This window comes from Eschscholzia californica, unplaced genomic scaffold (genome assembly GCF_041429995.1).
Source record: "Eschscholzia californica isolate CP2 unplaced genomic scaffold, dmEscCali1.0.p SCAF_2, whole genome shotgun sequence".
Classification (NCBI taxonomy): domain Eukaryota; kingdom Viridiplantae; phylum Streptophyta; class Magnoliopsida; order Ranunculales; family Papaveraceae; genus Eschscholzia; species Eschscholzia californica.
The window spans coordinates 36,021,932-36,094,020 of NW_028238309.1; the positions used below are offsets into that span (position 1 = coordinate 36,021,932).

Below are 72,089 nucleotides of genomic sequence, written 5' to 3' on the forward strand. Positions count from 1 at the left end.
AACTGCCCTAAGTTCTTGGAGGACAAAAAGAATGGAACAGTGGCTTCCAATTCAGGTATAAACAGTTAACTTATCAAATACTGTAAAATTCCCAAACTTTGGTATGTGATACCTAAAATTGCCCTATCATTGTGAATGGACAGGTGCAACTGGGAACTGAGTATTTGGCTAAGGAAGACAAGATCCAAGAGGGAGCAGAAGCCTCGACTGCTAAGGATGCTGAAAGGGATCGAAGTCTACTTTAAGCACTATTCTAGATTAATCGCTTTTCTAGTTTTTTAACATCATCTCTGTACTAAGTATTATGGAGAATCAATAAAGAACTTTATTTCTAGATTGAGATGTTAATAAGTGCTAAATTTAACAAACTATACCAAAAGATTCTAAACTTGGTTAAAAACCTATAAGATAGGTTCATCCCAATCGGAAAGGGACGAGGACAACAAGTCCACTATAACCAAAACATGAATCAAACTGACAAGAAAGAAAGCCTTGAGTCGGAAACAGAGATTGATCTTCAAACGTACTTCTAACCTATCCATATTTGGAGTGTCCAAAAGGATTAAGATGAAGAACACGAATCAAACTCTATCCTCCAAAATCCATTAGTCTAGACATCGCTTCTCACAAAACTACGAAAATTCCGTCTAAAGCTAAATTTGTACAAAACTAGGTAATATCTGACGCAATTTCTTTTTTGAAAGAAATTTGGGCTTCTTCCATAACCAATCAAGAGAACAAAGTGTTTGTTGCTCATGATAGTATTCTTCTAATAATTAGCACACCTAGTAGTCTGGGAGAAAACACTAATTATTACAAGAATGAGTGGGAGAAAAGTACAAGTCGATTTAATTCGATCATGAGAAAAATCATGGAGGGTCATGAAGAACAATCATGAAACTTGTACAAGACGATTAAATTCGACCAAGAGCAACAAACTGCGACTCCTTGGAAAAGGAAAGGTTAAAGATATGATCTTGTAAACCCACCGCACAAATGCGAATGTCATTCGCAGGAGAACTCTCAAAGCGAGTGAAAGTGTCTCTAAAGGTATATCTCAAAGTAGTTGAGATAAACTCCAAGTTGTTGTTCAAAAGCCCTGAAAGGTCAAAATAAAATCTCAAAGACACAGAAAATAAAGGTTACTTCTGAAGAGATAAAAGACCTGCGCAGAAACGGAAACTGACTCTAGATTTTGGCTAGAAGCCAAAATCATCGTGGAATCCATATCTCGTCAAGACATGAAGCTTGATAATTTAATTCAACAGAAGACCTAAATTGGTTTTCCAAAATAGAAAACTGAGAAGGATGGAAACATTCATGTTTCCCGAAACGAGACAAGAAGAATAAAGATTCTTCCAATCAAGTTATGTCCACAAGCATGCTTCAGAAATCTATCGACGGATTAAAAGCACGCAAGAGTTAGAATCTTCAATTCAAAAGGCAATCAAAGAAGTTTGATTCCTGAGGAATGAAGAAAATCTTGAATCACGAAATTTCAAGAAGGTAAGTGGGAGTAAACAAACCTTCCGGGTCCGTATGCAGAGTACATACAAAAGATTGAGTACGACATAAGGTGTTGTATAACAGTAACGAACTGACTCAATAAAGGACCACACACAAAAGGATAAAATGCCATTTTGGGCATCTGAAGATCTATAAGCATAGATCAAAAGGATGATAGGATTAGAGAGACTCAGTACGCTGAGATGCTTGAGATCCGAAACAGAAAATCTAAGACTCGGAAAGTCTAAAAGATTTCGACCCAAAAACTCATGACAGAGGGCGTTGCAAAACTCGGAGTCTGAAAAGACACCGATGAGCTAGCACGCATGAGAGAGACATTTATGTTCGAAAACATAAAATCAATCATGTTGGACATGATTAGCATTTAAACATCCGAATTCGGATTGGAAAACCGAAACACTACTTAGTACATCCTAGAAGGCTAAAGGATGAAGTAGTACAAAAATTGAACATGTCATCGTAGCAAACTTTCAGACATGGAAGGAAAGTAGGCTAAAAGTGTTTAAACCGGAAACTGTTGCAAATACTACACAAAGAATTAAAAGCCTTAACTCTAGTAAAAGTTACTAGATATTATCAAGGTTGAAGTTAGCAATCTTCAAATTAATTGATAATAAGCAAAGTTTAAAACCGACTACCACGGTAGTCAAACTAAACTGTCACCTAAGACATAGTATGAGATTCATACACAGTCTAAGGCATGAGGTATAATTTTAAACCTCGACAAGTAAAATTGAGTGGGTAAAAGGAGTTTTATGGAAGAGGCTCAGATTTACAACTCTCGTTATCAGAAATAATAAGAGTTATTTCACCAGTCGTCTAAATTTGGTTTAGTATTTAAACGACAGTCCATCGATAATAAAACGTTCCGAATAGGTTTGTCAGATACGTGATCTGATGAATGAAACCTTATTAAGTGAACTTGGAATATTTATTATCAAAAACCCTGGTCCAGGTCATTGCATGGACAACAATGACTCACGAAGACTAGCACGGGAGTCGATGGGATAGCGCAGTTTCATGGGCTATAGGAATAGTATATTTTATTCAACTACGTGGGTGTGTAAAAGGTTTATACACTGGATAACCCTCAAATGAGAAGTACATCACTCGTGATGAACGTCAATACTTCTCATAAAGACAATTGGAGAGATTCCTCAAAACATGAGTGCTCCACTCATCTTATGAAAGGAATGTCCGACTTTGGTTCCGTCAAACGCCGCGCCGTAAAAGGAGGTTATAAAGACGGATACTGGGAAGGACAGGATAGACATGAAGTTAAGTGGGAGCGCAAGAATGGATTGTGTCACCCTAATCACATTAGGTACAAAGTGTCTCAAGGCCACTTGATGAGTAGCAACTGAAAATGCGTGGCCGCGCTCAAACGGATTAAAAGTTAATCGTTTGTCTTTTACAGTTGTACTCGGATATCAAGAAAGTCTGAATGACGTGACGTATCAGATGGGATACTAAATTGACACGGGAATCGAGGCATTGCAATTGTTCTAAGTCCAAGTGGGAGTCTGAAGGAGTTGAAGGAGATGTCCTTCGACCAAGGTGACAATGCGAACAATTTGTCGGATAGGATAATTGATGTGGAAGATCATCAAGTCTGATTGATTTAGGGATCGTAGAGTTGTAGCTAGAGACCAACTACGATCGTCGAATTACGAAGTAATTCGCGGCTAACTTCGATCGGATCCTACAACGGGTTACACATAAGAGTGACAAATTGATCTAGGATATGACTAGTGGGAGTGAGATATAATCATGGGAGTGTCCCATAAACATATCTCATAGGCCTAAAAAGGAATTAGGCAAAGATAGTACAAAAAGGCCAAAAACAGGGTTCTTGGGCCTAGGCCGATTCGGGCACTTTTAGGCCTCGGATTGAGCTGATTTTTGGAGGGACGTTTCCTTATGTTATGAACATTAAATATGCCAATTTTGGCTGGGTTTGGACGTCATATCCTTAGGGAATTGAGAAAATACCAATAGTTGCTATTTTCGACTATTTCCCTAAATCTTATTCTAAAGGGTGTTTTGGGAAACCTAAAAGGAGGTGGATTCTTATTAGGGTTCTATATAAACACTCTTAGGGAAGAGAATAAGGTGTGGAATTTCTCTCTAAGCTTTCTTACTCTACCACATCAAGTAGAGAGGAGAAAGTGAGCTAATTCCCATTACTATCAATCTAGTCAAAGAAGAAGGTGTTCTTCTTTCCAACCACCATTGGTGTGCTAGCTATACAACAAGGTGGGAGATCAAATTGATTGCTCGTGTCCCAAGTAGAGGAGCTACACTTGAAGCTCTTGGTCTTCTTCAATCAATTTAACTAGTTCGAGGGAAAAGTGATTAAGGTAATCTACTATCTCCATTAGATTAATTACTAGTTTTGCATGTGATCTTGGGGATACTAGTGTAGACATTAGATGTCTTATTTCCGCTATAAACACTAGTATAAGAGTATAAATCCCTACAGATACATGTTAACCTTGATAGATGATTTTTCCAGGAAAGTATGGGTCTACATACTGAAATGCAAAGATGAGGCATTCGTCAAGTTCAAACATTGGAAGACCTTGATCGAGAAGCAGACTGGAAAATCGATCCAACGTTTGAGGACTGACAATGGCATGGAATTTTGCAGAAACGAGTTTAATAGGTTCTGTGTAGACGAAGGGATAATGAGACACCATACGGTCAGAAAGACCCCACAACATAATGGGGAGGCGGAACGTATGAACAAAACTCTATTGGAACGAGCTCGTTGTATGCTTTCGATTGCAGGGCTGGTGGAGGTGTTCTGGGCTGAAGCAGTGAACACGACAGCGTATCTGGTAAATATTTCACCCTGTACATCTCTCTTAATGAGGTGTGGTATAGTTAACTTGCTAATTATGAGAACTTGAGGATCTTTGGTTGTCCAGCTTATGCACATGTTAAGGAAGGTAAACTTGATCCAAGGGCTAAGAAATGTGTACTTCTTGGGTATGAGCCTGGAGTTAAGGGTTATCGATTGTGGAATCCGGATGAAAAATCGAAGAAGTTTCTCATAAGCAGAGATGTTACTTTTGATGAGTTAGCCATGGTAACTCAGAAGGTAACGCTTGGAGATGCTCGGGAGGGTGTTGGTAAACAGGCAGAGCAGGAAGATCATAAGGAGCAGGTCAAGTTTGAGATAAACACTCTGGAAGAAGTTCGGCTTCAGGTAAATGAGCAAGCTGAGGAAGATGAACCAGAGCTGGTTCATTACAGTATTGCGAGGAACAAGAGAAGGAGAGACATCCGGGCACCGGAAAGGTATGGGATAGCTGATATGGTTGGATTTGCACTTAGTGTGGGGGAAAGCATAGATGGAGTTGAACCATCCACCTTCGAAGAAGCTATGAGGAGTGATGAATCTAGGCATTGGTCTTTTGCCATGAATGAGGAGATTGAGTCTCTTCGGAAGAACCGGGCCTGGGAATTAGCCGAACAGCTTAAGGGTCAGAAGATTGTTGGTAGCAAATGGGTTTTTAATAAGAAGGAAGGAATCCCAGGGGTGGAAGATGCACGATACAAAGCACGGTTAGTAGCTAAGGGGTTTACACAGCGAGAAGGGGTAGAATTCAATGGGGTATTTTCTCCTGTTGTTAAACATAGCTCTATTAGAGTGATACTCTCTGTGGTTGCTTTGTATGCTATGGAATTGGAGCAGCTTGATGTTAAGAATGCGTTCTTACATGGAGAGCTGAAGGAACAAATCTATATGCGTCAGCCAGAGGGGTTTGAGATTCTTGGGAAAGAAGACCAGGTTTGTCTGCTGAAGAAGTCTTTGTATGGAGTGAAACAGTCTCCAAGCAGTGGTATAAGCGTTTTGACACGTTTAAGGTGAAAACGGCTATGACAGAAGCAGGTATGACAGTTGTGTGTACCACAGGAAACTACCGGGTGGTTCTTATGTGTATCTACTTCTGTATGTGGATGACATGCTGATAGCTTGCAAGGATATGTCGGAAATGCACATGTTAAAGGATCAGTTAAAGGGTGAGTTTGAGATGAAAGACTTGGGTGCCTCAAGGAAGATATTGGGTATGGAGATACGGAGAGACAGATATGTTGGGAAACTGATGCGGGAGCATCGGATCTAGATCAACCCGAGCTGACCCAAACTGCTCTGGATCACGAAACAAGTCTGGAACAAGCAGCACTGGGATACGATGAAATTTCTAACCGGGGTCTGAGCGTTACTTTGCTGGAGTTGGACCAATCAAATGGATAATTATGGTCTTTAAAGAAGATTTTCGAAGACTTGAAGAGTCATTTTCATTTTATTAATCAACATTAAGTTTAGTCTAGTCTTTTTATATTCATGCATTTAAACTAAGCTGTTTTCAATCTATCTAGTTTCTATGCATTTAGACTAGCTTTTATTTCCCCATTTAATGTATTCTCCTCTATATAATGCGGCTTATTATGAATGGAAAGGGCAAAGAATATTGAATTGGAAATTATAGAGTATTTATGACTTTGGATCTGTTTAGATCAACTCCTATATCCTCTGGTTTTGGAAGAGCCATTGATGGTGGATTTCGACCGTTTTTATCATCTGGTGGTGGCAAATTTAGCCAGGTGTGGTGTTAGCTCAACCGGTTTCTTTATCACTTTGTGGTGGCAACTTTATCAAAGTGTGGTGATCCGGATCTTCCTAGTTACTCTATTACGATACTCCCCTTTCACTCCGTACTCACGCTTCCTGGAAAACGCATCAGATACTGTTCTTGTCTCAGAAAACGTACATCGAGAAGGTGTTGGAACGTTTTGGTATGACTGAGGCAAAACTTCAAGCTTTCGGGTGAACTGTCACCAACAACTGATGACGAGACGGAATACATGTCTCGGGTGCCTTATGCAAATGCAGTAAGTAGCATTATGTATGTTATGGTGTGCACAATGCCTGATATTTCACATGTTGTTAGTGTAGTAAGCAGAGACATGGGTAGACCTGGGATAGGTCATTGGCAGGATGTAAAATGGATACTGCGGTATCTGGGAGGAACTGCGGAGCTTGGTTTGGTTTACGATAGAAGGGCTGACACTTCTGGTTCGGTAGTTGAATTTGTAGATTCGGATTTTTGGGGGGATCTTGATAGGAAGAGGTCGCTGACGGGCTATACGTTCACACTCTGCGGGAGTGCCATTAGTTGGAGAGCAGTGCTGCAGTCGGTGGTAGCGATGTCTGAAGGAGTTGAAGGAGATGTCCTTCGACCAAGGTGACAATGCGAACAATTTTTCGGATAGGACAATTGATGTGGAAGATCATCAAGTCCGATTGATTTAGGGATCGTAGAGTTGTAGCTAGAGACCAACTACGATCGTCGAATTACGGAGTAATTCGCGGCTAACTTCGATCGGATCCTACAACGGGTTACACATAAGAGTGACAAATTGATCTAGGATATGACTAGTGGGAGTGAGATATAATCATGGGAGTGTTCCATAAACATATCTCATAGGCCTAAAAAGGAATTAGGCAAAGATAGTACAAAAGGGTCAAAAACAGGGTTTTTGGGCCTAGACCGGTTCGGGTACTTCCAGGACTCGGATTGGGCTGAATTTTGGAGGGTTAGTTGCTGATATAATAAACATTATATCTGCCAATTTTCGTGGTGTTTGGGCACCTCCTCCTTAGGGAATTGAGAAAATACCAATAGTTGCTATTTTCGACTATTTCCCTAAATCTTATTCTAAAGGGTGTTTTAGGAAACCTAAAAGGAGGTGGATTCTTATTAGGGTTCTATATAAACACTCTTAGGGCAGAGAATAAGGTGTGGAATTTCTCTCTAAGCTTTCTTACTCTACCACATCAAGTAGAGAGGAGAAAGTGAGCTAATTCCCATTAACTATCTATCTAGTCAAGAAGAAAGGAGTTCTTCTTTTCCAACCACCATTGGTGTGCTAGCTATACAACAAGGTGGGAGATCAAATTTGTTTGCTCGTGTCCCAAGTAGAGGAGCTACACTTGAAGCTCTTGGTCTTCTCATAAGCAATTGGAAAGGTTCGAGGGAAAACTAGCGAACAAGGTATTTATCTTTCTAGTTTTAATTAATGATTATCATAGGTTTATGCATGTGATCCTGGGAATACTAGTGTAGATATTAGATGTCTTAATTCCGCTATAAACACTAGTAGAAGGGTGTAAAACCCAACAATGTCTACAACGGAAGCAGAGTACATGGCAGCAACAGAGGTGGTGAAGGAGGCAATATGGCTGAGTGGTTTAGTTCAGGATTTGGGCTTGAAGTAGTAGGTGACAAAGGTCTACTACGACAACCAGAGTGCAATTCATTTGACCAAAAACCAAATGTATCGCGGGAGAACTAAACACATTGACGTCAGGTATCACTTTATCAAGGACGTGATTGAACAACGGAAGATCACGATGAAGAAGGTTTCTACGGCAGAGAATCCAGCGGATATGCTGACCAAGGCAGTTACAACTTTCAAGTTTAAGCCTTGCATAGACTTGATTGGGATTTCCAGATGTTAGCCCTAGAAGGGATGGAGCGACGATTGCTCGGAGGCGATGAGTTATGATGGTGACAGATTTAACTCAAGAGGAGCATATTCAAGTCAAGGTGGAGAATTGTTAGAAGTGACTCGAATATGGATTGGTATCGAACCCGGTTTAACCTACCGAAGCTTGGACCCATTAGCGGAGCTGATTGCTGAGACAGAGCTGGTATGCGAAGCAGGGCTGTGAGGCAAAGTTGGACTCCGAGACAGGGCTGGAATGCGGAAGCTAGGCTTATGTCGGTGATTAGTCCGTGTATAATGTCGGTTGTAGAGAGAGTCGGTGAGGCGGTGGGATTAGGGTTTAGTGGCTTTATAAACTAAACCTTAAGGAGATATCAGTAGCACAATCTCACGAATCTCTTGTGTAAACTTGTTTGCTTATCATAGTGGAAATCATCGCGTCGTTGTCACCGTGTAGTAGGTCTCACCAACCAAAAGACGTAAATCTCTTTGTTCTGTTCTTGATTGTTCTTTACTATTCCTATTGCTTGTCTTTGATTACTCGTATTGATCATATTAACCCCGATTGGGATAACATCCTTAACAACATATTTCCCCCCCAAAAAAAGATACCACCTTTACAGCGCTTTGGGAAAGCTAAATAGTTTCCGGAGTGTGAAATTTTAAAACGAATATGTAGAATTTTAGAAATTTTCCAGGGAAATAAATTTTAAGGGGAAATGAAAAAAAACACTCCACCTCACCTCACTCTCTCTCCACCTCACCTCACTCTCTCTCCACCTCACCTCACTCTCTCTCCACCTCACCTCTTTGTCTTCTCCGATTAGGTCGCCGGCCGGAAAATTTTCCGGCCGGCTACCATGAAAAATAAAAAAAAATTTCACTCTTTCTCTCTCTCTAGAAACTCCGGCGAAGGGGTTTCCCTTCGCCGGAGTTCCGGTCTATTGAAGAACAGACCGGAACTGGTCTGTTGAAGAACAAACGGGAACTGGTCTGTTCTTTAACATACCAGATCGGTTCTTCGCCGGAGTTTCTAGAGAGAGAGAGAGTGAAATTTTTTTTTTTCATGGTCGCCGGCCGGAAAATTTTCCGGCCGGCGTCCTAATCGGAGAAGATAAAGAGGTGAGGTGGAGAGAGTGAGGTGAGGTGGAGAGAGTGAGAGCTGAGGTGGAGAAGTATTTTGCTTTCCCCCTAAATAAAATTGTCAAACAAAATTGACCAATTTTTGACCAAGTCTTCACACCCCGAAAACTATTTAGCTTTCCCCAAAGCGCTGGCCTATATTTTTGTTGTTGTTGTTGAAATCCTTCTTTTTCTATAAGCAAACAATAATTTACCTACAATTATTTCAGACAATTTTCATAGTCATCTAAACCTAAATCATAAATAGTAGGTGCATTGAGATCAATTACATGAGATATTCCTTTCAATATTAAGTATTAAAGTACACTCCAACTGCAATGTGGGCCTAGAGAATCACGGTAATAATCTTATAGGTTTTGCCAACCACCATTTGGATCGGATAAAAGTGTAATGATACAACTTAAGAATAACTAGGTCTCCACCGCGCCCTACGGGCGCGGTAGATCCCTCTTGGCTAACGCCATTGTAGTTGATTACATCTCCATTTTACGAGAAAAGTGTTTTCGGGCATTCTTCGAATGTACGTGTACTGTGGGATCTACGATCACACCATTTGACATCACGCTGGGTCGAGCTTACACGAAGAAGTGCATGCAAAGTGTGTCAATTTTCACATCTTTTGGGGGCATGTGGTTACCTATCTCAAATTTTCACATGTCGCCAAAAGATGTAAAAATTGACACACTGTGTATGCACTTCTTTATGTAAGCTCGGTCTGACGTGATGTCAAACGGTGTGATCGTAGATCCCATGGTACAAGTACACTCGGAGAATGCTCGAAAGCACTTTACTCGTAAAATTGAGATGTAATCAACCACAACAATGTAAGCCAAAAGGGATCTATAGCCCCTTACGGGCGCGGTGGAAACCGAGTTTTCATGTATTTCGTGGTGGAAACCTAGTTTTCATGTATTTCGTGATAGAAATCCAAGGACTGAAACTTCGAAAAATTTCGGTCGACATGACCGAAATTTTTCGATTTTTCAACCAACCGAAGTAAAAACACACGTACATGATTTTCGTGTCAGATTTCGCTCGAAATTAATCGAAATCTTCGAAATAGTCGAAACCCTAGTAGGAATCTGACTAGTCCCTTTAAAAAAAAGTAAAATTATTGAAAGGGAACAGTTAATTAAGTGATAAAATCTTGAAATTATTTTTTCTAGGGTTTAGTAATTTAGTTGAATCTATAAAAACCTAACAGATTAGAACTTCGAAAATCAACTCATACCTTATTTCTTCTTCTTCTTCTTCTCTGTTTTTGATTTGTTCTTGAGTTATTCATTGATTTCTTGAAGAAATACTTCATCTGATATGTTAGTTTGAAGGAAAATCTAGAGAGAGAGGAAGGAGGTTCAATTGAAGAAAAATCTAGAGAGACAGAGGAAGGAGCTTCGGTTCATAGAGAAAGAAATAGAGGAAGACGATTGAATTTGGGTTTAGGGTTAAAGGGATCTAATTTTTGTTGTTAACCAGGTATATCAAGATGGATGTTCGGTTAACTTTTTAACCCCTTGATTTTACTTTAGTTTGGTTTTAATCCCTGAATAACTGACATGTTTGCAGAATAGTCCTTACATTAACAGCATATTGCAGATTAATCCTATCATTGCAAATTGCCCCTCTAACTAATCAAATATATTGCAACTTAGCCACCTAACTAACATAATTTATGGCAAATTAGCCCTACAATTGATAATTTATTGCAGATTAGTCCCTAACTAACGGAACTTATTGTAGATTATCCTTTTAATTGGCATTTTTTTTTGTTGTCCAAATGAAGATTAACTCTTTTTATGCTCAATTATGGTTAAAGAGACTTGTTATGCACAGTTGCATCATATTGCTAACATTTCGGCAGAATTGTAAAACTTCCACACACACCGAAACGTTTCCACGAAACGTTTCCACGTTTGGCCCCACAAAAAATTCCACCGAAACTGAAGTTTCATTCCTTGTGGAAATCTAGTTTTCAGGTATTTCATCGTAAGAAAAATTATAATAAAATTGAAAGGAAAAACTAAAGTTTTATCTACTGACCACAACATAATAGATAATCTTTCATTGATTCGAGGTGAAATTTAAATAAGAAAACCTTAAATAGTATCTCAATGTTGAATCATCACAATAATACTTCTCAAGAGACGACGTTTGTCGTAATACATACAATTTCATCGTCTGGCAACAATATATTCAATCAAGTAGCAGTTGCGCACCTCGATAAAGCAAAATACAATTGTGCATAGCTAAATACTGGAGTGCGAAGATCAACCCCCACAAATTTTACTGATTGACCTTCAAAGTTGTTTATTGTCATTGCATACACTAACTTGACAGAAAGTTGACGTCTTCTGAATTGGATGCTCGAATTGGAAGACGTAGGTGATAGAAAAATCCTTGTAACAAATACCAAGTTTCTGCTTTATCTCTATTCAAAATTATATATTCAAGTACTCAAGACGCACATCTAACAACCATTAATCTTGTGTCATTACACATCTCATCTTGCGGAGAAATTTCGCAATAACATAATAGGACAACCATTTTTCAATTCTAATTTGAACAGTGGAAATCCAGGTGGATTAAGAGAATCTAAAAATTTAGATGGATATCGAGCAGTGAGGGTATAATCGTTTGCTTCAGCTTCGTCCATTTTGTCGGCAACAAAATAAGTAACTGTTTCTCTAGGAAATATATATAATGCCGAAATATTGATGACACTAACATCTTCATTACGTGTAGAGAAAATGGTTCTTTCTGTCAAGTATTTTGAAGAACTTGTTCCCACTCCATATAACCCTGGATAGGTTAAAGAAATCAAAGAATGCAAATTATTGCATCTGTTGATAGAAGACGACAAGTTAACACTTTCGTCTCTACAATTGATCCAACCTTCGAAAAATATAAAACATAATGAGTAATTGATATAAAGTTGAGAAAGCATGGGGAAATTAAATATAATGATTTATGTTACCTAAAGAAAATACTCCCTCTGTCCCAAAATGAATGACCTATTTTGAAAACCAAACTTTTTAAGGGAACATCATTAATTGGAATTTAACTTTCAAAAAAAGCATGATTTTTCCAATTGTATCCTCATTAACTTTTGAGTTAATTCCTATATGGCCCCTACTTTGTGACCAGCTTCCTTTATGGCCCCCTTTTTTTCGTAAATTCAAATATGACCCCCTATTTTCAGGTAAATGTCATTACTACCCTTCTTAATAATAAATTTAAAACATTAAAAAAAATTTATTTCCACCTCACCCCTCTCTCTCTCTCTCCACCTCACCCCTCTCTCTCCACCTCACCCCTCTCTCTTTCTCCAATTCACCTCTCCCTACACCTCACCCCTTTCTCTTTCTCCAATTCACCTCTCTCTCTCTCTAACTCACCTCTCTCTCTCCAACTCACCCCTTTCTTCTCCGGCAAGGTGGCCGGCCGAAAAATTTTCCGGCCGGCCACCTTCAAACCAAAAAAAAAAAATTTTCTCTCTCCTCTCTCTAATTTTTTTTTTTTTTAAATCTCTCAACTCTCTCTCTCTAAAACTCCGGCGAAGGGAAACCCCCTTCGCCGAATTTTTTTTTTTTTAAATCTCTCAACTCTCTCTCTCTAAAACTCCGGCGAAGGGAAACCCCCTTCGCCGGAGTTTTAGAGAGAGAGAGAGTTTAGAGATTTAAAAAAAAAAAAAAAAATAGAGAGAGAGAGAGAGGAGAGAGAATTTTTTTTTTTTGGTTTGAAGGTGGCCGGCCGGAAAATTTTCCGGGCGGCCACCTTAGCGGAGAAGAAAGGGGTGAGTTGGAGAGAGAGAGGTGAGTTGGAGAGAGAGAGGTGAGTTGGAGAGAGAGAGAGAGAGGTGAATTGGAGAAAGAGAGAGGGGTGAGGTGTAGGGAGAGATGAGGTGGAGAGAGAGAGAAGGGTGAGGTGGAAATAATTTTTTTTAATGTTTTAAATTTATTTAAGAAGGGTAGTAATGACATTTACCTGAAAATAGGGGGCCATATTTGAATTTACGAAAAAAAGGGAGCCATAAAGGAAGCTGGTCACAAAATAGGGGGCCATATAGGAATTAACTCTTAACTTTTTTATATTACAACGAAAAAGTTGAACTTACTTTTAAATGAAGTTGTCATTAAATTTATAGTAATGGGTATTATTGGAAAGAGCGAAAAGTTCTTTTCTTTATTTTTAGAAGTATGACACTAAAATTGGACAACCCAAAATAGAAAATAGGTCATTCAATTTGGGACGGAGGGAGTAAAATTTACCTCGAGTAAGAAATTCGAAAAATGAAGGTTTGCGGGTTCTTTGGGACGTAACCGTATGTTTTGATTAAGAGTGGGGACATTAATTAAGTCCCAAATAAGTGACCGTCTAAGCGTGCGCCTACGATCTGCTCCCTGACTCATTTTGGTATCACAGATAAAATTTGTCGAAAATCTCCCCCACAGATGACTATTATACCACCAAACTGTTTGGTGTCATCACAAACATCTTGTAGTGTACGGTTAACTGCCACAAAGCAATATCTATGTTGCATAGGAACTTCATTCCAAATAATCAGACATATTTGCCTAAATAGATCATAGATATATATCTTGATAACTCAATTTTTTCTTGGGTGGAGTCTGCTTACAAATGTTGTATATTAAATCTTCATGCACATCCAAAGGGATACGAAAAGTGAAATAGGCAGTCTTACCTCCAACTAATAGTAAAGAAACAATACCAGAAGAAGTTACTGTGATAACAATAAAACCCCTTACACGACAGCTACCAGCAATCGTGTTGTACAAAAATGTTTTACCTGTTCCCACTCCACCATTCAAAAACAAATACCACACCCCTTTCTTCATTAACGAAATCGGTTACAGGGTGAAAAGTTGTTTTTTATGCGTAATTTAGACGTTCCTCATTGGGATGTACATCTGAAATCTCAGTAGCAATTTGCAGTTGGTTGTGTTCCCAAATAAACCTATTACCAACAACTTTAGTCCATATTCCAATCTATTTTGGCATGGAGGGAAAGTCGTTTTGAAGGTTTTTCTGAATTCTAAAAGTAGTTCATTGGGAAGAAACAATCCTAAATCAAGTAATTGTTCCTCACATTTTAGGAATGTCACGCGGAGTACGAAAGTTATGTGCAAGATAATCACATATATTAAGTGCAAATCGTTCCCATAACATATGTGGGTTTAATGGACAACATTTAATGCGAATGATGTAAAAAAACCTCCTCAAATAGTAATCGGAATTCATAAACTTTGCCTCTTCTAAACATTATACCACTCATCGTTATCTTCTCGAAAACCCCATGCAACACATGTCAGTTTAAAGGTATCATGTAATTTATCGTCTAGTGTGCGTAAACATTTAAATGATACCGAACCTGGTACAACTGTGAGTAGCAATCTGGAGTAAAATCTTTCGCCCGCATTTGGACTAACAAAATACATTCTGCCAATAACAAAACCCCTTTGCCTAGGTTTCCAAATTTTATGATTTTTGTCCCAAACAAAGTGTTGTGGGAACTCTTGATAAGTATAGACTTTTAGACTCGGAAATTATTTACAACACAAAAATTATCTCATCAACGTTGATCTTTGTAGTTCAGCTCCTTGTTGAACTACTTAAGGTAGATGTGTGGGATCGAACAATATATTATGCATACCAGGTAGATGTAATGTCAAACTCACAACAAAAGAGTATTCTTCATGCAACAAATGACCAAAGAGTCCCCAAGCAGCTTCAGGTGGAGCAATGTACCTTGAATCAAGATATTGTTTAATCTCATCTGTCCCCCAATAACCATAGTCACCTCCCTTATAGATATATTCGTCAATATATTTCACACATCTGACGCTTGCACACACTTCAATGTTGACGTGACAATCAAATATTCTAGAGATGTATGGATTATACGGAACCACATTTAGGTTGTTAACCTTACGACCACGGACGAAAAATTCACGTCCATCATTACGACGATGATAGAGTGGATAACCGTCTTCATCAAGAACTGTACAATCTACAAATTTTCTAGGATATCCTTTCGTACACTTACCCTTCTTGTTCATACACGGTGCATTTGGTCTTTCTTCTCCGCAAGGATCATGGATCATACAATTCTTAATAGTAGTACATAATAAGGGATCTTCGTCTTGATCTGGAAATTCTGCACAAACAACTTTCATTAGGTGTTTTCATTTTATCTCTGACACATGTTCCACCAAGTCTGGACGTTCTAGTGTCGTTTGATGTGGTAGTAAAGCTGGTTCTTTTTGGCAATTTTGGATTTTCAATCATGGTGAGAAAAATATGTGGGTGATGGTTGAATCGAGTAATAGCCATAGAACTTTGATAAATTTCGAACATACTTCTTGCTCCACCTGTAAATGAAGATAGTATAATGAGTTTTTACCAATTTGATACGAAGGCAACCCATCTCACGTTATATCAATAAGACCACGGTAAAGCTCGAAACGAATCACATCCTGCCTACGTCTGATGAACATCTATCGACTTTGTTCTGTTGAAACCCAAGCATCTACTAAGAACTCTTTAAATAATTTTTCTCCTCTTAAAATAATAGAATATCCTGAAGGCCTCTAAAAGAGTCCATAACTGAAACTAGAGGTGGGAATCGGTTCGGATCGATCGGTGCCGGTCTCTAACTTCATCAGATCGGTCGATTCGGACATAAAATGTTGGTGACCACTTATTTAATCGGGCGGTCTCGGGCAGTCACTTTCAAGAATTATTTTTCCATTGACCGTCCCAGACCGTTTATTTTGTCGGGCCAGTCGGAAATCAGGCGGTCTCGGTCCGGACTTTCCAATTAAATGCAGAAATTTATAAATCATTTTCGTTACCGAATAAAAATATATTAATAAATAAGTAAACTGTTTGTGATGGATTGTTTTTTAAACTAAGTACATCTATATAGGTGACTATATGTTATAGTCGACTTTACATGGAATATTATTTGTCCCACTAGTTACATAAGCAAGCCAATGATAATAATCCTAAAGACTCGTCAACTTTTATTTTTATTTGTTGTCTACTATACATAATTTTGTATAGACTTATATCATAAGTTTTCTTGCAATAATTAGGTCGGTCATTCGGTCATTTTAAACGGTCGGTCAGCGGACGGTCAGCCGACATAAAATTTTGATCTTGACCGGCCCACGTAGTTCTTCGGCCGGTCGGGTAGTGACCGTTTTGACCGTCGGGTGCCCACTGACCTATTTTTTCTCGAACGAACGGATCGGGTAGCGGTCTTCCGGATCTTTTTCCCACCCCTAACTGAAACACTCCATCTGAGTTATCTGTGCCTTACCTTGTCGATCATTTTGAACATTCCGCTGCTTAATATCAAGTTCCCATCCAAACTCACCATATGGGAAAACTAATACATAATGGAGAGGTAAATAAGTTGGATGACATTCAGATATCTGCATTTGTTCTCTTTTACCTCTTAAATGTAAAACAATATAACAACAATTTCATCCTCTGTTGGTAGATTACAACGTCTTCTATCAGTCGCCAAGTTATAATGTAGATAAGCAGGCACATTTTGGTCACACGATACGTTCACCTGATTAAGAATAGAATAAGTCTGGGATATTTGAGATAAAACACATTAAACTCTAACAAAATATCTTGAATTATCTTCAGGATATCCACATTAAGGTGTCCATTTCTTGCGAAACAAATGTTTAATGCAGCAGATGTAGGAGCGGGAAAAAGGCCTGCGAGCCTGAATGTGTCCACAAACCGCTTGAGTTCGATGTGTCCGTGGGCGTCCAGTGTCCGAGACGGCACTACCCGTCCGAACCGCCAAGTTTAGTTGGACAAACACAGACAAAAGGCTCTAACCGGCCTTCCTTCCAAGCCCGACCGATAAGCCCGGTCCATTTATATTTACGACTTACTTAGACATTTTAATCGTATATAGATAATTATAATCAATTAACATAGTTAGCATTTAAACTACACACTTACACTTATGTGTATGGAAGACTACGTTTCTTATTTATAAAGCTTTGTATCTCTTTCATCTGAAAGAGTTTACAATGTGGACTATGTTATCGTTATAAAATAAGTTTTGGTCCATATTTTGGACCTTTCACCAAAAGTTCTATTTGATATGACATTGTAGTAAATAAGTAGTATATTCTTCTAAAAAACAAAAAAAAAATCTTCTAAAAAAAGTAAATAAGTAGTATAAAAGAGAAGTATGAGATTTTGAAACAACAGGTTCCGATGAAGCTTACTATGTATGATATTTTATATTGATTTTTTTTAGGAATTGTAGACGTGATAATTTAATTGAGAGAGAAGGAGAAATCCACGGGAGATGAAGGAAAAGATCACAGAAAAAAAGGGCAAATGTGTTAGGAAACACAAGAAAGTTTTCGGAGTACAAATTTTTAAGGCAATTGTTTGTTGATTTTACGGGCACAAAACTTATTCTTTCTCATTTTCTCTGGCCACCACCTCCTCCACCACTTTTTATTTTCTCTCTCTAAATAACTGAAACCCTAGGTGGTCCCAAGTAGTGGTGGTGGTCAGAGGAGGATAAGAAGAAAAATATCTTGAAAAGGAATAAATCACCGAGAATGGCAATTTTCCAACAATCTTTACAGATGTAGAGAAGAAATAGCGGTGAGAAATTTTCCTGCAAATTTCAACCTAGAAGTATTAGACCCACTAAATATTTTCTTCTGGGCAGAAGGTGTGGCAGAAAAAATGAGGGAGGGGGTGGAGGCAGTGGACTATAAGGTGAGAAGAGAAAGCACGAGTCAGAGTTGAGAGAGGGAGAGTCTGACTCACGCGATGCAAAACAATGAGGAGATTCTTTTTCACAAGGTAGTGGTAGGATCAAGCTTTCTATTTTTCTTTTTGGAAATTGACTACAATAGTCATTACAAAAGCATTGATCATTGATCAATAAGATGTGATACCCACGATAACCGCGGAACCTTAAAAGAAAAAAGCCTAAACTCCAATAAAACTAACGGTCTAAAGCCCAATTAAACTATCGAACCTGGAACCTCTAACTTGTTAGAGTACATGCGCTACCAACTGAGCTATGTTGTTGGATTATGCTTTCTATTCAAATGTTGATTCATCCTGGTGAGAATTTCGAATATAAAAAAAAATGAAACTACCAAACATCAAACATCAAACTTTGGATAACACCACTGTGTGGATTCCCCTCAATCAAACCGACCCTTAGTAAAATATATTACTCATTTCACATTTCCACTACTTCCCTACTACTACTACTACGAAGAAGTGTATTAGAGAGAGAGAGTTGGACTTTCCGGTTTGGAAGAAGAGAAGATCCGTTTAGAGAGAGTTTGTCGATCAGATCAAAATCATTTGGAGATGGGGAAGAAAGCAGTTTTAGTCGGATGCAATTACCCAGGAACGAAAGCAGAATTAAAAGGATGTATCAACGATGTCAACAGGATGTATAATGCCCTAATTGAACGATACGGATTTGCAGAAGAAGACATCACCGTCTTAATCGATACTGATGATTCTTATACTCAACCTACCGGCAAGAACATCAGATCTTCTCTCTCAAATCTCATTCGATCTGGTCAACCTGGTGATTTTCTCTTTTTTCATTATAGTGGTCATGGTACTCGTCTTCCTGCTGAAACTGGTGAGGTTGATGATACTGGTTTTGATGAATGTATTGTCCCTACCGACATGAATCTCATCACAGGTGAGTGAGGAATTTCTGCTTCTAACTTTCATTTCAATTTACCAATTATCAGTCAGTTAGGGCATCCGGATCGGCACAATCCAGATCCCCAAGATATGAAAAAAAGAGTGACTCTTTTCCCTTTATGAATGAATTTTTGCAGATGATGATTTCAGGGAGTTTGTTGATCAAGTTCCAAGAGGTTGTCGAATTACAATTGTATCAGATTCTTGTCACAGTGGGGGTTTGATTGATGAAAGTAAGGAGCAGATTGGAGAAAGTACTAAGCAGAATGATGATGACGAAGGATCGGGTTCTCGATTTGGATTTAAGAAATTCTTGCACCAGAAAGTGAACGATGCATTTGAATCCCGTGGGATTCATCTCCCTCATCGGAGACACGAGGGAGAAGATCCAGAGGAAGAAGAAGTCGAGGAGGATATCGGAAGAGGGATTAAGAACAAATCTCTTCCTTTATCAACTCTGATAGAAATCTTGAAACAGAAAACTGGTAAGGAAGATATAGATGTGGGGAAGCTGAGACCGACTCTGTTCGATGTTTTCGGTGAAGATGCGAGCCCGAAAGTGAAGAAATTCATGAAAGTAATCATGGAGAAACTACAATGTGGTGGTGGTGGTGGTGGTGGTGGTGATAGTGAAGAAGGTGGTGGTTTGATGGGATTAGTAGGAAATCTTGCTCAGCAATTCCTTAAACAGAAACTAGACGAAAACGATGAAGATTATGCTAAACCAGCCATGCAAACAAATGTAGAAAGCAAAGAAGAAGTATATGCAGGAACGAACAAGAAGAGATCATTACCTGATGGTGGTATTTTGATAAGTGGATGTCAAACTGATCAAACATCAGCAGATGCAAATCCGTCTGGAAACGCAGAAGATGCTTATGGAGCTCTGAGCAATGCAATTCAAACTATAATTGCAGGTAGTGATGGTGAAATAACAAATCACGAATTAGTAATGAAGGCAAGAGAGATTTTGAAACGTCAAGGATTTACTCAACGTCCAGGTCTTTACTGCTCCGATTCTCATGTTGACGCTCCTTTTATTTGCTAATTAGGTTTATGGTTTGTGTTTTTGTTTTTCTTGTGGTTTCTGAGTGTTATTTGTTTGAATTCAACAGATCTTGTGTTGTGTGTGTGCAAAAAATAAGATGAATAATGAGGTTTCCTATATACTTCAGTGGGTAAAGATAATTAAATAAGTTTGTCATTGATATCATGTACGTAAGATGATAATCTTAAGTTACATGACATAAATTACAAAATATATAGTTCCTGTTCTTTACCACTTCTCTAGGGTTTTGAAACTCCCAAAAGGAATATTGTGGAATTCAATCATATTCTGTTTTATATCAAAAGAAGGAATATTGTGGAATTCAATCATATTCGTGTTTTGAATTTTAATCTTCGATTTCATGAACCCATTGCAAACCTGCAGCAAAAAAGAAAATATAGGTGTTATTCTTTATTCTCTATCAGAATGTTCAGATAATAAGCAATAAAATGATAAATCAACCATCATCAGCATAATATAAATCAACTTGTAGTTTCGCTACTCTAGGACATCAACACCAACTCAGAAGCATCTCATTCTCTGAGTTGATCTCATGACTTGCTAAGCAGTTGGGATTTTGGATCAGCTAGCCCACAATCCTGAAACCCAATAACAGGATTGGCTCTGTTTGGTTGGAATTGGTTACCCTTCTATCTATTTATAGTGTAAACAGAAGTACACAAAAAATTTGACCTCCACTATATAAAATTATCAGGGAATTAGCATGGGGATCAGCTTGGTCTACCCCCAGTCTAATCCACAAGTTACTCGGGTAGATCGGCCGATCCAACTTCATAGCTGAATTGAATCCGAGTTATTTAGCAATTAGCAATATCATCGACCAGTACCAACTCCATGTGGGGGATAAATTGATCACCTTTTAGCACGTTAGTCGCCGATCTAAAGGTGATTGATTCAATAATTTACTTTCGTATGTGATTTGGGGCCTTTATATTTGTGGGGAAAGAAAAAAATTCCCTTAAGTTTTCTCCAACAAAGAAAGAAGACCGTGACAAAATCTGCAGGAGCATAATTATTCCTTCGAGAAATTTTTCCTTCCCCCTAGTTGATATCTAACGTAGCTGAAGAATTTTTGTTGGTAGAGCAATGTTCATTACGATAAGGTAGAATAAATGGCATGCTTGTTCTGTTAGGGGTTGAACGTTGGAAGGACAGCCATAAGAACGAGAAAGAAAAGGGAACACACCTTGGAGCACAGCTTCAACAGCAGAGTTGGGTACAAGAAGGCCGACAATCCTCTGGTTATCTGTTGTAGTCTCCACACGTACGATACGGAGCCGTTTATGACTTTGACGAGCCTGAACAGATCATAAAAATTCCAATATAAACAGTTGTTCTATATCATTAATAAATGTCAAATTTTTAAATAAATGGAAATTTGAGTAGTCAAAAGTATGAAGACACTCAAATAACATGCAGAGGTAAGATATAAAACCCAGCCAGCCCATAGTGATTAAATTTCTGACTTCAACCCAAAACATGTCAAATATTGCGGAGGTAAATTTCGATCCTTACAATCGTGTCGGGTATTCTTACGACAAACATGTAGCTATGAACATAGCCTCCAAATTTAACATAAAGTCTCTATATGACACTAATGATGTGCAAAGTTTCTTCTTAGCCCAAAACCATAGCAGACATTATATTTACTTCGGTATTATCGTATTCCACCCTTTTCCTTTAATATAACTTCATTCCTTCCGCCCTTTACGCCACACACACCCCCACCCCACCCCTATATAACCGCCCTACTGCAGTCAGCATGTGTTATTAGGTTCCACAAATTTTTCTTGCCCTCTTGTATTGTTGAACTATTTAAGAATGACCAAAGTAGCTTGCTAATTTATTATGCGAATGTCCTACACATAAACTGATGTATTTTACATTTCTAAGTTGAGGTGAACTTTTAACCATGACTTGATTACTTTCTCAATAAATTCCAATTGATACAGATGAAGCGAGCAATAAACATGAACCTGCAGAAAGAACTAGCCAAAACCAACAACTGGGAATGAACTCTAGATGAATATAATATGAGATTATATTTGTTACCTGTTTAGAGAGGGCCTCCTCTATTTTTCCCCAAACTGGAAGAATTAGACCACCCAACACATTTACCTCCTGTAATCTTCTACCAACTGTACAGTAACTTTCGAGCTTACATTTGGGACCATGCATACACTGCAATTGTAATAAGTTAAAACTAAGGTAAGTTGAAGGCATTACTAAAAACCAGGGTCAGGAACACAGGATGTGTGCCACATTCACAGATTATAAGTTTAAGATAAACTATGAAATATGCTCTCAAAACATCAGTTCATGAATACCTGCCCATTGCATGCACTTACTCGCAAGGAAAAGATATAAACTACGTAACATTGAGACTCCATTTTAGTTTTTTTTTTTTTTTGCCTAGTCTTATAGTCCTTTGCCCTTTCTTTGCATTGAAAGAAAAGATAAAAAAAAAATGATATGATTCAACCTCAGTCGGAGGCTTGTGTCTGAATAGTCATCTAGAATAAATGACACTTTTATGGAAATACTGTACGATTTTGTAAAGCATGTGCGCCGCTTGCACATAATCGTGTAACCATTAACATCTTTTGCTGGTAAGATTATCAGTAATACAAATGAAGGACCAAATAACTAAGACGGAAGAATGTTTCCTAGTGTTGGCATTTTTCTGTTCATCGACGAATCTTTCTATGAGTGTCCAATACCGATAATCCTATTGGACCAGATTGTCCATTTTTCTACATATACATAAACCAATTCTAGTCATTCATAGAGATAATATATAGAAATTATAGAAGAATTTTTTTCTACTAATCGTACCCTATGTCCTAGAATACAAGATATTTATTCATATATACAAACTTTTGATCGATTAAGTCCTTGAAATATGGAAGCATAACAGAAGAAATGTAGAGCTAAATCTCATGTTCGTCTAATAGTTTGCCATATCTTACGGCTCAAAAACATAATACCAGGCTTCAATAAATATACAGACGATAAGGACAACCAGTTTTTAGCAAGATTACGGCCTAACTGGGCTAAGGATATTGTACCTGTTTAGAAGAAACTTCATACTCGTCTTCCCAACCAGTACATGCCTTGTCTACTGATGCAATCTTCCTGTACTTACTTTTCAACTCTGATAGTGGCATTTCTCTGACGAACAAGATACCGAATGTGTTGCATTACTCAGAAAACTAAACGATATATCTTGATGAAGAAAAGGTATCTTACGGACTTATATTACATACCTCATTGCCTCTCCAACAGCAGGACGAAATATTTTATAAGCACCCGAGGTAGAACTGAAATAACAAATGAAGTCAAGTTCAAAAGTGAATTTTCAACAAAAAATAAGTTCAAAAGTGAATCAGAACCCAAACAGTAAGCCCATGCACAATTTTTAACAAAGATACAGCTTAATGGAGACTCTAAGTGTTATAAATCAGAATAGAGTCTGGGTGAAAACACTTTCACCCTTTCTGAATCTGAATGTTCTCCTGGTTTGACTAAACGTACTTCGCATAATTTTACTTTCAGAAGTTCGATTCCCGGACAATTTTGTTCCTGTTTCCTCTTCTCTGGAAAGTAGTAAGAAAAAAAGGTGGAGACTTTAACCCCCAATATCTAGTTAATTATGTTGCCTTCAGTTTAAATTATTAACAATCTCGCTTCAGTCTATGGGTTTAAACTGAAGTTAGAATATCATTTATCAATTATCATATTACAATAGCAAATGCTGAATTATCACATGAAATTTGAGAGTGACTGTAACATCATACCCCTCAATCGCTAATATAAAGTGCCTTCTTCCCATCCATTCTCTTTTAGATTCGTAGAAGCCATCACTGCTGGAATCAAGGCCACCCTTTTGCTTCTCATCAAGTAAGGTTCTTGCAGACTGCATGTAGTGAATGACTTGGAACCTTAGTGAAGTTTCTCATGGCATAATAGTATCTTTTATTAGGAGAAAACCCGAAAATGTACCTCCCATGTAAATCCACGATCCAGTGTGAGGGTAAACAGTAAAGTGGACGCCCCAGACATATGATCCACATGAACGGTCTGTGACAAGATAAAGTCATGAACCTCATAAGGCACATATAACAAATCAGAGTTACGTACATGTTAGTGGATGTCTAATAAAAATGACCTTTGGTTTTCCCTGTAGCTCAATAGTATTGGCTCTGATGTCAACTATTCCAGTGTCAAAATTTCCTTCAGTCCGTGCATTCTGAACATAAAGATCAAGGATGCTGACGAATAACTCAAATAGCCTGTGTTTACCATTATTGGTTAAAATATAAGCCAAAGAAAATTGGACCAAAAACAGACACCTTAGATACAAGAAACAAACCTATTTTGAATATCAGGAGCCAACCCTAAGATCCGGTTAAGAAAACGACCAACATCATGCATGTCTGAATCAACTACTCTGCTAACAAACTTACCCCTATCACCTGCATAGACCATAGAAACTGGCAACTTTATCGTCGAACTATGTAAGGCATTCGTAAATGGAGATCCCCACTCCAGTAGAGTATTTCTTTGATCCATGATATCAAATCATAATTACCAGTAGGTGTGTCCTTAACTATACCAACCGATACAAGAGCGGCTTTTGCCTGGATAAGAAAATCTTTAATTGCATCTGGCTTGTCAGATGAACATCCAGGGGGTGAAACTGGTAAAGTTTCCTGAAATACCAAATGTCTGTTAGTGGACTAATAATAAGAGTTCATTTACTGATCCAACAACCGGAGAAGCTAAAAGGAAAACAACTAGATGATGAACCTGCTCCAGTATTCCTCTATACATCGTCATAAGAGCCCTTTTACCATAACCACTATCATAATTATAGGCACTCAACGATGGTCCAGCCCTGCAAAATAAGTGGAGTCATTGAGCATGGAATGGACGAGAGAGTTTGACACCAGAAAGGTAGCATATTCATAAAATAAAGTTAAAAAATAAATTTAAATTAAAAAAATTAAATTAAATAAAATAAATTTAAAAAATCAAAGAGGATAATCAATAAGATATTAGGGAACTAGATATACCTACGATCTCCCTGTGTTAAGGCTCCTAGAGACTCCAATCTCTTCGCAACAATAGATGCAAACCGGCGTTCACCTCCGAGATTAGTGAACAAAAGCCTGCCAAACATTAGAATCAACAGATCTAACAAAATTTAAACAGACCGGTGGGAGATTATCTATTGTGAAACATCAGTCCAATGCCCTACGATGTTGGATGTGGGCCTAGGGTCTACAGATGGTAACAAATTCAAAAATAGATAGAGAAAGAGAGTTAATAATTTAAAAAACAGACATTACAACTTCACAAGATAGAGTTGAAGATTTGACTTCCTCGATGGATTTTAATAGGATTAACGTACACTTAGCATGATATCAATTATCAACTTTCATATTGAGAAAGGTACGATTGTTTGAGCAAAATGACTGGTGACAGACTTCTTTAACTAGCTTCAAAATCTTTCGACAAAAATAACTAGCTCCAATATATTACTGTGTCCACAATGGCATGCATATTAGTTTGTTTCAGACGAGTTGCATTTTCTTAGAGGCATCAGTGTGAAAGAGCTGTGGTTTTAAAGCTTCAACGCCGCCATCAACAGTATCTAAGCAAATCAAGTCTTTAAGGAGACAACTAAGGTAAAGATATGTCTGTCACATGAACTAGTAACACGATGAAACTAGGTCCACAAAATGAATGCAGAAGAAAATCCGATAGACGTCGTGACAGAGATAATGAAAATATAACCTATACTCAGGTGCAGAAGCTTGATTTGAGCGATGAGTTCTTCCGAACTGCTGTATTGCTCGGTCAGCACTCCAAGGAAGCTCCAGAGTTAGGTGAACCCTTCTTTTCTGATACGAGTAAATGACAGTATCAGAAAACAATGAGAACAGTGATGCACTGCAATTTTGAGAATCATGACATAAAAATATTGAACATATAATTAGATTAATTACCTGATTAAGTACTCTTCTATCTGCCTGTAAGGATATACCAGCTGATCCTGCTTCAGAAATTATTGCGACCAACTTTTTACCATCCATGAAAAGTTGCTTCTCGTGCATATTCACCATATCCATTGCTATCTCCTTTCTGAAAAGGTAATGAAGAATGGAATTGAGATCACGACGATATGGTTAATATCTAAAGAAAAAAGGTTATAAACAACCCTCACGTATTACGCCTCTGATAAATTATACGTTCACCATTTGAGGCTCTTACTAGCATGCCACGCCTGCCTGTGATTTCTGCAACATTATCAGGACCTCCTAGCTGCACATAGCTCGTATAAGTTCGTCACCCGAAATTACAGAGTAGAAGCAGTGTCAGCACAATTTAAGTGTTTGGGCTTAGGAGCCACGCGTCCAATTTCCACATTATATACATACATGTGTTAGTGTGTGTACATGAGTGTGCGTCTGTGAGGATGTGTGTGTGTGTCTGTGTGTGTAGATTAGATACATTATATACATGCCATCATCAGAAAAGCGAGAAAAAAAAAGGTTTTCTGGTATATAGATGTTGACAAACTCCCGCAACTAACTGGGATGGTTATATAGTTCACAAAATAGTTCAAGAGAATCTGAATGCCATCTGGGAGTCAAGAGAAAAAGGCTTTTCTCCTCGCATTAATCCCTCAAATTTAAACATACTTGAATAGATTAACTTGAAAAAAGTTTAACGTAAATCAAAGAAAACCAAGAAAAAGGTCGTATAAATCCATTTTCTTTTGAGAAGGAAGTGAAGGAACAATTGAAAATCCTTCCGAATTGCTAGTGTACTAAAATAAGTTACTTATCAAATATATAAATAACTACTTTTAGACAAGAGCATGAGGATTTCTTGTATCAGATTGTAGGAAATGCAATAAGATGTGTAAAATGTTTACGCGAACAGGTTAATGAGCACTACCTGATCAATTATATCATCCAAAGGATTGTTTGGAAGATCTAAAGATTTAATTACATTTAAGATCGTGGTTTTTCGTTCCACAGCTGCTTCATACCTAATTTGAAGTAATAAGCCAAACTTTTCATAATCCACCAATAACACAGAAACCCATCATGTAAATGAAATCCAATATGATAATTCAGTATCAAAGTTAATACCTTTTTGTCACTTTAGCAATCCAAACAGCTGTTTCTTGAAGAAACTTATCTGTAGTTTGTTTGCACAAATGGCATGACCAATCCTCAGCTACCACATCGGTGATAGGTGGTGTTAAACAAGAAGAGTGGAATAGTTGGCCACAAATAGAACACCGAAGTAAATTCTTTCTTTCCTGTTCGTAGACAAACATCAAAATCATTCCATACATCCCCACTATGTAGTCATATCGCAACATGTTCCACAACATTTGATAGGGAATATAGTAGGACAAATGTCACTAGTTACGTGTCAATAATCATTCCATACATCCCCACTATTTAGTCATATCGCAACATATTCCACAACATTCGATAGGGAATATAGTAGGACAGATGTCATGAGTTATGTGTCAATGCCCATTTTCATATTTATGATTGTCTACAAATATATTTAATAAATTATATGTTTATATATGATGCAAATGATTCTAGAAGATGGCAGAAATTCTCTAGGGTCTGGAGCAGTCAAGTCAATAGTCTAATTAGTCAAAGATAGTTAAATTCTAAATATTAATGAAGTGTCTAGGTAAAGCAAGAGTTTAGTCTTAAGAAGTGTCTAGTAATTGCCTAGGGAATGTAATAGTGTTGCCTAGGGAAATTAATATCAAATCTACTTTTGCCCAGCAAAGGGTTCCCAAAGCCTTTTCCTTGGTTTTATCTCAAGAAATCAAGGCTCCGACGGTGTTTGGAGTATTCTCCTTCCGATTTTAGGAAGCAAGTACGAATCTGTTTGCTTTAAGTGGTATCAGAGCTACAAAGATTTGTGAGTCTGCGAATCTATGGCTGGGGGTGGTAATAACTTGGAGCAAAACCAAAGAACTACAGAAGCAAATCTATCAACAAACAATAATGTTGGTAAGGAAGACATAGAGGCTCTTCAAAGGCAGATTACTCAGCTTTGTGATCGCCTGGAGCATGCTGGAATCTTTGGGCCTGTTAGTGTGACTAATACGGAACAAAGAGAACAACGTGCCAACATATTTCAACAAACTTATAATCGAAGAAGACAACCAGATCAAGCAAGGGTACAAACACAACACCATGTAGAAGAATCTTCAGATGAAGAAGTTGAAGATCGGCCTTATGAAAAACAACCTCCTTTCAATTTTGGTACTCAGCGTAATCAGGATCCACATGTGAGAGTAGAAATCCCAGACTTTACAGGAGAGGAACAAATAGAAGAAGTTTTGGACTGGTTGAATGAGGTTGAAAGAATTTTCGAGTATTTGGAGCTACTAGAAAATAAGAAAGTCAAATTGGTGGCTGTTAAATTATAAGGGTATGCATCTTCTTGGTGGCAACAATTACAAATGACAAGAATGCAGTCCGGAAAGGAGCGAGTTCAGACAGGGTCAAAGATGCAATGGCTGATTCGGAGTCAATTTCTTCCATTAAACTATGAAGGCATGTTGTTCCAACAATACAAATCCCTTCAGCAGGGAAGCAGTTCAGTTTGGGTGTAAAGTGTAAACCAATGATTTCACAAAACAAAGACTCGTGTAAACTTAGTCGAATCAGAAACACAAGTTATACATCGTTATTTGATGGGACTAAGGCCAAATATAAGAAATTGGGTCGAGTTACAGCCTTGTTGGACATTGGCTAGTGTTGTGCAGTTAGTTGGCAATGAAGGTTGAATCACAACAAACAAGACCTAATAATCGGCAAAATCAGATGGACAAAGGGCAAGTACAAATAGGGGCTTATAATGGTCAAGGTGGCTCAACCTAAAAGATCGAAACAGGACCTGCATTTACACAAAGTTCTGGACCAGCACCTTACTCCCAAGGGCGTGGACAGAATCAGGGAAGTGGAACACCAGATTTCAATCCGGGAGGTCATGACATTACATCTAAATATGTGGGAGAAAAAATGAAGTGCTACGAGTGTGGGAAAGAAGGGCATAAGTCTGCTGAATGTCGAAAGAAGAGTGCCAATTTACTAGTGAGTGAAGAAGTTGAGGGCTTTGGAGCTGCTTATGACGATGGTGGCAGCATTAATGAGGAAAATTTGTTGGAGTTTACAGAAGATGAAGTCTTATCTGATGACAAAGATTTGTCAGCTCTAGTTGTTAGACGAGCCAAGCTAGCACCTAAAGCTATCGAAGCTAAACCCCAACGTACTAACATCTTCAGAACAAGGTGTTCATCGCATGGACGACTTTGCAATGTTATCATTGGTGGTGGTAGCTGTGAGAATTTTGTTTCTAAAGAAATGGTAACAAAATTGAACCTTGCTATGCAACCACATCCAAACCCATACGAAGTAATCTGGTTCAAGAAAGGAGGTGAAGTAAAGGTAACACATCAATGTCGGGTCCCCTTTTCTATCGGTAAAAGTTATTCGGATGAGGTTTGATGTGATGTCGTTGAGATGGAAGCTTTTCATCTATTGCTGGGTAGAACATGGCAATACGATAACAAAACAGTTCATCTCGTGGAAAAGAACGTTTATGCTTTTTACAAGAGTGGAGTTAAAGTGGTTTTGGCGCCAATGCAAGATGAAGACTTCCCCAAAGGTAAAAAGACAGAACGTGTTTCCTTGAGTATTCAACCATTTCGACAAGAGTGTGAGGCAGATTCGACAACATATGTTCTTGTTTTGAAAGAGGCGAAGGAACGACGACGACAAACACATTCTACTGAAATTGAAGAACTACTAAAAGAATTTGCTGAAGTATTCCCAAGTGATCTATCTGCCGGATTACCACCTACGAGAAGTATCCAGTATCATGTTGATTTGGACCCAGGAGCTAGCCTTCCGAATTTGCCACATTATCGCATGAGTCCGAAAGGACATGAGAAATTCATTCTACTTTTAATGTTTCTGATTTATATGCATATAATGGAGACGGAGCAGCAACAACTAACTCGAGGACGAGTTTTCTTCAAGGAGGGATTGATGCAAATGATTCTAGAAGATAGCAGAAATTCTCTAGGGTCTGGAGCAGTCAAGTCAATAGTCTAATTAGTCAAAGATTATTAAATTCTAAATGTTAATGTAGTGTCTAGGTAATGTAAGAGTTTAGTCTTAAGAAGTGTCTAGTAATTGCCTAGGGAATGTAATAGTGTGGCCTATAAAAGGGGATCTCTCTCGTCTGAAAAAATCAGTGAAGGATTTTCATATAACCAAGTAATATCAAATCTACTTTTCCCTAGCAAAGGGTTCCCAAAGTCTTTTCCTCGGTTTTATCTCAAGAAATCAAGGCTCTGACGGTGTTAGGAGCATTCTCCTTCCGATTTTAGGAAGCAAGTACGAATCTGTTTGCTTTAATATACAATTTCATATTTTTCACTTTACATCAGCCATATCACTTGTGGTCCTTCACCGATATGGTCAGATGTCAGATATCAACTACTTCACATTCAAACCATGCGAATGATTTCGAACAAGTTACCTCTTCATCACTGCAAATGCCGCAGATTTGAAACTCCTCATCAGAGGTGGTTGATTCCTGATCAGATTCAGCTGATGATCCACGTAGATTAAGTTAGTAATTTGGTAACATAGAAAAAAACTATAATTCTTACTTGTAAGAGTTGCAAATTACATACACCACATGATTTAATTCAGTTAATAATACCAGCTTCATTCTCAAGCAGGTCAGATGTATTAATATAACAAGTACTCAGATTCAAGGTTACCAGATTCGCTGGAACCCCTTGCGAACCGCGATCTGGTTCACGCGAACCCTTTTAGGGTACGTTAGCGAACCAGATCGCCCAATCTAGCGAACCGATTCTCATCAAGAATGGTAGGAACACAATCGAATTTTTTTGGGATGAACACAGTCTGAAAATGGGAGAATTAGTTACAAATACAATTATTAGTGAAGAATTTTGGGAGAAATTTTATATTAATTGAATTATGTACCGAATAGATATACCCCCACGTACTGGATACACTCTAGTAGGCGTACCGCGTACCCGTTTTCGTACCGCGTACCGGAGCGTACCGCGAATCTGGTAACCTTGCTCAGATTAAGGTTATAGACTCCATAAAATTTAGAAGCTCGATAATCAGAGAAATCTTTCAATCATGTCGTCCAATTGTTTGAACGTTGTGAAAAACAAGAATACATAAAAGAAAATGATGAATGTTATATATATATATATATATATATATATATATATCAATGTATTAAATTTCAATTTTGGTATATATTTCGGTCCAGCTAGAAAATGATTAAATATTTTGCATTGTGCAAAATAAAGAGCCATCTTTTATTTTTGAGGCTATTTTTCTTTTTGAAACTTTGAATTAATATTAAGTAAGGTTTGCCGAGGTTTGTATAGAAAAAGTTTGCACAAGTTCAGAAATATTCTGTAATTTGCACATGGTATGCCACGGGGAGCCCAACCCCAAAATTTATTAACACGTCTTCTTAACCAAGAACAAAAAGGTTTGGGTCTTCAGGCTAATTGTACTAATATATTCTAGGAAGATGCAAATGCAAATAAATACAGGAAGAAATGCTAAAGTGGTTAGCAGTTGTGAACCAGCTAAGGAAAGAAACTCACATTGTGAATCATCGTCGCTTCCAGGATCACTTGGATTGCATTTAGCAACCTTATGCCCTTTAAATGACACACCAGGATTTGTTGAACGCCTCTTCCTCTGAAGCTCCTTATCACCATCATCTCCTGTGCCAGAGAGGAATCTACTCACAACCAAGAAAATGTAATGTCTAACAACATTAAGAAATATCACCCACCTATACCTGATAATGCCTCAGGCTTCGGAGGCAAAGGGTAGTTTTCCTCGACAAACTTTAGCAAAAGCTCTCGAGGACCAGAAACAAAATCATCCATCTCAGGTCTTTGTTCTGAGCTCAACTGAAAAGTTCAGCATTTAACTTAGGAAGTCACACAAATTCTTACAGGGAAGAAACAAATGGTAGACAAATATAACTACATAACAATTGATGCATACATGTTTTGTCACAGCTTCCTCAGTCCGTGCCTCTCCAGTACTCTGAAGTCCGATGACTACACACTTGTTTTCCATCAGTGCTTGCTTAGCCAACCTTACAGCAGCAGGCACCTTAGCTGACATGCATACGTGTCTAAAGAAACGCTACAACAACTCCAAAGCAACAACCACCAGGACATAAAGGAAAGAGCAAAAGTAGACCTTCAGTATAGAAACCCACATGTAAACCCAGTTTATACAAAGCATATACCTGATGGCTAGCCCAATACAGTCGCCACAACTGACTTAAGTTAGGTTTCTCTTCCTCCTTGAAAAATTCAATGGCTAATAGTATTTCCATCCGTATGCTTGCCCAAACTTCTGCAGCCTTCGTATACAAGTCCTGGAAGCAATTCAGCATTACATTAAGAAACGAAGTTTAAAATGTAGAGACAGGCAGATATGTACATAACGAATGATGGGAAGAGAAGGCCTAGTTGCACCTTGCTTCAGGGGAAGTAAAAAATTAACGAGTAAAGAAGGTAGAAGAAGTGATTCTGGCTATTGATATAACGACATGGGGTCACTTGGTCCAAAGGCCTAGTTGCACCTTGCTTTCAGGTTGTTTACAAGAAACAGGGTTGCAATTCTATGATAATGATATCCTACTTGTGGCAATGGATAGCAATGAATTAACTTAATACTCTCGAGCATGTGTTATGGAGACCCGTGGACTAATTTTCTTGTAAAATTTGTCCTTGCAATGTATACAAACCATAAAATATGACTCTAAGTTAATGTATACGAAGTGACGAACCATAAAATATGACTCTAAGTTAATGTTTTCTATCATGTACCATAAGGATGGTTCCTCCGAATGTAAAAAAGAAAATGAAATAAAACTAAGTGACTTAAAGGAAGAAAATATATACGCTCATTTTGGCCTTTTCTGCTAATCATGTACACGCTAGTTTTGGCCTTTTTTGCTAACCATGTACTCCATGCCATACCAATTTCGGATACCAACACTCATGTCCGTGTCCATCTTACATTTGTTTTAAACAAAACACAACATAAAATTAAAATTGAGATTTGAGCCTGTTAATAGTCTATACCAAGTATCAAATTGTTTTATACTTGAAACTTGAGTCGACTTGTTTTTTTTTTTTTGAAAATTAGATTGAATTAAAAGGGGAAACTATACAGGAGAGTCGACTTGGTTTTGAATGTTAAAGTTTATCAAAAACATTTATAAGATACAATATTTTACTCTAAGTACGGTAGAATGGAAAAAATACCACAAGGAAACCATAGAAAGCCTCTCGGTCTGCTGGTTTCTTGACTTTCAGCCTTTCAGGCATAAAAAAAAAAGTTAATAGAAAGTTGAAGAGAAAAAGACAGAGAAAGAAGAAGCAGCAGCGTATGAAGAAGAAGGGAAGACGATGGAGAGAAGATGAACACACCAACTATAATGAAGCTCACAGTGGGTTTTACCTACTGGTTTCTCTTCTCCCTTAATTATCCCCATAGCTTTTCAGCTTTCAAAACCTAAATTCCCCTTTTCCTTTTCTTTTTCTTCTTCTTCGTTCATTTTCATTCTTATAAATCTGATGCTTTCTAACTTCTCGTTTAGACCATTAGTTCGTGGGATTCAAGATGAATCCCACAATTTGCGATTCACTGATGGTTCAAATATAAAAATCGTGCGATTTAAATCAGAAGCGATTTTTAGCCCGATTCAGATTGTGTTTCTCACTATTCAATATGCACTATATTAGTTCCAAGTATAATTGCATCTGCCTAGTTGTCATCTTACACAATAGTTCTTGAAACTTCAAAAATTGTAGCATCTAAATCAGAAAATTGAAATAGAAAAGCTAGAAAAGTATATCTTAATGCTCATGACTTGGATCAGGTACCTAAAGATATTTCAAATGCTATATGGATGATCTGCGGCCCAGCACAACATGAATTAGCAGAAAAACTAAGTAAACTTGTGTCAAAAGAAATTACAATATTCCTAAGAATCGGTACAACAGACTAAATAAACAACAACTGTAGTGATTACAACTAAATATTCACATCTCTTTTCAAAAAAAATAATGATAACAACTAATGCAAATTATGATTTAACTTTTACTACCAATTAAATTATCAACTACTAACAGAGGAAGTGCCAAATACCATCATTTTTTCTTCTAATGCGGCTTCGACAACTTCAAACTCAGATCCCTTGTAGCTGAGTGTACGGCAAACATACATCCCTCTGAAAACAAGTGCAAAGCAAGGCACCATAAGATATTTCTGGTAGTAATTGTAAACCTTTGATGCCTTTTGCACAAAAATCAAATATTTAAAACCTTCTAACCTTGCTTTCATGTCCATGGCAACAAGTTCTAGTGCCCCAACACCACCTTTATCCAGAGCGGCTGCAAGTTTCAACAAACCACAACATCTTCATGTCCACATGAATTCAAAGAAATACCAACTTAATCCAAAATCCAATTAGAGAAACCATGAACATAATCAACAATAAATTGGTAGAATACTTGATCGAGAAGATCAAACAAAAAAAAAACAAAAGACTCGTTTTCTTTTCATTCAACTTACAATGTACAATTGCATAAACTCAGTTAAATTGTTAAGCTGAATTATGACCTAGGACAATCAATTGTCTCAGACAAAGGAAGCACGGAAAATAGGAAAAATAAGCATAGAAACAGAACTCAGCAACTCCGTTTTTTTATTGATAAATAAATAGATAAAGCAGAAACCAAAAGGTGCCTTATATATCACACTGCCATCAAAGATCCTCATTTAGAAGACTTTATTTTAACAGAGTCCCTCATGGACTGAACCCCTATCTTTACATCTAGCTTTCCTGCTAGAAATAACTACCCAACAATAAATCAGTTAGATATGGGGCTCTTTGAGTCCAAACGATCTATTTATACTTCATATTAAATTTGATAATAAATAAGACTCCACAACATAGCACAAAGAGCAAACTATATTGGGTCAGTTATTCATTATAAAACAATGAATTGTAAATAAAGACAATGAAGACGAACCTAAGAAAAAATGAAAATCATTAAAACATGTTCCAGCACCCCAAAGTCCAAGTCTGACCATGTAACCCATATTCCGTGGTTCTGATGCACCAGTTGCTGAGGAATAAACGACACGAGCTCCTGGTAGTCGTGCCTGTAACTTTGATTTGAAATATTAGAAAAACTCACCAAACTCATGCAAGCTGAAACTAAATAACTATAAGAAGGATTTCATGCAGTACGAAGATATACAAAAGCGATTGTTTTTCTAGTACAGATAACATGTGTCTCTTCACTATAAGGTTAACGTCACAAGGATCGGTTAAGCCTTTAGTACGGTTTTTCCCAGTTTCAACTTTAATGGTAAAATCATCTAAAGTTATAAGATACCCCCCCCCCCCCCCCCCCCCCCTCTCCTCCTCTTCAGTTCAGCATCAGGTATCAGGGGGTTGTTTGGTCCCTTGCTCCTGAAACAAAAGTTGTTCTGGAGTGTGATCTCATGTGCTATATGTTCATCTTCTGGATATTGAATTTCACTGTCTGATGTTTCAACGTTTTCAAAGTTGAAGATCGGAAGCATCATAACTGCATTTGATGCATAAATAGTTCAATGTGTATCCCACATCCACTTTCATTCATTCTTCAACAATTCATCTTTTTAGTAAATTTGTCAAACGCAAAAGACTAACATATTATTACGAGTTTATGCTGTCAAACATTTCATAATTTCACGGATATTAACCATGAGCAATATATAGCGCCAAACGAAAACACACAGTTGTGTGGCGACAACTACTGCTAGAAGAGAAACAAGAAATCTACATGTGATCTAAGCTGAAGAAATACACATGGCCTGAACACAAAACCTCAAAAAATTTACTCTTGAACTATAAGAAAGTAACAGCAAAATAAGAAGTACTGATTAAGACATGGTGGATAGGCATCCTATACTCATTCTTAACATTGGAAGGGGTAGGTACAGAATACTTACTCGTTGCCATATTGGACAGGTAAACTACAGTACTAACGTTCCTATTAAGTTGATATTTTAGAAACTAGTATATGCAGGATCACGAAATGATAAAGATTGCAAAAACCTGACAGTGAAAGGAAGAGAAGAATCTCAGGGAAACTCCAATTTAATTCTGAGATTTTAACTTATGAATTCTGTTAAGGTAGAGAGTTGGTACGAGTGTAAATGTAATGGCAAGTTTCTATATTTGTTACTTTAGGCAAATTGAGCTTTTACCCTTCTTTCTTTTGCTTAACAAAAATAGCCCAAAATGTACTGTAACCAAAATAAGTATACGAAGATGAAATACCCCTAGCGTAACGTATATCCGCATGGTAGGTATTGCGTGTCAGTACTCAGTACCCGTACACTCTATCTCCATAAAACTTAAAACCCTAGTAGTCAACTAGAAAATCTTGTAGTTTATTACTCAATTACTAATCTTCCTTTTTGCAGGATTTAAAGTTACCATAACTTTTGAACTACAAAATGTAGCATCTAAACTAAAGAGGTGTACGTTTAATGTAGAGAGACTTTCAAATAATAATGTTTACAGTGGGAGAGCTGGTCTTAGAAGAAATTTCCTTATTTCAATTATTGCTTTATCTTAATAAAAACAATATTTACATGGGAAGACCTTATGGAAGTTTTATAAGTAAAGTCATTATTCATTAACAATACAACATGATCTCCTCGTACATTTACCATCTTCTTATATAATGTGAATTATATTTTGCATTGTCACCGACAACTGGAGCCTGCTGCGGAAATGCCGACTGTGTTGCACATTCAGAGTCAAATGAAGATAATAAACTTCACTTTTCTGCACTTAGGTGTCACTTATTTTTGGTAACTGCAACTTGAATATCGAGGATTACCTCAGAAATATGTATTTGGCCTTGACGCCTTGTGAGTCGAAATAGACTAGAAGGTACGCATAGTCAAACCTGACCAACCAACCTAATCTCGAGTAACTCAGTACCAACCACTTTCTAAAACTAAGTGATTTTGTGAGATAGTTGTTTTTAAGGAGAAAACAATATCAATTTTGAACAGGCAGACAGCAAGGAGGAGAAAGAGATAGAAAGAGGGTGAGTAGAGAAGAGTGAGGTGCTTCTCTTTTTGAGTTCTGCCGTGAACTCAAGCAACAATCAAATATTGAATTCAAGCTGAACTGTAGTAGATGCTTTCTTTCAAAAAATTTAGCATAGTATGCCAATCCCGAATAGAATAGGGAATATATGTATTATGCATATATATTTTTGAAACATATTCTGTATATATATATATATGTACGAGTATGCCTTTCAACTAAGTGGTACAAAAGAATATATCGTTGAACTGTATATATATAGATATGTATATATGTATATATATATATATATATATAGCACAATGGTGTTTTCCTAGGTGAGCTGTAGATTTATGTATGAGATATTCACGTCCGTCTGATTATCATAACAAATTTTGTAATTAGATATAATATCAAAGGTTATTTATGTCTTAAATTATAACAAGAAAACTGCCCGCTTATTCATCTCCCTAAAATCTGTCTACCAATTTGATTTTTAACTACCCACACTCAAAAGTATCTCTTTTCACCCATAAATCTCTCCCCCACCCATAAGTATCTCTCTCTATTCCATTCAAATATTCTTACCCACTGCCAAAAACAAGTAGAAAGAATTAGTTTTCAAAACAATCATCGTCTCTCTTCTTGTCTCTTTGAAATAATTTCTTTTACTGTTTCATCTTTCTATTTCAAAATTCTTTATCATTTTTACTGTATATTTCTTACTCTCTCATAACATAATTTTAGAAAATCCGTGTCCTACGGACACGGGCTATATCCTAGTATATATAGTTCAACGATACATTCTTTTGTACCACTTAGTTGAAAGGCATACTCCTACATGACACCTCTATGCATTCTATAACATATGCCTCCTTAGTTCAACGATATATTCTTTTGTTTGAGAAGTGATGAGAAAAGAATTTTGGGAAAGTGGTGTTTGCTTATTCTAGGCATCTGTATATAACCCTGCACTTCACAGAATCTTCAACCTTAGGTGTTTTCAGATAAACACATCAAAATTGTAGTACAAGTCCCGACCATCCAAAATTCAATCCAGATTCTAGCAAGCTTGGTACGTGGGTCCTATCCAACGATCATCAGCAGAAACTGATACTCCTAGTGAGCAAAAACCAAACAGTTGCCCATTCATTGATTTCAGATGTACAATGTTTTCTAAAGCACCCAAAAAAAGGAATCAACGAACTCCTGAAATAAAAGGATTTCCTGATGAAAATCAATAATGGAGCGGAAATTTTCAAGAACCCAAGAACTTCTTGAATGGCAAAACTCTTCAAAAACAAAAATGCTAATCATTTCAACCGGAAAAACTCTCTTGTTTTTCTCGATCCTCATGGATCCTAGAATCAAACAAATGGATTCTTATCTTCTGTTTCAACGTACTAATTAGTGATTTAACATTTCCAAAGTCTCCACGTATGCCTTATCTCTGACATCATGGTGTTGCATGCGTACATCACAAGTTTGACTTGACCTTCAAAAATATGATCTTATCAGTTGTCTTTGGTCTATAATTTGTGGCATCGGAAGTTTCTTAACCTGATTCATGTGAATCTAACCTTGAATGCGATGTTCAGGTTGACAAATGGCGTCTGTCAACAAAGTAAAACCCTCATCTGCACTTCAGCTTAGTTTGAGTTGATCTCTACTAACACACAGAAGCACTCAAGCATGTAAAATAGAGACAGTAAAATAGATACGAGTTACTCATAAAATGCATAAAAGTACAGACAACACCTAACCTGAGATTACCACAAATCAAAATTGAATGCCTAGAAAACAAATATCACTTAAGTGCTTTGAGAGCATTTAGAAGTTCATGTCCGACCGTACTCCGGGAAGGCTCATAGAAGACATCGTGTCCCATTAGAAGAGGCATATTTAGCCACAAATAAAAAAAAGATCTAAAGCCTTATAAGCCTTACACTAGATTGAGCCAAGTATGCATCTTGGCTGATGGTACCAAAAATGATAGCTCAAAAGATGACGAGAAAAAAAGGATTTATCTCGCCTATGAAAATGAATGCACCAATATATGGTTACCTATTATTTTATTTTCTCGAAGGATATATCCTATCGTAGTACCGTATACTTATATCACTCATCTATGATATGCTTACAGTTACATCAACCCATCTTGTAGAGTCATTTGCAACCTCTTTACAGATCATCGTAGCATTGAAAATGTTTAAAGGTATATATGAAACTATGACGAATATTATATAACTCCAGAAGCTACAAAGGTGTTGATGTAAGAAAAACACAAGTGAATGCTACAGGCATGACATCAATAGGTAAGGCGGATAAATTGCATGATGTACAGTATAATCCAGTCTTTAAGTTTAAAGCATCAACCTGTAGCTCAAGAACTGCTTCTCCAGTCCGAGTTGGCTGTGATCCGGCTTCTGGAATAAGATTTTTTGCTTTGTGGCACTGTATTATGTAATTATCACTTTAATATACACAGTAGAAATGCTATGGAAGAACAGGAACTATTATTAAAACACTTATGGGAGCTTTCTAACTTGTAAGAGGATGGAAAATGAGACAACAGAAGTGCCTACTGACAGAACATGAGAATTGTTGATGATTATGTACCTCGTCAAACACCACCAGACCTTCGTATTCGGGCCCACACCACTGCAAAAGCTGTTTCATACGAGAACGTCCCTTCTCCGATGATGCTATAAGACTACTGTACGTCAGAAAAACAATGCCCTCCTTCACGGCTTCCTTTCCCGAATCAAGCTTGGAGTAAGATTTTTTGTTCAAAGGATGTACTATTCATAGCAGGTACAGTATTGTTATTTGTGATACATCCACGAAGCACATTAAAATGTTCAACCACAGGAAAATAAAACTGGATACATGTTTAATTCATTACAAGGTATGCCTTTTAAGAATGTGAATGGAAACTACCATAGCACTTTATATTTGGAATAGAAAACACACCCAAAATACAGATCGGTGCACATCCACATCCACAAATATTCAAGTTAAAACAAATTTAATGGCTAAAACAAGATTTTGTTACGACTGCAAGATTAAAGAGTGTACCTTGAATGCACGAGGCTCCTACATCATTCAGATCTCTTTGTGCATCATAAATCAGGTCCGCAGCAACAGAAATCCACCTGGATAAGAGCATTGAGATGAAAATGAAAGAAAGAAATGTTCGGCAACAAAGTGCTATAAAGTACAAAAAGTATTGGTGTGCATCCATGGTAGTTGTACTGTTTTAGTTAGTAACTACTTCATCTCTTTTTTTCATTTTTGTAATCACTTAAATTGTAATACCTTTTAGAAGAAAAAGCTGCAATAACCATTACAGGGCTAGAGGCTCATCTTGCACTTACAAAAATGGGCTGAGACTTACAAATTAGAAATCTTAAAAGCTAGTGGAGAGTGAGTCACTGAAATCAAGCGGATGCAGGGAATTGAAGTATTCTTATTAGAATGTAGTAATGACAGAGCCAACACTCATAGTCTTTGTTAAGAACACCAGTGTACAGAAAGACTTGCCCCAACTCCTAGCGGTTACACTGTTTCAGTTTAATTCCCAAAGGACATGGGATGGATTATTGCTTTCATTCTTTCGAGGATCTACGTTGAGCAGACTTAGATAGCAGTTCCAGAATAGTGGCTTATAAACCTAGACCCGTGTGGCACATTCTGAGCCCAATGTTATTTTTCCAGGTACTGGGCCACGCTTTTTCTCAGTTCCTGAGCTTTTTGTAATGTTTGGAGTCGTAATTGTTATCAATAGTTCAGAATTTTCATATCGACCTTCCATTTGCAGTAAGAATTTCTAATAGAAGCAAAAAAGACTAAAGCACACGCACCCTAAGATGGTTAGTAATTTAAAACTTACAATGTCCTTCGTCTCCCGTGAAGCCAGTTTTCCCATATTAATCCTGCAATAGTTCGACCTTTGCCCACACCAGCTCCATCACCTATGAAAAACCCAGCCCTAGGGCCACCAATATCTAGGTTCTGGAGGTGTCTCTGTAGTAGATACAGGTAAATAACCCTATAAGTATGGCATCTACTGAGTGACCACTCTTATTTTTTTTTGAAACTTTGAATTAATATTAAACAAGGAAAACTATACAAGGGGGGGGAGGTTAGTGACCACTCTTATTAATAGAAGCCTAAGAAATAGAAAGGAACCTGACAAGCATATACTACAGTCTCAATCTGCAAGCATGATAATGCTTTTGAACTCTCTAGGCTGTCCCTGATTTTTAAGTCATACGTAGGTTCTGGTGGCTGTACCGCTGACAAAGAAGATGTTTCCACGACAGGATCTGGATGAGGAGGACCAAATGATACTTTGAGGGGACGCTGCAAAACAAAAACCCACCAAACAGATATACCATCTTAACTGCACTTTCAAACCAGAGTACAAAATTCCCCATGGTAGCATATCAAAGAAAAGCATATAAGATCAAATGATCAACTTACATAATCTTGAAATGTTTCACCAACCATTCCTCCTTCATCTTCCTCTCTCTCCACATCTATTGCTACCTGAAAGGTTCCAATTTTAGGCTTTAGCACGCTTTAGGAATTACACAGGCGAAACATAAGTAGTTAATATGGAACAAAATATAAAGTGTCCTTGTAAATGCAACAAACTCACATCTTCCAACATTAAATCAACCACAAAGACCCAAAGTTTTGGGTACCCACTCAGAATATATGACTTCGTTAGTTCATAAATTTAAGCCGAAAGATCACTTCCATTACCTTATTGAGTTAGAAATTAAGAAAATTTTGAGAATCATGACACGAAAGGATATTATATTCACTTATAAAGAATTAGTTTTTTGTTTATAATAGTGTTTGATGTACATATAATTGTAAATATTAGTAGTTTCTATATAATTATGTTTGAAAATTTTTGTCATTTTGGTATATAATTCTGCCCCAACCATGGATGAAATCCTAAATCCATCCATGGAAGAGTCTATATACACATGTAGCTTGTTTCTTTCTAGAAGTGGCATCTAATGAAGCAACAATTTCAGAATCTAGATACTCATCGCCAGTAGAAGTGTTTTGGAACTTGACTTAATCCAACAAAACAAATGGTTGGTCCATGCCTAGAAGTGGTATCTAACGAAGAAACAATTTCAGAATGGTCAGAGTTTAAAGACAAGTCTATAACTATGAGGTTTAGCTTCCACAAATTGGTCATTGTCCAGAATCACTCCCACTAGACAAATGTAGCTTGTTTCTTTCTATAAATAACCCATCTCCTATACTTTGGCAGGACAGTGATGGTCAATATAGCTGTGAAGATTCACATGGTTCTCGTATCTTTTCTGTTCATCTTCTTCACATATATATTCTCTAATTGCATTTAAGTTCGGGAAGGAATATATTGATAATTATGTCACTAAGACTAATAATTGCTCATTTCATTCAAGGAAATTAGGGTTTGGTTACCATATTACCACTACCCAATGCATAAATTTGGCCAATGAGGGGATTTTCAGGAGCACACCCAAAACTAGAAACTAGAAAGACACAAAGATGAAAAATAATGTTGTGTTCTTATGAGAGAGAGAGAGAGAGATACCTCATTAACTTCTTCGGGAGGTTCCATATACTGGTTGAGCTTAGAAACATCAACAGCAAGGTCAATACGGCATTGAGGACAAGAAAACCTTGAGAGACCATGAGGGACGTTGAGAATAGCTTTACAGTGAGCACAAGGAAGCTGGATTTTGGTCGGATCGATGCCATGAGTCTGAACAGGCGGTGGTGGTAGTAGTCGTTGTGGTGGTGGAAGCATTTGCAGTGGTAGTGGTGATTGTTGAAATTGGGGTCTGATCAACACCGGTGGTAATTCCTGAGGCAATTTGCAAGTCGGACAACTAAATTGCATCACCCCATGTGCCACTGATAAGACAATCCCGCATCCAGCACACCGGACTTGAGACGACAGTGCCGGCGGTTGACCATGAAAGAGAGGACTAGATGTTTTTCCCATCAATTTGTCCTCCCTCTCCGATTACTTCTTAGTGAGAGAGAGAGAGACTGAAATCGATAGGGTTAGATGTGGAGAAATTGGAAAGAAGAAGTGAGAAAGTAAGTAGGAGATTTGGTTAGAGCGCCAAATGTTCTTGCTTTATGTTGGCGCCCTCTCTCTCTCTCTCTCTCTCTCTCTCTCTCTCTCTACCGTACCGTTTTTCGTCTTTCCCCTCCCTCCGACCTTTCAGTTCCCCACAACTTCATCAAGGATCCGTTTGTTAGGCATGAAAATAATGTGGGGAAAAGGATTTTCTATTGTTTTAGTTCGAACTAAAGGTGAGAAACTTGATTTTTGTGGGAAAAGTGAGTTATAAAACTATCTAGAAAATTTCCCAACAAAAAAGGTGGGGAAGTTATTTTCCCACCCTTAATTTCTTTTGCGCTCTCTCCTCCCACACAATTCCCTCTCTCTCTCTCCATGTAATCTGTGACACTCCCAAACTCTTAAAAAACTACCGTTAATCTCTCTGTGTCCTATCTCTTTACTTTCAACTCAGGCATGACACAAAAATCTTAATGAGAAGGGCAATGTGGCAATGCACAACTTCCACTTGCAACTAATTACGTCAATTGCACAAATTGTTGCAACTTGTGATCTATTGTCGTTTCCTCCATAAACAGGCCAAGATGAGGCCAAATTGCATATAACTAGTTCACTAATTTTTCTACCTAAGAGACGTCATATGGTTTACTAAGCTGATTGTTTTATTATATCCTCAACACATCACAAGTCGAACTTCATACTTTCCTTGGACATGAATTTAGGCAATCAAATCAAAGAATACTCATAATTGTTGAAGTCCTTGAGAGGTTGAAACCCTAATGCGAAATTGTGATTAATTCAATCCAAATCTCAAATTGGATCTGGTTTTTAAAGATCACAAACCAAATCGTGTGTGTTTCTTGATGGTGATGATATCACTTGCAAAATAAGACTTCATCATCTCTCTCTTGAACAAAATCTATTAAGTTCATTGACTTCCTCTTCATGTCTCGCAAGTTTTCAAAGAACATACGGAAAAGAAAGTGTTTTTACTTGGGCACCCCAAAAATAGAGACCAAATCGTGTGTGTTTCTTGATGGTGATGATATCACTTGCAAAATAAGACTTCATCATCTCTCTCTTGAACAAAATCTGTTAAGTTCATTGACTTCCTCTCCATGTCTCGCAAGTTTTCAAAGAACATAAGGAAAAGAAAGTGTTTTTACTTGGGCACCCCAAAAATAGAGACCAAGGTTGTGTTTGATAGTAATTTAGGGAAAGGAAAAAAATTAGAGAAAAATTTACTCAGAGAATTTTTTTCTCTGAGAATTTTTTTCTACGTAAATGTTTTCATATTTTTCATCGTTTGGTTGGGCAAGAGAAAAATTAATTGTTTCTTGTTTTTTTTCCCATTTTTCTTTACTGTTTGCTTTGCCAAAAAAAAAATAATTAACATCTAAAACACAAACAGGTAGAAGTTTAATATCCTCATACATAGCAAATGAATTTGGCACATCCGATAGGTCAACACACAAGCCTGAGAGACGGATTCTTCTTGGGTATTCCATGATTGTATCTGTTTTACTCCATCACCATCACCACTAACAACTTTTTACAAAAAAATTGTATAATGATCAACCTTATTAAGCAGTAAACCCTAACACATTTTTCCCTTAGATGTTGTCTTTCAATCACATACCTCTTCTTCTTCTTCCATAAAGAAATTTGTGTTAGTTTTTTTCTTTGACATTATTGTTTCATGATCATGAAGGTAACAAAGAGGCAGGAATGAACTTATGTTCATGTTAATTGGAATCCATGGATATTCTTTGCCATGAAAAAAAACTACCTGTAAATCTAATCTCAGATCTCTTTCTTCATTACAATTGCCATTAAGGCAATCTTTAAATGCCTCACTTTTCCTTTTGAATCTATCCTCCTCCTCCCTTAAATTTCATCTCAGATTGGATGAAGATGAGAAGATTTCAGAAAAATGTTGCAGAACCAGTTAGTAACGTGGGTTTATTCTTCCTGTGTCTGCTTCAAAAGATGAGAATCAATGGAGAAGAAAGGAACCATAGTTCTGTCGAAGCACAAACTTACTTGTTTATTCAACCCCGTACTTGTACAAAACGAAGAGAGAGAAGAAACATGTGAGACTTTTTTTTTGGAGAAAGTCCTTCTTTGGTGGGAGTGAGGTCAAGAGATTCCCTCTTTTAAGGGAAAAAAAGAGAAAAATGGCTCACGTGATGAAGTTATTTTTTTCTCCTATATTATCTACCAAACATGAGAAAAAATCACAATGATAAGAATTTTTTTCTATTTTCTCCGAGAAAAGCCCTATCAAACATAACCCAAGAAAAATTTAAACGCACCCAAGAAAAGGCCAATTAATATATCACCTTCTAAAGGCACCCCGGATTTTCTACAACCATACCAAAAACTTTCTGAATTTTATATGTGAAAACAATTATTATCTTTCCCATTAGAAATGATGATTTTCACATCAAATATTTTCACACAAATTAAACAGACCTTAATTGGCGTTGGGAAATTCTGAAGGAGCCCAAATTTGTCGTTGTACGCACTTAGACGCAAGCAAATCTTGTAAGAAAATTATGTTGAACGGTGCACCCAGAGCGATAATGTGAGGCGCCTTTAAAACCCCCCCCCCCCCCCCCTCGACGTTTAGTCGGGTTGATGTGACCAAATCGCCTTAATTGTCTGACACATAATTGAGCAATTAGAATTAGGTTTAAGAGGGGGTCGTTTGTAGTTGAATAAAGTGATTCTAAGACCTTGCTTTTCCGAGATTAAGCGAACTAAGGTCTTGCCTTTAGATAAGTGTCCTAGTGAGTGAGCTCTGTTACTCTACATACCTTATGACTCTTCATTGATGGGTTGAAGGAGATGTCCTTCGACAAAGACGACAATGTCGGATATAACAAAGGGTGAAGGATATCATCAAGTTCAGACATTTTAAGGATCGTAATGTTTAGCTAGAAACTAACTACGATCGGTGAATCACTCAGATGTTTCATGACTAACTTTGACCGGATCATACAAGGTATTACACCAAAGAGTGTCGATTTGATCAGAAGATATGACTAAAGGGATTAGGCATATAAGGTATGGATAAGATTCATAAATATGCGCAAAAGTCTAGTGGGAGGGATAGATAAAGATTACATGGGTCAAGTCGAGTGTCGAGACCAATAAAAGGTCGGGCTTTAGGCCCTACCTAGGGATGGGTCGTGAAGCAGATGTCCTTCGACCAAAGATGCAATGCGAGTAATTTGTTTGATATGACAATTGGTTAAGAAGATCATCAAGTCCTGACGATTTAGAGATCATAGTGTTTAGCTAGAAACTAACTCGATCGTCGAATCACGAGGAGATTCACGGCTAACTTTGTCCGGATAGTACATCGGGTTACACAAAAGAGTCTCAATTTGGTCGATAGATATGACTAGAGGGATGAGACATATAAACATGGGTTAGTCCCACAAATATGTCTAAAAGTCCCAAAGAAAGTTAAGTCAAAGATGGTACGAATAGCCAAAAATAAAAGGGTTTTGGGTCGGGAACTTAAAAGGGGATTTAATGCCCACTAGTGAGTCGGCCATGCCTTGGCCGACCACACTAATAGGGCCGACCAGATCTTCCCCTTAGGGATTAGTTTGGCCGACCATAAGTAGAAAAAGAAAAGACATTGAAACTAGTTTCTTTTTCTACAAAATCCTAAACCTCCTTCTTTTTGGTCCTTTAGGAAACCTAATTAGGGTTGGACTCTAACTTTGGGATTTTATATAAGGAACTTATTAGAAGAGAATTAAGGGTGGAGAATTCTCAGAGAGATTTCTATCTTTTAGGACAACTAACTTAAAAGAGTCTTTAAATGGAAATGTGGTTTTCTTATCGTGTAAGGGCAATTTTAATTGTACAAACTTTTAGCATTGGTTAGAATCTACACATCATATACAGACATTCGCTCCTCAATTGGAACTCGGCAAACTGGGCACGTCTTAAGCTTCTCAGAACAAACAATGCAAATTAAACCATTATTTGACCGATATTAAAAATATGTGTAAAGCAACAAAGGCAGAAAAGTTTGCAGTTTTAGATATAAAAGAATAAATAATACTCTCACAATGTAATTTGCGTACCTACAGAGGATGCGGTGTCTGCACGAAACCAGGACGATACTAATCTCTTCCACAGAGCAAACCTTGCACAAGACCTTTTCCTGATCATCCCATGAAGAAAATGAGTAGGCACAATTAATTGAGTACAGTGATTGAAAGGAACTTGGTGGACTAGAAAAAAATACCATCCTCGAATCAAATACGGTACCAGTATCAGACACCGTAAAGCATGTGGCGGACACCTCAACCCAGGGGCGGAACCAGGATTTAATACTAGAGAGGGCAAGCCCAAAGTCTCTATAAAGTAAACTTCTACATATAATACGTATGACCTTACAAGATACAACACAAAATAACTTTTTTAAGAACATCCTTTCATATCATGATTTCAACATTTATCTTAACAATCTAAACAAAACAACAGAAGTAATATTTTGACTTAAATTTACAAATTAACGTAACATTGGATAATCCAATTGAGTACTAAAATATGAACAAAGAAATTTTATTATTCATTAATCTAAGGTCGTCGTGTTATAACTATTCAATGACACTTGAAGTAGAAAATATTACTTAGCCGAGAGTGCATCCGAGCAAAACAAGATTACCCAAGAAAAACAAGATTTTTTTAATAATTGGTCACTTAATTTAGGATCCCTGTTTGAAAACAAAATGAATATTAAAAAGAAAACCAATTCAAAATGAAAAATAACCAAAGGGAGGCAGCCGGGTTTGAACCTGTGCCTGTGGGTTGGAAGCATAAGGCCTTCACCACTAGAGCTAACAGTAAACCACTGTAAGCAATGGTAGATTTGGCTATATTTGTGGAGATCAGGCCGGGCAGCTGCCCGACCTGGTCTCCACATGGTTCCGCCCATGCCTCAACCTAAAACATTTCGTAATGGGGGCACAATACATATAGTCTTGAGCTTTGTACTCATTCTCCTTGCTTTCATTTTTATAACTTATCAACGAATAGAAATTGATAAATTAAATACATTTTATAGTTATACTTGCATTTTCGGCCAAGTAATAAATATTGTATGTGATTTTAAATGAACAATACAAAAACAAGTGAAGTTTTGGAAGTTACGTTTTGGAGTCGCTCAAACTCCTGCTAGCTATATTTTGTAATTTCGGTTTGCTCACTGAGCGCAGCTTGTAATCTCCAAACCTAAAAGATCAGATGAAATTTAGTAGATTTAGATTACAACTAAAGAGATAAGTTTTTGTAATGAGAGTGCCTTGCTATAGGCCCAAGTACTATGGTGAAGTAGAAAGTAAAAGAACAATCAGCTCCTCCTCGGCAAGATCCTTTTTAGGCATCTTTTTTCACTATCTCTAGGGTTTTTCTTCTTTATCTTTTAGTACTAGAAAATCGTATTAGTAAACAATAACATAAAGAATGTAAAAGAAAATCAAGTGCAGTTTTTAAAACACTTGGTTAACCACTTCTCCTACTTTACCTAGCGGTATTTGGGAAGATAAGAGTGCTTTCTTTTCACCTCTTCTTGTTTTGTGTACATTGAAGCAGCGGTAGATTTTCATGATTATAAGATCTGTAGAATAATTTGAAGAAGATGAGTGTTGAGCCTTTCAACACGTAATGTCTTCAAGTTGTATTTAAGTGATCACTGTTGACATCTATTATCCTTGACCTTATTTCAAGTATCGGTATATCTTAGGTTGGTCAAGCTTACTGCTCGAGCTTTTTACGATGACATAATTTTGAAAGGCGATAACTAGCAAAAGAATGGCAGGAGTGATAACAGAGGGATGGTTGTCGTGATTTTAGATGCTCTCACAAAGTTATGTCTTGATCAATCATTGTTGTTGATATCACCTACTAAATTTCAAGTTTCCGTTGATAAATTTATCAGATTTGTATTTGATGTGTGTCTCTTAGATAATGATGAAGGCTATCTCTGCAGGATATTGATGGAGATCTTTTGCAAAATAGCGCTTCTCTATCCAGAGAAAGAGTGTTGGTTTTTGTTGGGTTTTAGTCCCTACTAATGTTTATAGTGGAATCTCAGACATCTCATGTCTAACATTAGTATCACAGGGATCACATGCATAAACTAATGATTAACTAAGTAATTAAGTAAAACTAGTTTGATGATTACCTTAATCGCTAGTTTTCCCTCGAACCTTTTCAATCGCTTTAGAAGACCAAGAGCTCCAATTGTTGCCCTCTACTTGGGACATCGAATGGGCTCCTTAATCTCCCACTTTGAAGGTCAACTAGAACCCCAGTGGTAGTTTGATACGAAGAACACTTCTTCTTGACTAGTTGATAGCTTTTGGGAATGAACTCACTTTCTCCTCTCTACTTGATGTGGTAGAGTAAGAAAGCTATATGAGAAATTCCACACCTTACTCTCTGCCCTAAGAGTCATTATATAGAACCCTAATGAGAGTCCCACTCAAATTTAGTTTCCTAAAAGACCTTTTAGAATAAGATTAAGGAAATTGCTGAAAATAGCAACTAGTTGATATTTTCTCAATTCCTTGGGGAGGTGACGTCCAAACCTAGGGGTGGGATTTTGGTCTGAAAACCCCGAATCCGCCCACGACCGCCCGAGTCCGAAGCGTCCGTGACCGTCCGTTTCCCGAATCGGTTCGTACCCGCCCGACTGAAAGAGCTTAAGCGGACGGACGCGGGCATAGGTTCTTACCCAGTGGTCCGACCGAATCCGCCCGCTTATATTGTCCGCCCGACCGAATCCGTCCATACCCGTTCGTTTATCCTACCAGTTATACCCGCCCGCCTATATGATTGATTTTAAGCCTTTAGATTTGTAGAGTTAGCTACAACCGTTAGATTTCAAGAGTAAAAATATGTAACCATAAAAATCACTTTTCTTAATTTTGCCTTCACCTCTCTACTTCTCTAGTCTCTCTCTCCTCCAAAATCTCAATATCTCACCAGTAACCCTTTAACCCACAATACACCGTAGAACCCACAATGCACCGATCATAAACCATATGAAGAAGAATAAAACCGAATGTAATCTATGAGAAATCTCAATGATTATCTTTTAATTTTGTATTTATGTACTTTTTGGAATTGTAAAGTGGGAGTTTAGAAAGTTGTGTTTAGTTACTAAACAATTTTAATTTTGAATAAATTTTTTATGTGTTCATTAGTAACCGGTGACCGACCGACCGATACCCGGTTTGCCCGACTATCAAAATGGTCACGGACGGGCACTTTGTTAGAGAAAAATACGAAATGCTTGCCAGTTTTGTCCGGATGTCCGAATGGACACTTAAGACTTATGCCCGTTCCGCCCGGACCGGTGACTTAGTGTCCGTTTCCCGCCCGTCCGAACCGATTCCCACCCCTATCCAAACCCAGCCAAAATTGGCAGATTTTATGTTCCTTACTAGAGGAACCGATCCTCCTAAAATCAACCCAATCCGAGTCCTGAAAGTGCTCCAATCGGTTTAGGGCCAAAACCCCTTTTCCGGGCTTTTTTACTATCTTTGCCCAAACTTCTTTTGAGCCTATGAGAAATATTTATGGGACTCTCCCATGATTATATATCTTACTCCCACTAATCATATCACCCGATTAATTCGATGATCGTAGTTGGTTTCTAGCTAAACACTACAACCCCTAAATCAATCGGACTTGATGATCTTCTTCATCAATTATCCTATCCGATAAATTTCTTGCATTGCAATCTTGGTCGAAGGACATCTCTTTCAGTTTCCGCACGAGTCCGATACTGAGATTTGCATTATTATTTTTAGCATTTCTTAAAACAGCACAAGTTGTTTTGTTGAGTGTTGACATTTTAGGGTAGTAGCTAAAAGGTCCTAAACTCTAAAATCTTGTTATACGAGATTGATCTTTTAGTCCATTCTTCCGTTGGTACATCTCATCCATGTATTGTTATCATTTAAAGTACCAAACTATATCAGTGTATCATTCATTAAGCTCCGTATGTTGAGTTCTCAAAAAGAAAGTAATGTAGAATCCTCCAATAAGAAGTTCGTAAAGCTTATCGTGGAGTAATATGAGCATGTAATGCATACGGCGGAATAGACATTGTTGGAAAGAATTCAATAGTTTAACAGACATTAAGCCCCACTTAGAAATATGCATGTTGAGTTTTGGTTTATGTGATAATTTATTAACTCTTTTTCACTTGTTAAATAAGTTCTAAATAGGCTATGTTTTTGGTACTTCTTGTTGATTCTGATCAATCCTATACTTCCAATTGTTTAGGCGTCAGTGGGTTGGAGAAGAAGATTTGGCTAAGGATTTGAAACTGCATTCCAAGCAACTTCGCCGCACTTCACGTTTATTTGAAGAAGAGAAGCCAGTGACAAGGGATCATCAGAAAGAGGTCAGTTTTTCGTACCGTGATTGTGAAGGGGTTTGTAGGGTATCTCATACACCTAATTGTCTAGTGTTGGTAGCGGAATCTCAAACATCTCTATGTTTAACACTAGTTTCCAGGATCTATACATGAACATACCAATGAACTAGATTGGAAAGATGATTACCTCTTAATCGCTTTCCCACGAACTAAATCCCGACCAGTATTCGGAAGATAAGAGCTCCAAGTGTAGCTCCTCTACTTGAGACACCGAGTAATGACTTGAACTCCCTCCTTTCAATCAGCTAGGACCTTCTTGAAGGTTGAGATGAAGAACTCCTTCTTCTTGACTAGATACTTGAGAAAACTCCTTTTCTCTCTCTCTCTGAGATGTATATTCTGAAACTCTTTCAGTTAATACTCAGACCTTCTTGAGAAATCTTTGTCTCAAAAAGCTTCTCTATCTAGGACGTATAATTATGTATATATAGAAATCCCTAGAAGAGGTATTAGACTCAAACTAGGATTCCTAAAACCTAATTATAAGGCAACACCCAAAATACCCTCTTTAGGGTTACTTGAAGTGGCCGGCCAACATAGCCCTTTATGGGCTTCCTTGGCCGGCCAACTTAGGGCCTAACCGGCCATCACATGGCCGGCCCTTTTGCCTAGGTCGGCCATCACATGGCCGGCCCACCTAAAGCCTTTCCGGGCCTCCCTTTTGGGCCCGGACATGTTTCTATCTCTTCGGATTTCTCCGAATCAATCTGGACTTACCAATAATGGATCCAATCCACTTATTTGCCATTCTTCTTCTAGTCAATTCTCTCCGTTCAAATCATTACTCTGATGTGTAACCCTTGTAGGATCCGGTCTATGTTAGCCGCGAATCAACTCCTTGATCCGACGATCGTAGTTGGTTTCTAGCTAAGCATTACGACCCCTAATTGGACCGGACTAATGATCTTCCGAGTAAGGTCATTAAGATCCTATTCGCCAAATTGTACGCATTGCAACCTTGGTCGAACGACACTCCTTCGGAAGGATACCATTCCTTCAGACCGAGGCAATATATCCTTCAGTCTCCCACTTGTACTTAGAACAAGTGCAATGCTCGATTCCCATGTTTTTTCGTATCCCATCTGATATGTCATATTCATCAGACTCTCTTGATCCCGAGAACAACTTCCAATCCAAACGATTAACTCTTAATCCGTTTGAGCACGGCCATGCATTTTTCAGTTGTTTCTCATCAAGTGGCCCGGAGATACTTTATCCTGATTTCACTCAGGAAAACATATTCCATTCTTGTACTCCCACTCAATTTCATGTCTATCCTGTCTCCCCTAGTATTCCGCCTTTATAGCCACTTTTTACGAATGGTGTTTAACGGTACCAAAGTTCGACATTCCTTCCATAAACTGAGTGAGTACTCATGTTTTGAGGAATCTCTCCAATTTGCTTAAATGAGAGTTATGACAACTTACAACTTCAACTCTTGAAGTACTCTCATTCGGCGGGTTTCCAGTGTATCAACTATACACCCATGAAGTTGACCTTTGAATACTCCTATTCCCATACCCCAAGAAACAGCGCTATCTTGTCAATCACTCGTGCTAGTCTTCTTAAGTCATTATTGTCCAATTAACGACCTGGACCAGGGATAGTAAGATGGTGTGCTTCCATGTTCACTTAGTAGGGTTTCTTTCATTAGATCACGTATCTAATAAACCTACTTGGAACACTCCATCCTTTTGGACTGTCGTCTAAATTCTAAACCACAATTTAGATGACGAAATAAACCCAGTTTATTTCGGATAACAAGAGTCTGTAAAATTTGAGCACCCGCATGAACTCCTTCACGTTCTCAATTTTACAAGTCTTCTTAGGATACTTCTTCCTTGATCCTAATTCCTTAGATTCGAGCATCTCCATGATCGTTCTAAGGTGACAGTTTAGTTTCCTCTTCACTTCGCTTTGCTATTATCTTGCTTTCGAACCCTTCGTAAGCTTTTATGATAATGTCAGTTTCTCCCACTGAAATTAGTACTTCCCAAGTTCTAATTTTACTTTCTTATCTAGTAGAGTTAGTAACGACTCCCAGCATGAAAAACTCTTTTCCACCTGTTTGCCCTTCCTAAAAGATTCCTATCTTTATTTTCGGAAGATTACTTTTATGACTTTCTTCAATCTTCTGACTTGTATGGGTGACGACATCTTTTGTACTCCAAGTACTTCTCAGATGTTCGGGTAAACAACAATCATCTCATGACCGTTCTTATGTTTTCAAACATAAGTGTCTCTCCCATGTTCATGACGGGAGCTGGGTAGAATTTCTCTCCAAGAGATCTTCTTATTCAGACCTCTTCAAAACTCCTTTTGAACGAGTCTTTATCATTCTTTGGTCTATCTCCATAGACTTTGATGCCCATAGTTAATCTACCCTCGTCTTCTGTCCTCTCGAGTATGTCTCCTACATACAGGACATGAAACTAGCTTGTTTCACTCCCACTTACCTTCTTGTCGCACAAGACTTAACCATTCTTACTCTTATCTCTTTGGATTTCCGGTCCAATTTCAGAGTGGTTTCTGCTATAGTCCATTTGAATCTTCTCAAGACTCATTGGGGTTTTTTAGCAACCTTCTTAACTCCTTAAGAAGTTTCTAGGCGATTGTCCCTTATTTTCAAGGCGACATCCCTCGTCTCGTAAGGCGAGTAACTCCTTACTCCTATTCGTTTTAAGGCAAGTAACTCCTTACTCCCTTTTGTTGCTCTTTATCGAATTCTATTCGATTTTTCCTCCCGCTTGTCTTCTTTGAAGGACCCTCCTTTTAATGAAGACACCATCGAGAGCAACAATCTCATTGTGTTTGGATGATTTGTGAGAAAACTTCGTTCTTCTTTTCGAAGAACTTATGTCTACCACGCTTTAGACATTAGAATAATTGACTAGTTTTTAGAACTCCTTCTAAAAAGAATATCCATATCCATATGGACTCAATTATTCACTATAGCTTTTCTAGGTTTTTAGTGGGTTGGCAGATTCGTATTAGACTTTTGTATTTTTGGAAGATCAATGACTATTGAACTTATGATCTCATCATATTCTTTAGTCACCTAGACCCACTTCTCGATTTAGGATTTGTTTCCAAAACTTTTCCAAAATCTAGTCTTAAGTCCATTCTAATCACATTAATCGTAGACTTTTATGTCTAACATGAGTTTCTACGATTAACTGAACTCTGTTCTCTCACGAGAATTCTTGTCAAATTTCTTTGTCCAAACCATGATTGACTATTGTTGAGAGATACGTGACCAAACAACTTTAGTTTCATTCATGTTCTTTCAAGCTTATTTGACAAGATTAGAATGACTAAGTCAGATCATTCGGTATAATTCCTTAAAAGTTTAAATAGGCTCTTTTAAGAACATTATAAATATCAAATATTTTATTCACCCCCATAATCTCATTACAGAGTCGATGTTCTGAAAAGAAAAAAAAATACTAAAATTGCCTTAAAATATTGCCTATTGAGTCTATGATCCTTCTTGAGCTTTTCCAGCAACTCTTGCCTTCTTAGCTTTTGACAGGTTCATCTCCTCTTCAATAAATACTCAGCTCCCTCTTGCTCCTGTCATTCATGATGATAAGAGTCTTTTAGGTATCACATACCTTGAGGAATTAGTATTTAATTGAATAACTATTAATAATTTTTACCTTGACCGGAACTCCCAGTTCCGTCATTTAATTCTTCCAAAAATCGCGGGCAATCTCTCAACCGAATATGAGATGTACTACCGCACACTAGACATCTTTTGTTAGGAAGGATAGTTCTGGGTTTCGGTACTTTCTTGCCCATTTTCTTGCCAGATTGCTTCCTTCTTCTAACGTCTTCCGTTCCCGTATTTACAGTCTCCTGAACACTCAGAATTTCTTCTGAAGTTTCAGGTGTGCTGAACCTACTTTCAGCAACTTCCAGAATTGCGAGCAGACTTTCGAAGGAAACTCGGCCAAACTTATCTTCAAAGTTTGTTACTACATCCTGAAACCTTTCATCTAATGAATTCAGGATGATGTCAACCGCCATCTCGACTGGCATGGGAGATCCCATCCATTCCATGTCTTTGAAGTGATCAATCATCTCCAAAACATGGTAACGAACGAATTTCCCTTTCTCTAGTCGCATTCCCAGTGTCACCATTGTGATTCTAAATCTCTCCATTCGACATTGTGTTCCAAACACGTCTCTTAGTCGTCGAATGATGGTGTATGCTTCCATGTCAATGAACATATCTATATATTTGCTTTCCATGGCCATTAGCATTAAACCGGTTACTGGCGCTGACTTCCTTCGAATATCGTCTACTTGCTTACGCTCTTCATCAGAAGAGGTTTCTGAAAGCACGGGGATTGGAGTGTCTAATACTTCTGCGCATTCTCCTAGAACCTTTCTCAGGTTCCTCTCCCATTGAACGAAGTTGGTATCGTTCAATTTCTCAAGTATGGTATAGAGGTTGAAGATGTTCTTTGTCATAATTAAACTACATGTAAGAAATGCGAAAGTGATTAAACTTGTAATCCTGGCAATTTTTCTCAATTTGCCTATATTATTCTATATTTGTTGTCCCCTTAGAATAATATAATTCCAAGATCTCATTCCTTCGAAATTAAGCGTACTTTGGCACTGCCCTTAATTCGTCGTCCTGGGTGAGTAACACCTTACTGATCATACTCCTACGGCTCTTGGTTAACGATTTAAACATTAAATCGTCCTTTAGCCCCGAAATCCAAAACCCTTTTGCTGACTTGTTCAGAATAACCATTTAGACATGTAGACCTCTTCATAGATCTACCCGTATTGTTCCGAGGTAAAAGATGGCACACTGCTTTGGCATGACCCACCATCGATGAACAAGGGCTCAACAGGTGTCTTAATCTGGGTAGGCATTACTCAAAATTCTTTTTGGGACTTATTACGTAATTTATCAAGTTGCGTTACTGTGAACTCTTGCATAACCATTCATGATTTATTACGTAAAAGTTTATGTGGGTTTGCGTAATGATTTGTTAAATCTTAGTACTACCCCTTAAAAGATCTCATCTTTTAAGTTTATTTCTTGTTCGCCTATGGTTCGTTTGGATTCATATCCAAGAACCTCTATTGACTACTCCCACTTGAACCATGATCTCATCATTCGGTTCGTCAATAGATTCTAAGACCTATACTCTAAGTATTATTCGGGCCCAACTTCTTGTGCTTAGAACAAGAAACGATAATCTTATCTAAAGGTATACTATTCTACGCAATCACATACATCCATACATACAATAATATGACAATCATAATAAACAAAGTATGTATCCTAGATTCGTTTCTAGGTTTTGCTATGTCTCGTATAGCTATTCGTGGGAATATGTGACATCTCTATGTCTAATGGGATCTAAAGTTTCGTATTCACAATACTCTAACTAGAAGCACATTATGTTTCTTCCTTAATTGTTTCCCTAAATCAATATAAGGAAAAACTCCGTTCGGGCTCTTCTCTAACCCGGGTCAATGTCGGAAAAATAAACTTATGCCCGGAACCGGGAGAAAAAGTCTGAAAAACTCCCTTTCAGGTCAAGGCTTAGAAGCCCTTGAGTCACACTCAAAAAGACCTAAGTCAACCCTGGTCAAAATCCTTTGACTGGTCTCAGGTCAACCCTTGATATGAACTGGTCAAGGTCCAGACCATGAGATAGCACCTTCCTGTCGTGCTCAGTCTCTCGGGCAGACGCGTCCTAGCCTAGCAAGACGCTTCTGTCCTAGGACAGACCATAGACATCTCGGGTGAGATATCTAGGATGCGTTCTGGTCGCGTCCTAAACGCGTCCAGACCATCCGGTCATCTCTCACTCCTCTCGGATGCTCAGTCCGAGAGGTGTTGGAACATCCAGACGCGTCCCGTACGTGTCTTGGGCTGGGACAGCATATATGCCATCTCGGATGTTCGGTCCGAGATGCACTCGTGCTCCACAGTCGCGTCCCAGACGCTTCTGTGCACAGACGGCAGGGCCATCCTACTTGGGATGCCTTCTGGATGCGTCCAGATGCGTCCTAGACGCTTCTGGATGCTCCGGTCGCATCCCAGTCGCGTCTGGAAGCTTCCAGTCGCATCTTGGATGCGTCTGGTTGCTCCAGATGCATTCTGAATGCGTCCGGACCACTGTCCAGTGTCTCGGTCCTAGACTGAGACTTAATAGGTTCCCTCGAACGCGTCCTAGACGCGTCAGGGATGTCCGAGACGCTCTTGTCTCGGACTCCTATTCCGTCTCGGACTGGGATATCCCAGACGCGTCTTCCACGCGCTGGGACGTCCGAGACCCGAGAGCCTCGGACTCCTAGTCCGTGTTGGACTGGGATATCCCAGACGCGTCCAAGACGCTCTAGGATGTCCGAGACCCGAGAGTCTCGGACTCCTAGTCCAGCTCGGACTAGGATTCCAGGTCCTTCATGGATTGGGATTTCCAGTCCGCGTCCTTGTGACGCCCCGTGTCCCAAAATAGACACGATCACGCCCCGACAATTCACAGACGAGACAGAAATCCGACAGAGTCTCCTCTGTAAATCGAACCGGTCGCACCTGTAAAACCTGTTATGCAAACCATACATTCGCATACACAAAGAAATAAACTATCGAGCGGAAGCTAAACAAACTCAACTCAGTTTCGGGTCGAAACCCGAACCACAAACATACAAACGCCTCATACAACACCGATACAACTTATGAACAACTCTAAGTTTTACGTATATACATATTAGAGTTTGGTTCCTGCAATAAATACATAACTTTAAAATAACGGAAAACCAATAAACAAAACCAAAGACAACGACATAACTCTGCTAGCCTCGTCAGACAAGATCACCGGCTGGAATACACACTCCGCCTTGAGGCTACAACCAAGAACCTGCACACTAACAACTGGTAGGGGGTCAGAATACTCACCGACACGAGTTATTCTGGTAGAAGACCAATCCAAAAGCCATCACGTTTTCAAAAGTTCATTTCATAAGTTGTAAACATCATGACAAAGCGAGTTATCAAACTAGTTATCGTATATACTATATACAAAACCATTTTCCTTAATCTAGCAAGCAATAACAGTGATTAGCTGCCCACCCATGGTGCGCTCCCAATAAGAGGAGAGTTCCTCAGGAGAACCTAGAGTGCGTTGGATAGTACCAGCCCATTTATGGCACTAGCTAATGCACTACATCTCCTCGAGAAAGAGACTTACCCCTAGCCGGTAAGCCCCTCTCCTACTAAGGGACTCCGCAATCATTGAAGAGTTTACCTCATGATACATATATACCTTAAGTATTTAAATACGTTTTTTATCACCGAGTTCGAATAAGAGAGCCGTCCCCCAATTACCATGGAAGGACCTGAACCTCATTCTCTTCGGTACCCTGTCATGCATCTAATGCGATCTTTCAAAATCAGTTTCATTCGTATATCAAAACCAATATTCTCATTCGATTCATTATCTTATCAAACACGGAAGTGGAACAACCAAGAGTCATATCGCCACAAAGCAGAGGGATCCCAATCAATGTCACCTCCCAGACGAGCGGTCAGGTGTACGTCCCTGAGCCTCGAACTGGAGGCACGAGCACCAATGGCCAGCAAGCGAAGCACTCTACTCCCACAGGTCTCATGACTAGTGTCGCCCACCTCACCGGTCTCACACGGGTCACAACCGTGTCCACATGTCATCCTACCCTCAATGGCTACGTGCCCGTAGGTTGACATAATCCGCAGTCGGGTACATACAAGAAATCCCCACTAGTTCACAATCATCGTAAAATCAGTTCGAAAACATTTCTCATATCGCATCAAAACATTTCAAGCATATTTCAGTTCATCACATAAATCGAGTTTCATGCTACCTGAACTCTAGTTATAATGGCGCATATGTAACTATAGAATCTAGCATATTCATTATCTTAAAACCATGCTGGATAAAGGATTCAGAACCCCTATCTCAGTCCTTGCATCACCAAAGACCTCCCGCCTACTAGACGACCAAATTCCTCCTCATTCGCATACTCTGGGATAAGGAAGAATAACCAAAACCGAAAAGAAACATTAGGTTCTTATACTAAGAACCTTCGTAAATAAAAAGAATCATTAAAACAAAACCATGAAAACTTAAAAGCAAATTCGCTAAATTCGGGAAGACTTCAAGTATCCGTCGAATCGATCTCTAACTTCGTACCTATGTCTCCTGAATATCGAAAATGCCTACGAACCAATCAACCAACTTCCCATAAACTCTATTTTACATTTTAGAGTCTTCATAAGCTGACAAATCATATAATGAACTCCATACTGTAAATCTATAGCTGAAACTGTCCATTCACGTGAAATATGACAAAATTCGGATAACTATTTCTATTCCAATTCATTTCCAAACTATTCCAAATATGAAATTCGAGCACTAAAATAATTCGGCAGCACCCCATTTATATTTGGACACCCCGAAATAGTCTACAATCTCCTAAACATGTTTCTGAACACAAATCATTCGAAGAAATCGAATAATAACCATCTAAATAGCTCCACAGTTCGATTCCAAAAGAAATTAGTACAACTATATAATATACGAAATAGCTATCATAAAACCACCAAATTCGGACGAAATAGAAAATTCTGAACGGATAGATATGTAAAACAAGTCTAATAGAATTACCTGGAACAAATTTCATTAGATTCCGACAACCGGACGTGAAGAAATCGACCGACGAAATCCGACCATTAAAAGGTCCAACTTTCTCTATCTCTCGGCTTCATGTATTTTCAAAAATCAAATACCATAAGTGACCCCTGGTGTTAGATGAAGTTAAAGGAATTCACGTGGCTCATTTAGTGGGTGAAACGTGTGCACTAAAGAGGGAAAAATGATGGTTGTATAAGAAGTAGTGTTGTAGGCACCCTGTGTTGGTTGAGTAAATTTGCTTGGGCGCTGGTTTCTTAAGTAAAGAAAAGTGGGTGCCACATGTCACTTAATAAAGTGGCCACACTATTAATTAGTTTTAGGTCCTTCAATCATATATCCTTAATAGATAAGTCCTTTCATATTTATACCCAATTAATTCAATCTCCACTAATTACCATTTAACCCCCAATTTGACTTTTTCTAAGTGCCAAACAGTCCCTCTTCTAACCGTAATCTTTTATTTCTTTAACCGAAAACATGGGATGTTACAGTCCCTCTCTGTCTCAGACTAGCTGTCCGAGACGTGCTGGTCCGGCCCGGACGCGTCCTGGACGCTCCGGCCAGCTAGGTTTCCAAACTTTTTTGAAACTCTACCGTTCCAACTGAATTCTTTTCTGTTTTTCTTTGTTCCAACTGCTGTTAGCTAGGTACTGTTTTTGACAAACTCATCAACCAATCTTCATGGTTTTGATGATTTTTATCAAAATTCTTAAAACCTAAAGCCTGTTTATGCAAACTCTTTTCATAAAACTATGTTTTTAGTGTTTCTAGGTCAAGAATCACATTCAAAACCCTAATTTGATCTCATCAAACTATGCTTGAATCTCCATTCAAACATCATAAACACTAGTATCTAGTTGTTCAAGTTTAAATCTAATTCGTCTAGTCAAAGATAGTTCATGCAAACGGCTCGTGATGCCACTGAAGGGGTTTGTAGGGTATCTCATACAACTAATTGTCTAGTGTTGGTAGCGGAATCTCAAACATCTCTATGTTTAACACTAGTTTCCAGGATCTATACATGAACATACCAATGAACTAGATTGGAAAGATGATTACCTCTTAATCGCTTTCCCACGAACTAAATCCCGACCAGTATTCGGAAGATAAGAGCTCCGAGTGTAGCTCCTCTACTTGAGACACCGAGTAATGACTTGAACTCCCTCCTTTCAGTCAGCTAGGACCTTCTTGAAGGTTGAGATGAAGAACTCCTTCTTCTTGACTTGATACTTGAGAAAACTCTTTTTCTCTCTCTCTCTCTGAGATGTATATTCTGAAACTCTTTCAGTTAATACTCAGACCTTCTTGAGAAATCTTTGTCTCAAAAAGCTTCTCTCTCTAGGATGTATAATTATGTATATATAGAAATCCCTAGAAGAGGTATTAGACTCAAACTAGGATTCCTAAAACCTAATTATAAGGCAACACCCAAAATACCCTCTTTAGGGTTACTTGAAGTGGCCGGCCAACATAGCCCTTTATGGGCTTCCTTGGCTGACCCACTTAGGGCCTAACCGGCCATCACAGGGCCAGCCCTTTTGCCTTGGTCGGCCATCACATGGCCGACCCACCTAAAACCTTTCCGGGCCTCCCTTTTGGGCCCGGACATGTTTGTTGAAGGATTTATCCGTTCGGTCTGAAGGAGATGTCCTTCCGAAGGAGTGTCCTTCGACCAAGGTGGCAATGCGATCAATTTGTCAGTTAGGATAACGATGACCACACGTAAAGATCATCCAGTCCGGTCCAATTAGGGGTCGTAATGCTTTGCTAGAAGCCAACTACGATCATCGGATCAAGGAGTTGATTCGAGGCTAACATAGACCGGATCCTACAACGGGTTACACATAAGAGTGGTAACTTGATCGGAGAGTATTGACTAGACGGGAACTGGCTTAAGTTGGATGGGATTCAACCGGGAAGGCCAAAAGGGTCCGAATGGAGATTCGGGACAAGATAGAAAGGAGGCTCTTTGGGCCGGCCATGAGATGGCCGACCAGAGTAAGTGGGCCGGCCATATAAGGCCCATAGTGGGCTGCCCTGGCCGGCCACACTTAAGGGGATTATCAAAATACCCCAAAAAGGGTATTTTGGTAATTATCTTTTTTGTGACCCAGAAAATAGAAAACCTAATCTGAATGAGATTCTAATTAGGGTTTGTCTATATATTGGGTCAGTTGAGAACAGAAAAGGTGTGGATTTTTCTCTAAGGAAAAATTATACAGCTCTCTCTCTCTCTGAATATACAGCTATTGGAGAGAGAGGAATATAGAGAGAAAGTTCCCATTCTATCAATCTAGTCAAGAAGAAGAGTTCTTCTCAACCTTCTACTAAGTCCTAGCAGTCTGAAAGGAAGGGAGATCAAGTCTATTCACTCGGTGTCTCAAGTAGAGGAGCTACAGTTGGAGCTCTCGATCTTTGCATGCGATTGGAATGGTTCGAGGGAAAAACGCGTTAAGGTATTTATCCCTCTCTAGTTCATTGATTAGTTTATGCATATAGGTCCTGGGCAATCTAGTGTTAAACATGAGATGTTTGAGATTCCGCTTACAACACTAGGTAGTGTATGAGATACACCAAAACCCTACAGTGGCATCACGAGCCGGTTGCATGAAACTATCTCTGACTAGTCGAATTAGATTCGAGCTTGATTGATTAGATTATTTTATGTTTAAATAGGGATTTAGACATAGAATTGATTAGTTTAAATTAGATTTAGACTTAATCTGATAGAAAATTGAAAGAGTTTCAATGGAAATCTTTAAAATTTGGTGTTTTTGAAAAGAGTTTTCAAAATAAAATTTTAAAGTGGATGGTTTTTTGAAAAGAGTTTTCAAATTGCTGGTTTTTGGATGAAGAGTTCATCAAAAACAGCAAAAAGTTGGAGTTTTTTGGAAAATTGAAGAAAACAGGGTGCTGTCCATGGAGACCGGACTGACCAGGACGCGTCCCAGGACGCGTCTGGCCAGTCGCGGACGCTCAGGACGCGTCCCAGTCCTTCCCGGACTGGGAATCCGAGAGCGTCTCGGATTAGGACGCGTCCGAGAGTTTCTCGGACAGAGGACGCGTCCGAGAGCGTCTCGGACTGGGAGTCCGAGAGCGTCTCGGACAGGGATCCCGAAGGATCCGCGTCCAGCACCTGAGGTCGCGTCTTCCAGACGCGACCACAGAGACATGTCCGGACGCGTCTCGGATTGAGAATCCGGACGCGACCAGGACAGACCTTCTATATAGCGTCTGGGACGCGTCTGGTGAGACCAGAAGCTACCTCGGACTGGGAGTCCGAGGAGCACAGACTTGGGCAGAGCGTCTAGGACGCGTCTGCTGGGATGGAAGCGTCTGGCCTAGGGCCAGGACGCGACCACCCGAGGGACAAGGCACGGTCTGGAACGTGCCAGTCCGGGTCTGACCTTGGTTCAGACCTTGACCGAGACTTGACTGGGTCAAGTCAAAGGGTCCCTTGACCAAGTTTGACTTAAGTCTTTGGAGTTGGACTCGGGTCTTTTGGGCCTTGACTTAAGTGGGAGGTTATTTTCTTCTGCCAACTTTGACCATATTTTTTCCGAAAGCGACCCGGGCCCACCAAAGCCCGAATCGGAGTTTTTCCAAAACGATTTCAAAATCTTTTAGGATAAAACCAGAACGAGCCATTAGTCAGAATTATGAGATAATTAGACTTAAGGCACGTTAGACATAGAGATGTCGGTAGTATCTCCCGAATAGCTATCTAGAACATAGCAAACCTAGATTCGACCTAAGTAAGCGAATCTCATACATACTTGGGTGTTTTATGAATGTCATATTATTATGTGTGTATGGATGTGAATGCGGGTTCTAGTATGGCCATAGAATTGTTCTATCTTGTTTTTAAGCACGGATGGGTGCCCGTTGTAATTAATTTAATTTCAAGTTTTATACGATCTGCGAATCGTTGAGTCTTGTAATTAGAGTTTAAGGGTACAATTGAGTCCATCGAAGAGCCAAAGGATGAGATCGTGGTTCGAGTGGGAGAATTCAATGGATGTTCGAGGATGGAGATCCAGGCGAACGGAGGTTAAACAAGCAAAGAACCTAAGAAGATTAGATCTTTTAGGTTAGGGGCCATACTAGGATCATATCTGCTTGATTTATTTTCTCGCGCGCATTTACTTATTTACGTTTTGTGTGGTGTATGATTATGTTAGAGTTCACAGTAATGCATGCAAACAAAAACGTAAGAGTCCCCAAAAAGAATTTTGAGTAATGCCTACCCAGATTAAGACACCTGTTGCGCCCTTGTTCATCGATGGTGGGTCATGCCAAAGCAGGGTGCCATCTTTTACCTCGGGACAATACGGGTAGACCTATGAAGAGGTCTACATGTCTAAATGGTTATTCTCAACGAGTCAGCAAAAGAGTTTTGGATTTCGAGGCAAAAGGATGAATTTAACACATAAGTGTTATTCATCAACCAAGAGTCATATGAGATATGATCAGTAAGGAGTTACTCACCCAGGAGGGTGAAGTTAAGGGCAGTGCCAAAGTACGCTTAGCTTCACAGGAATGGGGTCTTGGAATCGTATTATTCATAGGGGGACGTTTTTTCGTTGAATAATATGGCAAAAAGTGTTTTTGCGTAAACATTGAATGTAGTACTTAGCAAAATCCTTATTTTGTTTCTGTAGAGTAGAGATGGCAAATAGGATTAGTTCACGTTTAGATAGAGATCTATACGACTTTCTAGATTGGGAAGAAGATCAGAGAAGAGTTCTCGATGCTTCAAAGAAAGAAAGCGTAATAGAGCTACCAGAAAGGGAAGTGGAAGTCGGTGCCTATGTTATAGAGGTCAATTTGGCAGATATGGCTGACTCTCCCTCATGGGTATATGATACCGGATGTGGAGCTCATATAATTTCAGAATTAGATGAGCTCAAGGAGGTCAGGTATCTGACAAAGAGCGAGATGGTTCTACGAGTCGCAAACAAGGCAAGAGTTGCTGCTGTGGCTGTAGGAACTTTCGAGCTCAGTTTAGAGACTGGGTTGATATTAGTGCTACGTAATTGCTATTACGTACCGACTATATCGAGGAACATCATCTCTGCGTCGGTGTTAGACAAAGAGGGATATCACGCTATAATAAAGGACAAGAGTTGTTCTTTATACAAGGGTGAGATGTTCTACACCAGTGCTAAGCTGCGTAATGGTCTTTATGTTGTGAACATAGAAGACGAAATCCTGAACATAGACACGAAACGGCTTCGTACTCATGATTCTAACCAAAGTTATCTCTGGCATTGTCGTTTGGGTCACATTAACATGAAACGCATGCAGAAGCTTCATGCAGATGGACTTCTGGGATCGTGTGATTTGGAATCGTACGATACATGTGAGCCATGCATAGTGGGCAAGATGACAAGATCGTCCTTCAAAGGGAAAGGAGATCGGGTGAGTGAACCCTTAGGACTGATACATACGGATGTATGCGGACCTATGAGTACACTCGCGAGAGGTAACTATGGCTACTTCATTACGTTCACTGATGACTTCACTAGATATGGTTACGTGTATCTAATGAGGCATAAGTCGGAATCGTTTGAAGTGTTCAAACAATTCCAGAATGAAGTAGAGAATCAGCTTGGCAAGAAAATAAAAGCCATTCGATCGGATCGAGGTGGTGAGTATTTGAGTCAAGAGTTTGAGGATCATCTTCGGAGTTGTGGAATAGTTTCACAACTCACTCCTCCAGGAACACCTCAGATGAACGGTGTGTCCGAGAGGAGGAATCGAACATTGATGGACATGGTTCGATCGATGATGAACTTAGCCGATCTTCCTAACACTTTCTGGGGGTATGCTCTAGAAACGGCTGCTTTCACACTTAACCGAGCTCCGTCAAAAGCTGTAGAAAAGACGCCACATGAGATGTGGACTGGAAAGGTTCCAAAGTTGTCTTTTCTCAAAGTCTGGGGTTGCGATGTTTATGTAAAGCGTTTACAAGGAGATAAACTAGCACCAAGATCAGACAAGTGTGTCTTCGTCGGTTATCCGAAGGAGACAAAGGGGTATTACTTCTACAACCAGTCAGAGAACAAAGTGTTTGTTGCTCGTGATGGTGTCTTCCTTGAAAAGGAGTTCCTTTCCAAGAAGACAAGTGGGAGAAATATAGAGATCGAAGAGGTTCGATCTGAGCAACAAACTGGCACCGTTGCACCGATGTCAGAAGTCGCGATTCCTAACTATTATGAGCCGATAGAAGAGGAAAGAGGGGATGAGATGGTAGATCTCGGAGATCCTCCCGCGCAGAGCGAATGTGATTCGCAGGAGAACCCTCAAGGAGTTGAGAGTGTCTCACCTGTTGTTCAAGCCCCGCGTAGGTCCGCAAGGCTGATTGAGTTGTCTCAACGACAAGAGTTGTTGTTGGTAGAGGATAACGAACCCAGCACCTACGAAGAAGCTATGACGAGCCCAGACTCCGAAAAATGGCTGGGAGCCATGAAATCCGAAATGGAATCCATGTCTGAGAATCAAGTTTGGAACTTGGTTGATTTGCCCGATGGAGTAAAACCCATAGGATGCAAATGGATTTTCAAGATGAAAACAGACAAGGATGGAAACGTAAGCGTTTTCAAAGCTAGACTGGTGGCAAAAGGTTACAGACAAGTCCAGGGTATAGACTACGAAGAAACCTTTTCCCCTGTCGCGATGCTTAAGTCCATTAGGATTATTCTAGCAATTGCAGCTCATTATGATTATGAGATTTGGCAAATGGATGTCAAAACCGCCTTCCTGAACGGTAAACTGGAAGAGGATGTGTACATGACACAGCCTGAGGGTTTTGAGGATTCCGGGAATGCTGGAAAGGTTTGCAAGCTTCAAAGGTCCATCTACGGGTTGAAGCAAGCAAGTCGGAGCTGGAATCTTCGATTCGACGAGAAAATCAAAGAGTTTGGTTTTCTGAAGAATGAAGAGGAATCTTGTGTATACAAGAAGGTTAGTGGGAGCAACCTAGTTTTCTTGGTCCTGTATGTGGATGACATACTGATCGTTGGAAATGACGTTCCTATGCTTGACTCCGTGAAAGAGTGGCTTAGGAAGTGTTTTTCAATGAAAGACCTAGGAGATGCAGAATATATATTGGGCATCAAGATCTATAGAGATAGATCGAGGAGGATGATTGGACTTAGTCAAGAGACTTATATAGATAAGGTTCTTGGGAGGTTCAAGATGGAAGACTCTAAGAGAGGATTCCTACCCATGACACATGGTACGACGCTTAGCAAGACTCAGTGTCCCCGAGATCCTGATGAGCTAGCACACATGAAGAAGGTGCCTTATGCTTCGGCAATAGGATCTATCATGTACGCCATGGTCTGCACTCGCCCAGACGTCTCATATGCTTTGAGTATGTGTAGTCGTTACCAATCTAATCCAGGGGAGAAACACTGGACCGCAGCCAAAAATATCCTGAAGTACTTGAGAAGGACTAAGGATCACTTTTTGGTGTATGGCGGGAAAGAGGAACTAATCGTGGAAGGCCATGTGGATGCGAGCTTCCAAACGGACAGAGATGATTTCCGATCGCAGTCGGGATATGTCTTTTGTCTAAACGGAGGAGCAGTAAGCTGGAAGAGCTCAAAGCAGACTACTGTAGCAGACTCTACTACGGAAGCAGAATACCTTGCCGCTTCGGAAGCAGCGAAGGAAGGAGTTTGGATAAAGAAGTTTATCTCCGAACTTGGTGTAGTTCCTAGCATAGAAAATGGGGTTACTCTGTATTGTGACAACAATGGAGCTATCGCCCAGGCTAAGGAACCAAGGGCACACCAGAAATCCAAACATATCCTAAGGAAGTACCACGTGATTAGGGAAATCACTGAGCGAAAGGATGTGGTCATTTGCAAAGTCGATACGGACGACAACGTTGCCGATCCGTTAACTAAACCACTGCCTCAGCCCAAGTATGAGAGTCATAGAAGGGGCATAGGTATAAAGCGCATCGATGAATGGCTTTAGGTTGTAATTGGATTAATGAAAAAGGGTTTTCATGTAATCAATTAGCTACATTCAATAAAAAGAAATAAAGGAGTTTATTTCTGTCGTTAAATAATGGTTTAGTGTTTAATGACGGTCCAAAGTAATGAGGAATTCCAGGTAGGTTTATCAGATACGTGATCTGGTAAATGGAACTCTACTAAGTGAACGTGGAATAGATTCATTATTGAGTCCCTAGTCCAGGTCATTGCATGGACAACAATGACTTAAGAAGACTAGCATGGGAATTGACTGATAGCGCAGTTCCATGGGCTATAGGAATATGGTATTTAAGTCAATTACATGGATGTAGATTGGGGAATCTACATTGGATTAACCCAAAGATGAGAGTTTTTTCAAGGAGTTGAAAAAGGCGTCACAAACTCTCATAGGCAAGATTGGAGAGATTCCGTAAACATGAGTGCTCCACTCATCTTATGTAAGGAATGTCGAGCTTTGGTACTGTCAAACGCCGCGCCGTAAAAGGAGGTTATAAAGGCAGCATACTGGGGGAGACAGGATAGACATGAAGTTAAGTGGGAGTACAAGACTGGATGATGTCCTCCTATTAAGTTAGGGATAAGTATCTCCGGGCCACTTGAGGAGAAGCAACTGGAAATGTGTGGCCACACTCAAATGGATTAAGAGTTAATCATTTGGTTTGACAGTTGTTCTCTGGATCAAGAAAGTCTGAAACGTGTGACGTATCAGATGGGATACTAAGCGACATGGGAATCGAGCATTGCACTTGTTCTAAGTACAAGTGGGAGACTGAAGGATTTATCCGTTCGGTCTGAAGGAGATGTCCTTCCGAAGGAGTGTCCTTCGACCAAGGTGGCAATGCGATCAATTTGTCAGTTAGGATAACGATGACCACACGTAAAGATCATCCAGTCCGGTCCAATTAGGGGTCGTAATGCTTTGCTAGAAGCCAACTACGATCATCGGATCAAGGAGTTGATTCGAGGCTAACATAGACCGGATCCTACAACGGGTTACACATAAGAGTGGTAACTTGATCGGAGAGTATTGACTAGACGGGAACTGGCTTAAGTTGGATGGGATTCAACCGGGAAGGCCAAAAGGGTCCGAATGGAGATTCGGGACAAGATAGAAAGGAGGCTCTTTGGGCCGGCCATGAGATGGCCGACCAGAGTAAGTGGGCCGGCCATATAAGGCCCATAGTGGGCTGCCCTGGCCGGCCACACTTAAGGGGATTATCAAAATACCCCAAAAAGGGTATTTTGGTAATTATCTTTTTTGTGACCCAGAAAATAGAAAACCTAATCTGAATGAGATTCTAATTAGGGTTTGTCTATATATTGGGTCAGTTGAGAACAGAAAAGGTGTGGATTTTTCTCTAAGGAAAAATTATACAGCTCTCTCTCTCTCTGAATATACAGCTATTGGAGAGAGAGGAATATAGAGAGAAAGTTCCCATTCTATCAATCTAGTCAAGAAGAAGAGTTCTTCTCAACCTTCTACTAAGTCCTAGCAGTCTGAAAGGAAGGGAGATCAAGTCTATTCACTCGGTGTCTCAAGTAGAGGAGCTACAGTTGGAGCTCTCGATCTTTGCATGCGATTGGAATGGTTCGAGGGAAAAACGCGTTAAGGTATTTATCCCTCTCTAGTTCATTGATTAGTTTATGCATATAGGTCCTGGGCAATCTAGTGTTAAACATGAGATGTTTGAGATTCCGCTTACAACACTAGGTAGTGTATGAGATACACCAAAACCCTACATTTGTATCTCTTCGGATTTCTCCGAATCAATCTGGACTTACCAATAATGGATCCAATCCACTTATTTGCCATTCTCCTTCTAGTCATTTCTCTCTGTTCAAATCATTACTCTGATGTGTAACCCTTGTAGGATCCGGTCTATGTTAGCCGCGAATCAACTCCTTGATCCGACGATCGTAGTTGGCTTCTAGCTAAGCATTACGACCCCTAATTGGACCGGACTAATGATCTTCCGAGTAAGGTCATTAAGATCCTATTCGCCAAATTGTACGCATTGCAACCTTGGTCGAAAGACACTCCTTCGGAAGGATACCATTCCTTCAGACCGAGGCAATATATCCTTCAGATTGAGTGATAAATGTCTATTAGTCTCATGTACATATGAATATTGTGATATGACTTGATTAAATCATTAAATATTGTTATTGTCCTTCTATTTAATTTTTGCTGTCACCAGTTTGTTATGTTTCTGGTTTTTAGCATTTTATGAAACTCTTGTTATGTGAAACATTGTCCACTAGAGATAAAGTGTGTTACTTTGGGATGGTAAAGGTGTGGAACTATTTATCATAGTCGAAAAATGTTGGGAGATGCTTTGTTTAAATTGTTTCTGTAAGAAACAGCTTATGCACGCACTGTCTCTCTAGTAATTCAGTGATCAACAATGATCATAGTCTGTTTGTTGACCTCTTTCATTGACATCATGGGAGGAATTTAGTAAAAGTTTTTCCTTTTTATATATGATTTTCAATCATTCTGATAGATCAGTTATTGTTCAGTTCTAAGACCTTCTGTTGAATGGCATTATGGTTGATAATCCCATTAAAGGCAACATTTTAATCTCGAAAGTCTACAGGACTGATTGAATAAAGTAGTTGCATATATCAAAATTCATGGAACTCTTCTATAACCAGTATCATTGGCAGTACAAGTATTTAAGGTCTATAGAGCCTTGAAGAAGAGCCCCTCCATTGGTTATCGAAATTTTGCTTCGCTGCTTAGGTATTTTGCTTCCATCGACAGGATGAGACTACAGTCTATCAAATTAAAATTCACTTTCCAGGGACATCATATTAGTCGAAGAGATAGAGGAAAACTTGAAATTATCAACCAAAATTATCATTTCGAATGCGAGCAAGGGAAGAAAGACGATTTTCAAGATTACAGCAGCAAATCCTTGAACTGTACAAGAAAAAAAACAGATTGAGTTATTAAGGTTGGACAAAATAAAAGCAATGACCTACAACAAAATCACAAGGTTTCGTATTCAGAATAAATGCATATAATGAGATATGCCAGCACGAACGCGTAAAAAGGAAAAAATATGAAATTTCTTGTTGATCATTGATGGGCCTAGAAAGGTTACCCTAAATAGGTCTACACCCACAAGTGCACGGGTGTCAAGTTGTAATAAATTCCGGTAAGACCGGTTCGTTCCTCAGAGACTAAGTGAAACCTATTCTAAGACTTGGAAATAACACGGTTTTTGGTTTTGATTTTGGTTTTATGATTTTGGTGATAAAATACTAAAGTACTAAAACAAATAAAATAAATGAACTCAAATTGGGGAGAAGTCTAGGATTTTGGAATCCACTCTATAAAATCACTTTTTGGAACAAATACTTAAAATGATTAATTTTCTTTTCCTATAACTCAGAATTTCGGTTAATGAACTAACCTAATTCCGGGGGATGTTTTTGTTAAAACCGATAAATCATAACAATGTAATTGTATTTATTTTGAAAAACAAACCTCTAAACTATTATCTATCAAGTGATAAGTATACACCATCAAAGGATTTAACCT

At 38.7% G+C, this 72,089-nt stretch overlaps 2 protein-coding genes across 8 annotated transcripts; one reads left to right on the forward strand and one right to left on the reverse strand.

The window, feature by feature from the left end:
• Nucleotides 1-18,139: 18,139 nt before the first annotated feature.
• Nucleotides 18,140-20,097, forward strand: MC4 (metacaspase 4). Its single transcript, XM_086658436.1, has 2 exons — nt 18,140-18,931; nt 19,074-20,097. The coding sequence occupies exons 1-2, from the start codon at nt 18,586-18,588 to the stop codon at nt 19,982-19,984; spliced, it is 1,257 nt and encodes a 418-aa protein (XP_086514562.1). The 5' UTR covers nt 18,140-18,585; the 3' UTR covers nt 19,985-20,097.
• An 18-nt stretch (nt 20,098-20,115) lies between these two features.
• On the reverse strand, nt 20,116-43,729 carry EMB1135 (RING/FYVE/PHD zinc finger superfamily protein). Of its 7 annotated transcripts, none has more exons than XM_086658431.1 (32): nt 42,858-43,729; nt 41,738-41,803; nt 41,444-41,617; nt 41,145-41,278; nt 40,331-40,407; nt 39,872-40,053; nt 39,629-39,706; nt 35,190-35,328; nt 34,487-34,547; nt 34,303-34,384; nt 32,390-32,521; nt 32,140-32,283; nt 31,928-32,042; nt 31,728-31,850; nt 30,605-30,675; nt 27,169-27,341; nt 26,972-27,065; nt 26,235-26,332; nt 26,017-26,152; nt 25,805-25,911; nt 25,081-25,176; nt 24,815-24,902; nt 24,597-24,717; nt 24,378-24,480; nt 24,174-24,297; nt 24,008-24,085; nt 23,803-23,921; nt 23,272-23,325; nt 23,074-23,176; nt 22,058-22,186; nt 21,192-21,303; nt 20,116-20,362 (listed from the first exon to the last, which is right to left on the reverse strand). In XM_086658431.1, the coding sequence occupies exons 1-32, from the start codon at nt 43,269-43,271 to the stop codon at nt 20,331-20,333; spliced, it is 3,759 nt and encodes a 1,252-aa protein (XP_086514557.1). In that variant the 5' UTR covers nt 43,272-43,729; the 3' UTR covers nt 20,116-20,330. The 7 variants fall into 7 exon arrangements, with proteins under 7 accessions (XP_086514557.1, XP_086514560.1, XP_086514561.1 ...); XM_086658434.1 differs by having other exon boundaries at nt 35,190-35,322; nt 42,858-43,708; XM_086658435.1 differs by having other exon boundaries at nt 31,728-31,847; nt 35,190-35,322; nt 42,858-43,547.
• Between the last annotated feature and the right edge of the window lie 28,360 nt (nt 43,730-72,089).

Bases quoted from the DNA above. Each gene is read 5' to 3' on its own strand.
- MC4 (XM_086658436.1), top strand. From the start codon at position 18,586: ATGGGGAAGAAAGCAGTTTTAGTCGGATGCAATTACCCAGGAACGAAA. The intron at 18,932-19,073 runs GTGAGTGAGGAA...GAATTTTTGCAG, and splicing joins CGACATGAATCTCATCACAG to ATGATGATTTCAGGGAGTTT.
- EMB1135 (XM_086658429.1), bottom strand. From the start codon at position 43,271: ATGGGAAAAACATCTAGTCCTCTCTTTCATGGTCAACCGCCGGCACTG. The intron at 30,676-31,727 runs GTGAGTTTCTTT...GTGGATCATCAG, and splicing joins AAGCGACGATGATTCACAAT to CTGAATCTGATCAGGAATCA. The intron at 24,718-24,814 runs GTTCATCATCTA...TTGGTATTTCAG, and splicing joins ATAGAGGAATACTGGAGCAG to GAAACTTTACCAGTTTCACC.